We start from the raw sequence: 67,609 nt of genomic DNA, 5'->3' as shown, positions 1-67,609 counted from the left end.
AAAAGTTTGGGATGGAGAAGTGGGAAAAATCCCGTAAAAGTTCGGGATGGAGAAGTGGGGAAAGCCCTATAAAGGTTTGGGGTGGAGAAGTGGGAAAAATCCCATAAAGGTTTGATATGGAGAAGTGGGAAAAATCCCACAGGGGTTTGGGATGGAGAAGTGGGAAAATCCCACAAAGTTTGGGATGGAGAAGTGGGAAAAATCCCATAAAAGTTCGGGATGGAGAAGTGGGGAAAGCCCCACAAAGGTTTGGGGTGGAGAAGTGGGAAAAATCCCACAATGATTTGAGATGAAGAAGGGGGGGAAATCCCACAATTATTTGGGATGGAGAAGGGGGAAAAATCCCATAAAATTTTGGGATGGAGAAGTGGGAACAGCATTCCCACAAAGGTTTGGGGTGGAAAAATGGGAACAAAATTCCCACCACGGTTTGGGATGGTGGAGTGTGGAAAAACCCCACAAGGGTTTGGGATGGAAAGGGTTTGGGATGGAGAAATGAGAACAGCATTCCCACAAATGATTTGGGATGGAAAAGTGGGAAAAACCCCACAAATTATTTGGGGTGGAGAAGTGGGAAAAACCCCACAAATGTTTGGGATGGAGAATTGAAAACAGCATTCCCACAGTCCAGCCCTGAGCGCGGGGAGCGTTAATTAGTGCGGGGGGCTAATTGAGGGATCATTTGGGAATCTGGGCTGGGATCAGGGGACCGGCAGTGTCCCCTGGGGGTGTCCGGGGGGTCCCGCCGTGTCCCCTGGATGTGTCCGGGGATGTCCGGAGGGGTCAGGGGATGTCCGGCAGTGTCCCCTAGGGATGTCCGGCCGTGCCCGAGCGTCCGGGGGGTCGGCGGTGTCCCCAGGGGTGTCCAGGGGGTCCCGCCGTGTCCCCAGGGGTGTCCAGGGGGTCCCGCAGTGTCCCCAGGGTGTTCAGGGCTGTCCAGGGGGTCCCGCCGTGCCCCCTGGATGTGTCCGGAGGTGTCCAGCATTGTCCGGAGGGCTCAGGGGGGTCCCGCCGTGTCCCCAGGGGTGTCCAGGGGATCCCGCCGTGTCCCCGGGGTGGTCAGGGGGTGTCTGGCAGTGTCCCCGGGGTCAGGAGGTGTCCGGCAGTGTCCCCAGAGGTGTCCAGGGGGTCCCGCCGTGTCCCCGCGAGCTGTCAGGGGGTGTCCGGCAGTGTCCCCAGGGGTGTCCAGGGGGTCCCGCCGTGTCCCCAGGGGTGTCCAGGGGGTCCCTCAGTGTCCCCGGGGGTGTCCAGGGGGTCCCTCAGTGTCCCCGGGGTGGTCAGTGGGTGTCTGGCAATGTCCCCAGGGGTGTCCAGGGGGTCCCTCAGTGTCCCCGGGGGTGTCCGGGGGTCCCGCCGTGTCCCCGGGGGGGCTGGCTGACTCACGCCGTTATTTATTCGCGGCTCAGGAAAAGGAAGCGGCGGTAGCTGAGAATGGCTCCGGCAGCGCCACCCGCGCGGTGACACCGCAGACACTTCCCTGTCCCCCAGGGACACCGAGCAGCCAGGGCAGGAAACAGCCACCGGCCAGGGGTCAGCCAGCGGCGGGGCTGGGGACAGCGGGACCCCCGAGAGCCCCCGGGCATCCTGGGGGGTGGGGATGGCGACAGGGGGACAATGGCACCTCCTGGGCATCCTGGGGGGCTGGAGATGGGGACAGGGGGACAATGGCACCTCCTGAGCCCCCCATGGACATCCTGTGGGGATGGGGATGGGGACAGGGGGACAATGGCACCTCCTGAACCTCCTGGACATCCTGCGGGGCTCTGGGGATGGGGACAGGGGGACAATGGCACCTCCTGAGCCCCCCTAGACATCCTGCGGGGATGGGGATGGGGACAGGGGGACAATGGCACCTCCTGGACATCTTGTGGGGATGGGGACAGGGGGACAATGGCACCTCCTGGACATCCTGGGGGGCTGGCGGGATGGGGACAGGGGGACAATGGCACCTCCTGGGCATCCTGGGGGGTGGGGATGGGGACAGGGGGACAATGGCACCCCCTGAACCCCCCCGGACATCCTACTGGGATGGCGGGATGGGGACACAGTGACAGTGACACCCCCTGAATACTCCCTGGGCATCCTGCGGGGCTGGCGATGGGGACAGGGTGACAATGGCACTGGGCAGGACCTGGCACAGCCGGGATGGGGACACGGTGACAGTGGCACTGGGCAGGACTGGCACTCCCTGAACCCCCCCGGGCATCCTGCTGGGATGGGGATGGGGACAGGGGGACAATGGCACTGGGAAGGACACTGAGCCCCCCATGGACACCCTGTGGGGCTGGGGATGGGGACAGCCGGGATGGGGACACGGTGACAGTGGCACTGGGCAGGACTGGCACCTCCTGAACTCCCCGGGCATCCTGCGGGGCTGCCGATGGGGACAAGGTGACAATGGCACTGGGATGGACCCTGAGCCCCTCCGGGCACCCTGCGAGGGTAGGGAAGGGGACAGGGTGACAATGGCACCTCCTGAGCCCCCCTGGACATCCTACGGGGATGGCAGGACGGGGACAAGGTGACAATGACACCGGGCAGGACCCTGAGCGCTTCCGGGCATCCTGCGGGGCTGGCGGGATGGGGACAGCCGGGATGGGGACAGGGTGACAATGACACCGGGCAGGACCCTGAGCCTCCCCCGAACATCCTGCGGGTCTGGGGATGGGGACAGCCGGGATGGGGACACGGTGACAATGACACCGGGCAGGACCCTGAGCCTCCCCCGAACATCCTGCGGGTCTGGGGGTGGGGACAGCCGGGATGGGGACACGGTGACAGTGGCACCAGGAGATGTCCCAGTGAGCCATTCAGCCTTTATTGCCCCAAAATCCTCCCAAATCATCCTAAAATTCTCAGGTTCTGGAGCGCTGTGGTTTTGGGGGAAATTCCCGGAGAGAATTCCAGAAATTTCCGAGCGGGAAATCTGTGCCCAGGATGGGCTGAAAGTGCCCAAAAATGGGAAAAGTGACGCTTTGTGTCGTGACCGACTGTGGGGTGGGATTGGGATGGGATATGGGATGGGATTTGGGGATTTGGGGATTTTGGGATAATGGGATGGGATTTTGGGATGGGATTTTGGGATGGGATGGGGTGGGATTTGGGGATTTTGGGGATTTGGGGATTTTGGGATGGGATGGGATATGGGATGGGATGGGATTTTGGGGTGGGATTATGGGATGGGATATGGGGATTTTGGAATGGGATGGGATTTTGGGATGGGATTTAGCGATGGGATGGGATTTGGGGATTTAGGGATGGGATATGGGATGGGATTTTGGGATTTGGGGATTTTGGGATTTTGGGATTTTGGGATTTTGGGATTTTGGGACGGGATTATGGGATGGGATTTTGGGATTTTGGGATTTTGGGATGGGATAATGGGATGGGATGGGGACAGGGACACCGCAGGATTGGGACACAGGACGACATCAGAACAAGGTCGGGATATGGTGGGATTTGGATGTGCAATGGGATTGGGGCATGTAATGGGATTGGGACATGGTGGGATTGGAAAATGGTGGGATCAGGACACAGTGGGATTGGGACACAGTGGGATGGGGACATGCAATGGGATTGGGACACAGTGGGATGGGGACATGGTGGAATTCGGATGTGCAATGGGATTAGGACACACAGTGGGATCGGGACATGTAATGGGATCAGGACATGATGGGATCAGTGCACATGGCAGGATTGGGACACGATGGGATCAGGACACTCAGTGGGATCAGGACATGGAGTGGGATTGGGATACAGTGGGATTGGGACATGGTGGGATCAGGACACTCAGTGGGATTAGGACATGGAATGGAATTGGGACATGTAATGGGATTGGGATACAGTGGGATTGGGACACGGTGAAATTGGGACATATGATGGCATCGGGACATGCAGTGAGTTTGGGACACAGTGGGATTGGGACAGAAGGGGATTGGGACACAGTGGGATCGGGACATGGTAGGATCAGTGCACATGGCAGGATTGGGATGTGCAATGGGATCAGGATATGGGGTGGGATCAGGACACTTAATGGGATCGGGAGTCACAGTGGGTTCAGAACACTCAGTGGGATCAGGACATGATGGGATCACGACCCTTAATGGGATCAGGACACTCAATGGGATCAGGAGTCACAGTGGGATCAGGACATGATGGGATCAGGACACAGAATGGGATCAGGAGTCACAGTGGGATCTCAGCCCTTCCTGCAAAGCAGGGACAGACAGTGAGTCCCACACGGATCCTGGGGACAGCGGTGACAATGGCGGTGACACCCCATCCCCTGCAGTGCCACCTCCCGGGGCTGTCACCTCTTCCCAGGATGTCCCCTTTCCCGGAATGTCCCACGCCCGATCTGTCCCCACTTCCCCAGGCTGTCCCCCTCTCCAGGATGTCACCCCACCTCCTGATGTCCCCCTTTCCTGGGATGTCCCTCTACTTGTCCCCGCGGGCTGTCCCCCCTGCCCAGGCTGTCCCCATCCCAGCGAAGTCCCCCTCTCCGACCTGTCCCCTCTCCCCGTACTGTCCCCTCCCCGGGCTGTCCCCATCCTAGAGATGTCCCCTCGAGCTGTCCCCCTGGACCTGTCCCCTCTCCTCAGGCTGTCCCCCCTGCCCAGGCTGTCCCCATCCCAGCGAAGTCCCCCTCTCCGAGCTGTCCCCTCTCCCCGTACTGTCCCCTCCCCGGGCTGTCCCCATCCTAGAGATGTCCCCTCGAGCTGTCCCCCTGGACCTGTCCCCTCTCCTCAGGCTGTCCCCCCTCCCCAGGCTGTCCCCATCCCAGCGAAGTCCCCCTCTCCGGGCTGTCCCCTGTCCCCTCCCTCGGGCTGTCCCCTCCCTCGGGCTGTCCCCTCCCTCGGGCTGTCCCCTCCCGCTGTCCCCTCAGGCGGTACCGGGCCGGGGGACACCTGCGCCCGCTGGCTCTGTCCCTCCCGCGTCGCCGCAGCGCCTCCAGCTCGGCCGCGTAGTCCCGGCTGTGGGGACAGCGCGACACTTGGGGAGGTGGCCTTGTCCCCGAGGGGGGGGACAGAGGGTCCCCGAGGCAAGGAGGGACAAGGAGGAGGCTGAGGGGACACACGGCGGGTCCCCAAGGGAGGGAGGGACAGGACAGGAGTGGCGGGACAGGACAGGACAGCGGTGGGGACTGAGACCTTGCAGGGGGTGACAAGGACCTTACAGGGAGTGTCCCCGGGGGACAAAGACCTTACAGAGGGACAGGGACCTTATAGGGGTGTCCCCGGCTGGGGACAGGGACCTCACAGTGTCCCGGGGGACCCCGGGAGGTGACAAGGACCTTACAGGGTGACAAGGACGGTACAGGGTGTGTTCTGGAGGACAAGGACCTCAGAGGGTGTCCCGGGGAGGTGACAAGGACCTCGCAGGGTGTCCCCGGGAGGTGACAGGGACCTCGCAGGGTGTCCCCGGGAGGTGACAGGGCCCTTACAGGGTGTCCTGGAGCTCCCTCTGCCGCGCCCCGCAGCGCTCTCTGCTCTCCCGCAGCTCTCGCTGCTGCTGCAGCTCCTCCTGCAGCCTCCGCCGGAGTCCCCGTGTCACCTCCGCGCCGCGCGCCACCTCCGCTGGGGACAGCGCGACACCGCGGTGACACCGGCATCACCCCCCGTGTCACCTCCGCGCCCCGCGCCACCTCCGCTGGGGACAGCGCGACACCGCGGTGACACCGAGATCACCCCCCGTGTCACCTCCGCGCCCCGCGCCACCTCCCCTGGGGACAGCGTGACACCGCGGTGACACTGGGATCAACCCCCGTGTCACCTCCGCGCCCCCCGCCACCTCCTCTGGGGACAGCGCGACACCGCGGTGACACCGGACAGAGCCAGCATCACCCCCCGGCCTGGCAGTGTCCCGCGCCACCACCGCGCCACCTCCGCTGGGGACAGCGGTGACACCTCGGTGACACCGGGATCACCCCCCGCGCCACCTCTGCACCCCGCGCCACCTCCTCTGGGGACAACGGTGACACCGCGGTCACTCCGAACCAAGCCCCAAAAAACCGGTTTGGGGACACCCCTCGTGCTGGGGACAAGGCTCACCTTGCAGTGCCACTTTGTCGCCTGCCAGCGCGTCCCGCTCGCGTCGCAGCGCCACCAGCTCTGTCCCCAGCGCGGTGACATTAGCCTCCAGCTCGGCCTGGGGACAAGGGGACACGTGGGGACAGCGGTGGCAGCGTCACCCCCACGGCTGCCTGAGCTCTCCTGCTGTTCCGCCTCGCTGTCACCTCGTGTCCCCAAGATGTCCCCAAGCTGTCCCCATGCTCCTGGTGGCTTTAGGTGCCTCACTGTCATCTTCCTCAAAGGGGTGGGGACATGGGTTTCTTGGATTTGGGATATGAGTCTCATGGATTTGGGGACATGGATTTGGGGACGTGGATTTCGTGGATTTGGGGACAAGGATTTAAAGGATTTGGGGACACGGATTTGGGGACATGGATCTCACTGATTTGGGGATGTGAATTTCATGGACTGGGGACATGGATCTCATGGATTTTATGCATTTGGGGACGTGAATTTCATGGATTTGGGGACACGGATTTCATGGATTTGGGGATGTGAATTTCATGAATTTCGGGACGTGGATTTCATGGATTTTGGGATGTGGATTTCCTGGATTTAGGAACATGAATTTCATGGATTTGGGGACATGGATTTCATGGATTTCATGCACTTGGGGACATGGAATCCATGGATTTAGGGACATGGATTTTCTGGATTTGGGGACATGAATTTCATGGATTTAGGGACATGGATTTCATGGATTTGGGGACGTGAATTTCATGGATTTGGGGACATGGAATCCATGGATTCGGGGACATGGATCTCACAGATTTAGGGATATGAATTTCATGCATTTGGGGACATGGAATTCATGGATTTAGGGACATGGATTTCCTGGATTTCATGGATTTCATGGATTTTGGGACATGAATTTCATGGATTTGGGGACATGGAATTCAAGGATTTGGGGACATGCATTTGGGGACAATCACCCCAGGTGCCACACCGCCTCTCCCACGCCCCCGAGGCCACCCTGGGGTGACAATCCGGGGACAAGGAGCATTTTCCAGCCCCATTGTTGGGCCGGATGAGCTCGAGAGGGACAGAGAGACTCGACTTTTCCTCCTCCGGCTTTTCCCACCCCAAACCGCAGGGATTTGGATTTAATTAATTTGGGAACATGAATTTCATGGATTTGGGGATGTGAATTTCATGAATTTCGGGATGTGGATTTCATGGATTTGGGGACAGGGATCTCATGAATTTCATGGATCTGGGGAAATGGAATTCATAGATTTGGGGTCGTGAATTTCACGGATTTGGGGATGTGGGTTTCATTAATTTGGGGACATGGATTTCATGGATTTGGGGACGTGAATTTCATGTATTTGGGGACATGGAATCCATGGATTCAGGGACACGGATCTCACGGATTTAGGGATATGGATTTCATGCATTTGGGAACACGAATCTCATGGATTTTGGGACGTGAATTTCATGCTTTTGGGGACATGGATCTCATGGATTTCATTAATTTGGGGACATGGAATCCATGGATTTAAAGACATGGGATTCACGGATTTGGGAACATGAATTTCATGGATTTTGGGACTTAGAATTCATGCATTTGGGGACAATCACCCCAGGTGCCACACCGCCTCTCCCACGCCCCCGAGGCCACCCTGGGGTGACAATCTGGGGACAAGGAGCATTTCCCATCCCCATTGTTCGGCCGGATGAGCTCGAGAGGGACGACAAGACTCGACTTTTCCTCCTCCTGCCTTTCCCACCCCAAACCGCAGCTAAAAATACCGCGGGGAGGGAGAAACACCCTGCGGGACTGTGTGGGGTAATTATGGGGTGGGAGAGAGCCGGGAATAGCTGTGGGGTGGGCGGGGTGGGGCTGGGAGGGTGCTGGGGGGTAATTTTGGGGTGTCCGATATAGGGATGGGGTGGTTGTGTCCCTCAGGATGGGGCTGGGAGGGCACTGCGGGGTAATTTTGGGGTGTCCCATATAGGGATAGGGTGGCTGTGACCCCATAGAATGGGGCTGGAAGGTTTTGGGGCTCTTTTTTTGGGGTGTCCTATATAGGGATGGGGTGGCTGTGTCCCTCAGGATGGGGCTGGGAGGTTTTGGGACTTTTTTTGGGGTGTGTCCTATATGGGGATGGGGAGTCCAGAGCATCCAGGGCTTTTTTTTGGGGTGTCCTATATAGGGATTTCCCCCCAAAATGGAGCTGGGAGCACCCAGAGCTCTTTTTTGGGGTGTCCTATATAGGGATGGGGTGGCTGTGACCCCTAGAATGGGGCTGGGAGGTTTTGGGGCTCTTTTTTTGGGGTGTCCTATATAGGGATGGGGTGGTTGTGACCCCTAGAATGGAGCTGGGAGGGTCCAGGACTCGTTTTTTGGGGTGTCCCAGTCAGAGATGATCCCAAAGATGGGGCTGGGAACACCCAGAGCTCTTTTTTGGGGTGTCCGATATAGGGATGGGGTGGCTGTGACCCCATAGAATGGGGCTGGGAGGGTCCAGGACTCGTTTTTTGGGGTGTCCCAGTCAGGGATGTGGATCTGGGAGCATCTGGGATTCTTTTTTTGGGGTGTCCCGCCAGGTCAGGCCCCATCCCTGTCCCCATTTCCCATCCCAAAACCCCCAAACCCCATTTCCCACCCCAAACCCCAAAATCCCTCCTTTCCCCCATCCCAAAAACCCTCAAACCCCCAAATTCCCCACCCCAATCCCCTAAATTCCTCACCCCAAGCCCCCAAACTCCCCACCCCGAAAACCCCAAATTTCCCACCCCAAACCCCATTTCCCACCCTAAACCCCATTTCCCATCCCAAAACCAAAACCCCAATATCCACCCCAAAACCCCCAAACCCATTTCCCACCCCAAATCCCTCCTTTTCCCACCCCAAACCCCAAATTCCCGACCCCAAAACCCCAAACCCCATTTCACCCCAAAAACCCCCCAAAACCCCAAACCCCAAAACCCCAAATTCCCCCACCCCAAACCCCATTTCCCACCCCAAATCCTCCTTTCCCACCCCAAACCCCCAAATTCCACCCCAAAACCCCAAAAACCCCAAACTCCCACCCAAAACCCCAAAACCTCCCTCCCCCCCGCGCTGTCACCCACCTCCCTCTGGCGACACGTCCCCAGGCTGGCCCTGTCCCCATGTCCCCTCGCCACCTCCCTGCTCAGCTCCTCCCGCTCGCTCTCCATCCTCTTCCTCTCCCTCTGCAGCTCCTCCAGGCGACCCCGCAGCTCGCGACTGTCGTTGGCCGCCCTGTCGCGACATCCCCGCAGTGTCCCCAAGGCCTCGGAGCGCCACACCAGCACGGCCACCGCCGCTGTCACCGCGGCCACCAGCACCAGCAGCGCGGCGCACAGCGCCAGCACCTTCAGGGTGGCTTTGGGGACAGCCGGGTCCATGTCGCGACAGGCGCTCGGCGACAGCTCGGAGCCACCAGCGGGGTTGTCGCGCGGGTTTGGTGGCGCCGGGGATGGGTTGGGCTGTGCGGTGGCTTTGGGGACAAGCAGGGGGTGGCTTTGGTGGCATGGCGGGGAAGGGAGGTGGCGCGGTGTCGCGATTTGTGTCGCCGCGGGGAGGAAACGGTGGGGTTTTGATGGGATTTCCTGGGTTTTCTTGGGATTTTTTAGGTATTCTTGGGATTTTTTTAGGTATTTTTGGGATTTTTTCAGGTTTTCTTGGGATTTTTTCAGGTATTTTTGGGATTTTTTCTGGTTTTCTTGGGATTTTCTCAGATTTTCTTGGGATTTTTTTCAGGTTTTCTTGGGATTTTTCAGGTTTTCTTGGGATTTTTTCAGGTATTTTTGGGATTTTTTCAGGTTTTCTTCGGATTTTTTTCAGGTATTTTTGGGATTTTTTCAGGTTTTCCCAGGTTTTATTGGGAATTTCCTGGGTTTTATTGGGAATTTCCTGGATTTTATTGAAAATTTCCCAGGTTTTATAAGAAATTTCCCAGGTTTTATTGGTTTTATTGGGAATTTCCTGGATTTTCTTGGGATTTTTTCAGGTTTTCTTGGGTTTTTCTCAGGTTTTCTTGGGATTTTTTCAGGTTTTCTTGGGATTTTTCCAGGTTTTCTTGGGATTTTTTTCAGGTTTTCTTGGGATTTTTTTAGGTATTTTTGGGATTTTTTTAGGTATTTTTGGGATTTTTTCAGGTTTTCTTGGGATTTTTTCAGGTTTTCTTGGGATTTTCTCTGGTTTTCTTGGGATTTTTTCAGGTTTTCTTGGGTTTTTTCAGGTTTTCTTGGGATTTTTCAGGTTTTCTTGGGATTTTCTTGGGATTTTTTCAGGTTTTATTGGGAATTTCCTGGGTTTTGTTGGGATTTTTTCAGGTTTTGTTGGGATTTTTTCAGGTTTTCTTGGGATTTTCTCAGGTTTTCTTGGGATTTTTTTAGGTTTTCTCGGGATTTTTTTAGGTTTTCTTGGGATTTTTCCAGGTTTTCTTGGGACTTTTTCAGGTTTTCTTGGGATTTTTTCAGGTTTTCTTGGGATTTTCTCAGGTTTTCTTGGGATTTTCTCAGGTTTTCTTGGGATATTTTTCGGGTTTTCTTGGGATTTTCTCAGATTTTCTTGGGATTTTTTCAGGTTTTCTTGGGAATTTCCTGGGTTTTGTTGGGATTTTTTCAGGTTTTGTTGGGATTTTTCAGGTTTTCTTGGGATTTTTTTCAGGTTTTCTTGGGATTTTTCCAGGTTTTCTCGGGATTTTTTCATGTTTTCTTGGGATTTTTTCAGGTTTTCTTGGGATTTTCTCAGGTTTTATTGGGATTTTTCAGGTTTTCTTGGGATTTTCTCAGGTTTTCTTGGGATTTTTTCTGGTTTTCTTGGGATTTTTTTAGGTATTTTTGGGATTTTTTTAGGTATTTTTGGGATTTTTTCAGGTTTTCTTAGGATTTTTTCAGGTTTTCTTGGGATTTTTTCAGGTTTTCTTGGGATTTTCTCAGGTTTTCTTGGGATTTTTTCAGGTATTTTTGGGATTTTTTCAGGTTTTCTTCGGATTTTCTTGGGATTTTTTCAGGTTTTCTTCGGATTTTCTTGGGATTTTTCAGATTTTCTTGGGATTTTTCCAGGTTTTCTCGGGATTTTTTCAGGTTTTCTTGGGATTTTTTTAGGTATTTTTGGGATTTTTTTAGGTATTTTTGGGATTTTTTCAGGTTTTCTTGGGATTTTTTCAGGTTTTCTTGGGATTTTCTCAGGTTTTCTTGGGATTTTTCCAGGTTTTCTTGGGAATTTCCTGGGTTTTGTTGGGATTTTTTCAGGTTTTGTTGGGATTTTCTCAGGTTTCCTTGCGATTTATCCAGGTTTGCTCGGAAATTTCCCCAGTTTTTCCCAGGTTTTATAGGAAATTTCCCAGGTTTTATTGGGAATTTCCTGGATTTTATCTGAATTTTTTCCAGGTTTTATTGGGAATTTCCCCGTGTTTTCCCAGGAAACTTCCCAGGTTTTATTGGTTTTATTGGGAATTTCCTGGATTTTATTGGCATTTTCCAGGTGTTATTGGTTTTGTTGGAATTTTTCCAGGTTTTGTTGGGAATTTCCCAGGTTTTATGGGTTTTATTGGGAATTTCCTGGATTTTCTTGGAATTTTCCTAGGTTTTATTGGTTTTGTTGGAATTTTCCCAGGTTTTGTTGGGTATTTCCCCAGATTTTATCCGAAATTTCCCAGATTTTGTTGGTTTTGTTGGGAATTTCCCGGATTTTATTGGAATTTTCCAGGTTTTCCCAGGTTTTATAGGAAATTTCCCAGGTTTTATTGGTTTTATTGGGAATTTCCCAGATTTTTTTTTTGTTTTATTGGAAATTTCGCAGGTTTTCCCAGATTTTATTGGAAATTTCCCCAAATTCTATTTCTTTTATTGGAAATTCCCCAAATTTTATTAAAAATTTCCCCAATTTTCCCAAAATTTTATCAGAAATTCCACTTTTTTTTGGGGGATCTGAACTCCCCGAACTCTGTGGGATCAAAAACCCTCAGAATTTGGGATTTCCAGACTATAAAATACCCAAAATTGGGATTTTTTTTCCTCTCAAAGTGACACCCAAAAAATCCCCAAAAAATCCCCAAAAAATCCCCAAAAAATCCCCCAAAAAATCCCCCAAAAAATCCCCAAAAAATCCCAAAAACAGCTGCTCAGCTTTTAGGATTTTTTTTTTCTCCTCCTCCATGTGACAGAAGAAAAAAATAAATAAAATAAAATAAGAAGAAAAGCCAAAAAAAAATTAAAAAGGAGAAAAGCCAAAAAAAAGTTTAAAAAGGAGGAAAAAAAAAATGAAAAAAGGGAGAAAAGCCAAAAAAAAAATAGGAGAAAAGCCAAAAAAAAAATAGGAGAAAAGCCAAAAAAAATAGGAGAAAAGCCAAAAAAAAATAGGAGAAAAGCCAAAAAAAAAAGGAGAAAAACACCAAATATTTACCAAAACTTCCAAGCTTTTTTAAATTATTTTTTCCCCTTCTTTTTTTAAAAATATTTTTATTTTTGATTTCACCATCTGGAGAATGAAAAGAGCTGCTGGCAGCTCCGGTGAAGTGTCAGCGAAAAAAGCTTTAAAAATGTTGTTATTATTATTATTTATGAGCTCTGGAAGTCCAAAAGGAGGGAAAAAGAGCCAAGAAAAGGTTCAAAAATAGCTGGGAAAAATAAAATCCAGCCGAAAAAAAAAAAAAAAATTAAAGATGTTTTTTCCAGGAGAGTTTTGGGATGAGAAAAGCGCAGAAAAAAAAAAAAAATATTTTGGAAATGGAGAAATAGATTGGGAAAGAGAGAGGAATTCGGCGAGCCTGTGGAATTCCTCATGGGGGAAAAAATATTAAAATATGAATAAAATATGAATTGTGAATAATTATGAATAATTGTGAATAGTTATCAATGAGAATTCATCATTATATATCGTTTATAAATGTCATTATAGATCGTTATATATCATAATTATTCATAATAAAATAGGAATCGTTTATAAAATAAAATAGGAATCATTTATAAAATAAAATATGAATCATTTATAAAATAAAATATGAATAATCCCAAAAGCTCTCGGGTTTTTCCCAAAAACTTCCAGGATCCTGGAGGTTCTTTTCCCCCAAAAAATTTCAGATTTCTGTAAGTTCCATTCCCAAAAAATTCCAGACTTCTGGAGGTTCTTTTCCCCAAAAATTCCAAACTCCTGGAGGTTCAATTCCCAAAAAATTCTCAACTCCTGGAGGTTCAATTCCCAAAAAATTCCAGACTTCTGTAAGTTCGATTCCCAAAAAATTCCAGGATCCTGGAGGTTCTTTTCCCCCCAAAAAATTCCAGATTTCTGTAAGTTCAATTCCCAAAAAATTCTCAACTCCTGGAGGTTCAATTCCCCAAAAATTCCAAACTCTTGGAGGTTCTTTTCCCCAAAAATTCTCAACTCCTGGAGGTTCCATTCCCAAAAAATTCCAGACTCTTGGAGGTTCAATTCCCAAAAAATTCTCAACTCCTGGAGGTTCAATTCCCCAAAAATTCCAGATTTCTGTAAGTTCCATTTCCAAAAAATTCCAGACTCTTGGAGGTTCTTTTCCCCTAAAATTCCAAACTCTTGGAGGTTCTTTTCCCCAAAAATTCCAAACTCCTGGAGGTTCAATTCCCAAAAAATTCTCAACTCCTGGAGGTTCCATTCCCAAAAAATTCCAGATTTCTGTAAGTTCAATTCCCAAAAAATTCCAGGATCCTGGAGGTTCTTTTCCCTTTGGAAAGGGTGGAAATTTCGGATTTTTGGGATTGGGGTTTTTTTTTTTCCCTGCTCCCGGCAGGTTTTCCAGAGGATTCCCAAAAAAAATCCCACAGCTGGATGAGGCTGGAATTCCACAGCTGGAATTATCCCACAGCTGGATGGTTTGGATTCCTGGGAATGCTCTGATTTTGGGTCCCCAAAAATCACAGTTTGGGGTCCCCAGGGATGCTCTGGTTCGGAATTCCCAGGAATTCTCCTTTTGGGATTCCCGGGAATGTTCTGTTTTGGGGTCCCAGGGATGATCTGGCTCGGAATTCCCAGAATTTCTTTGATTTGGGATCCCCGGGAATTCTCTTTTTGGGATCCCCAGAATTTCTCATTTTTGGGGTCCCCAAAAATCACAGTTTGGGGTCCCAGGGATGCTCTGATTTGGGATTCCCGGGAAATCTCTTTTTGGGATTCCCAGGAACTCTCTGATTTGGGGTCCCAGGGATTCCCCAATTTGGGGTCCTTAAAATGTCACAATTTGGGGTCCCCAGGGATGCTCTGACTCGGAATTCCCTGCAATTCTCTTTTTGGGATTCCCAGGAATTCTCTGATTTGGGATTCTCGGGAATTCTCTGATTTGGGGTCCCAGGGATTCCCCAATTTGGGGTCCCCAAAACTGTCACAATTTGGGGTCCCAGGGATGCTCTGACTCGGAAGTCCCAGGAATTCTCCTTTTGGGATTCCCAGAATTTCTCTGATTTGGGATTCTCGGGAATTCTCTTTTTGGGATTCCCGGGAATTCTATTATTTGGGGTCTCAGGGATTCCCCAATTCGGGGTCCTTAAAATGTCACAGTTTGGGGTCCCAGGGATGCTCTGGTTCGGAATTCCCAGAAATTCTCTTTTTGGGATCCCCAGAATTTCTCTGATTTGGGGTCCCCAAAAGTGTCACAATTTGGGGTCCCCGGGATGCTCTGACTCGGAATTCCCAGGAATTCTCTGATTTGGGATCCCCGGGAATTCTCTTTTTGGGATCCCCAGAATTTCTCATTTTTGGGGTCCCCAAAAATCACAGTTTGGGGTCCCAGGGATGCTCTGGCTCGGAATTCCCAGAAATTCTCTTTTTGGGATTCCCGGGAACTCTCTGATTTGGGATTCCCAGGAATTCTCTGTTTTGGGGTCCCAGGGATTCCCCAATTTGGGGTCCCCAAAAATCACAGTTTGGGGTCCCAGGGATGTTCTGACTCGGAATTCCCAGGAATTCTTTTATTTGGGATCCCCAAAAGTGTCACAATTTGGGATTCCCAGGGATTCTTTTTTTTTTGGGATTCCCAGAATTTCTCATTTTTGGGGTCCCCAAAAATCACAGTTTGGGGTCCCCAGGGATGCTCTGGCTCGGAATTCCCAGAATTTCTCTGATTTGGGATTCCCGGGAATTCTCTGATTTGGGGTCCCAGGGATGCTCTGACTCCGAATTCCCAGAATTTCTCTGTTTTGAGGTCCCCAAAAATCACAGTTTGGGGTCCCAGGGATGCTCTGACTCGGAATTCCCAGAAATTCTCTTTTTGGGATTCCCAGGAATTCTCTGTTTTGGGGTCCCAGGGATTCCCCAATTTGGGGTCCCCAAAAATCACAGTTTGGGGTCCCCAGGGATGCTCTTTTTGGGATTCCCAGGAACTCTCTGATTTGGGGTCCCAGGGATTCTTTGGTTTGGGGTCCCCAAAAGAGTCACAATTTGAGGTCCTGGGGATGTTCTGACTCTGAATTCCCAGCAATTCTCTTTTTGGGATTCCCAGGAACTCTCTGATTTGGGATTCCCAACCCACAACCACCGAATTCTCTTATTTGGGGTCCCTAAAAATCACAGTTTGGGGTCCCAGGGACGCTCTGACTCGGAATTCCCAGAAATTCTCTTTTTGGGATTCCCGGGAATTCTATTATTTGGGGTCTCAGGGATTCCCCAATTTGGGGTCCCTAAAAGTGTCACAATTTGGGGTCCCCAGGGACGCTCTAGTACTGAATTTCCAGAAATTCTCTTTTTGGGATTCCCAGGAATTCTCTGATTTGGGATTCCCAGGGATTCCCCAGTTTGGGGTCACTGGGAACGTTTGGATTCCTGGGAATGCTCTGGTTTGGGATCCCCAAAAATCACAATTTGGGGTCCCAGGGATGCTCTGACTCAGAATTCCCAGAAATTCTCTGATTTGGGGCTCCCAGGAACTCTCTGATTTGGGGTCCCCAAAAGTGTCACAATTTGGGGTCCCAGGGATGCTCTGACTCAGAATTCCCAGCAATTCTCTTTTTGGGATTCCCAGAATTTCTCATTTGGGATTCCCAGGAATTCTTTTATTTGGGGTCCCCCAAAGTGTCACAATTTGGGGTCCCAGGGATTCTTTTTTTTGGGATTCCCAGAATTTCTCTGTTTTGAGGTCCCCAAAAATCACAGTTTGGGGTCCCAGGGATTCCCTGGCTCGGAATTACCAGGAATTCTCTGTTTTGGGGTCCCAGGGATTCCCCAGTTTGGGATTTTTGGGGACTCTCTCTGTCCCCAGGGATGCTCCATTTTGGGGTCGCCAGGGAGGAAATTCAGGACAAATTTTGGGGTCACCAGCAGCACTTTTCCCCCCTATTTCCCTCATTTTTCCCCTTTTTCCCCCTTTTTTCCCCTTTTTTCCCCTTTTTTCCCCTTTTTTCCCCCATTTTCCCCATTCCCCCTCACCCCATTCCTTATAGGACTAACAAAAACCATCCCAATCCTTCCCTCCCCCCTTCCTCTCACCCTTTTTGTTTTAGGATTTTTCTCCTATTTCGGGCCTTCCCAGCTGCTTCCTTTTATTCTTCTCATCCAGACCCTGTCATTACATTTTCCATTCTTACAAAGACAAAAAAAAATATATTAAAAAAAATCCAAAATCCTCTTCCCAAGCTTTTTTTTTTTTTTTCTCCACCTCCTTATTCCCATTTTTTAGGGTCCTGGAATATATTTCTTCCCATCTCCCATTTCCCTGTGGGGTTTTTAGGGTTTTTTTGGGGGTTTGGGGTGAGGAGAAAAGAGGAAAAATCCCAAAAATCCCAAAATTCCACCCCAAAAATCCTCGCTCCGGGATCCCGACGTGCTGGCACATCCTATTCCCATTTTTTTTTTTTTTTGGGATCGCGCCATCCCAAATTACCGGGGCGGGCCGGGAGCTGCCGGTCTGAGCTCCCGATCCCAAAATTCTGCTGTTCCCGCTTGGAACGGAGCCGCCGGAGAACGAGAAGCAGCTGAGAGGGTTTTTTTTTTTTTTAAATCCCATTTTTCCTGCTGTTCTCCATCCTAAAATTCACGGTCGAGACCCCAAAACTCAGAGTCGAGACCCCAAAACCCACAGCAGGGACAAATCCCATTTTTCCTGCTCTTCTCGATCCTAAAATTCACTGTCGAGACCCCAAAATTCACTGTCGAGACCCCAAAACTCCCTATCGAGACCCCAAAATCCACAGCAAGGACCCCAAAATCTACAGTCGAGACCCCAAAACCCAAGGCTGAGACCCCAAAACCCACGGCAGGGACAAATCCCATTTTTCCTCCTGTTCTCCATCCTAAAATTCGCTGTCGAGACCCCAAAATTCACCGTCGAGACCCCAAAATCCACAATCGGGACCCTAAAATCCACAACAGAGACACCAAAATTCACTGTCGAGACCCCAAAACTCAAAGTTGAGACCCCAAAATCCACGGCTGGGACAAATCCAATGCCGGGACCCCAAAATTCACGGTCGAGATCCCAAAATCCACAGCCTCGACCCCAAAATCTGCAGTCGAGACCCCAAAATCCATGGTCAGGACCCCAAAATCCACAACAGGGACCCCAAAACTCACTCTCGAGACCCCAAAATCCACGACAGGGACAAATCCAACTCCGGGGCCCCAAAATTCACGGTCGAGACCCTAAAATCCACAACAGGAACCCCAAAATCCATGGTCAGGACCCCAAAACTCACTATCGAGACCCCAAAATCCACGGCCAGGACCCCAAAACCCATGGCAGGGACAAATCCCATTTTTCCTCCTGTTCTCGATCCTAAAATTCACTATCGAGACCCCAAAACTCAGAGCTGAGACCCCAAAACCCACGGCAGGGACAAATCCAACTCCGGGACCCCAAAATTCACGGTCGAGATCCCAAAACTCACAGTCGAGACCCTAAAATCCACAACAGGGACCCCAAAATCTACGGCAGGGACACCAAAATCCCATGGTCGAGACCCCAAAATCCACAACAGAGGCCCCAAAATCCACGGTCGAGACCTCAAAATCCACGGCCAGGACCCCAAAACTCACGGCAGGGACCCCAAAATCCACGGTAGAGACAAATCCAACGCCGGGACCCTAAAATCCATTGTCGAGACCCCAAAATCCACAGCCCCGACCCCAAAATCTGCAGTCGGGACCCCAAAACCTGGGGTCAGCAGGGGGCTTTTGGGATAAATGGGAGGTTTGGGGTCACCGGCAGGGGTTTGGGGTCAGCAGGAGGGATTTGGGATCACCGGCAGGGGTTTGGGGTCAGCAGGAGGGGTTTGGGGTCAGCAGGAGGATTTAGGGTCACCGGGAGGATTTAGGGTCACCGGGAGGGGTTTTGGGGTCAGCAGGAGGATTTAGGGCCAACAGGAGGGTTTTGGTGTCAGCAGGAGGATTTGGGGTCACCGGAAGGGATTTGGGGTCAGCGGGAGGGATTTGGGGTCAGCAGGAGGATTTGGGGTCAACAGGAGGATTTGGGGTCAGCAGGAGGATTTGGGGTCAGCAGGAGGATTTGGGGTCACAGGGAGCATTTAGGGTCAGCGGGAGGATTTGGGATCACCGGGAGGATTTGGGGTCAGCGGGAGGATTTGGGATCACCGGGAGGGGTTTAGGGTCAGCAGGAGGATTTGGGGTCAACAGGAGGATTTAGGGTCAGCAGGAGGATTTAGGGTCAGCAGGAGGATTTGGGGTCAGCAGGAGGATTTAGGATCAGCAGGAGGATTTGGGGTCAGCAGGAGGATTTGGGGTCAGCAGGAGGATTTAGGGTCACCGAGAGGATTTAGGGTCAGCAGGAGGATTTAGGGTCAGCAGGAGGATTTGGGGTCAACAGGAGGGGTTTGGGGTCACCGGGAGGTGTTTGGGATCACCGGGAGGGGTTTGTGGTCAGCAGGAGGATTTAGGGCCAGCAGGAGCGGTTTGGGGTCAGCAGGAGGGATTTAGGGTCAGCAGGAGGATTTAGGGCCAACAGGAGGGATTTAGGGTCAGCGGGAGGATTTGGGGTCAGCAGGAGGGGTTTAGGGTCGCCGGGAGGATTTAGGGTCAGCAGGAGGATTTAGGGTCAGCGGGAGGATTTGGGGTCAGCAGGAGGGGTTTGGGATCACCGGGAGGGGTTTGTGGTCAGCAGGAGGGTTTAGGGCCAACAGGAGGATTTGGGATCTCCGGGAGGGATTTGTGGTCACCGGGAGGATTTGGGGTCAGCAGGAGGATTTGGGGTCAGCAGGAGGATTTGGGGTCACCGGGAGGGGTTTGGGATCACCGGGAGGGGTTTGTGGTCAGCAGGAGGATTTAGGGCCAGCAGGAGGGGTTTGGGGTCAGCAGGAGGATTTGGGGTCAGCAGGAGGATTTAGGGTCACCGGGAGGATTTAGGGTCACCGGGAGGGATTTGGGGTCAGCGGGAGGATTTGGGATCACCGAGAGGATTTAGGGTCAGCAGGAGGATTTGGGGTCACCCGGAGGATTTGGGGTCAGCAGGAGGATTTGGGGTCAGCGGGAGGATTTAGGGTCAGCGGGAGGATTTGGGGTCAGCAGGAGGATTTAGGGTCAGCAGGAGGATTTTGGGTCAGCAGGAGGGGTTTGGGGTCAGCAGGAGGATTTAGGGCCAACAGGAGGGATTTGGGGTCAGCGGGAGGATTTGGGGTCAGCAGGAGGATTTGGGATCACCGGGAGGGGTTTGGGGTCAGCAGGAGGATTTGGGGCCAGCAGGAGGATTTGGGATCACCGGGAGGGATTTAGGGTTAGCAGGAGGATTTAGGGTCACCGGGAGGGGTTTGGGATCACCGAGAGGATTTGGGGTCACAAAACACCAAACACAAACACAACACAAGATTTAGGTCAGCGGGAGGATTTGGGGTCAGCAGGAGGATTTAGGGCCAACAGGAGGATTTGTGGTCAGCAGGAGGATTTGGGGTCACCGGGAAGGATTTGGGGTCAGCAGGAGGATTTAGGGCCAACAGGAGGGATTTGGGGTCAGCGGGAGGATTTGGGGTCAGCAGGAGGATTTAGGGTCAGCAGGAGGATTTGGGGTCAGCAGGAGGATTTGGGGTCACCAGGAGGATTTAGGGTCAGCAGGAGGATTTGGGGTCAGCGGGAGGATTTAGGGTCACCGGGAGGATTTAGGGTCAACAGGAGGATTTGGGGTCAGCGGGAGGATTTAGGGTCAGCCCAGCCCCTGCTCCCGGGAGCTTTTCCAACCCTCGGGAATGTGGGGCAGGGCAGCGCTCCCTGCCAGGACCTCCCGGAGTGTCCCTGCCCCATTCCCGGGATGTCCCTGGCCGGTGTCCCCGGGATGTCCCGAGATGTCCCTACCCAGTGTCCCGGAATGTCCCTGCACGATTCCCTGGATATCCCGGGATGTCCCTGCCTGGTGTCCCTGGATGTCCCGGGATGTCCCTGCCCGGTGTTCCGAGATGTCCCGGAATGTCCCTGCCCTATACCCGGGATGTCCCCTGCTGTCCCTGCCCGATGTCCCCGAATTTTCCCGCCCGGTGTCCCCGGGATATTCCTGTCCGGACCTCCCTGGGGAGGGAGGTGTCCAGGGATGTCCCTGCTCGGTGTCCCGGGATGTCCCAGGGTGTCCCTGTCCGATTCCCGGAGTGACCCGGAATGTCCCTTGTCCGGTGTCCCCGGGATGTCCTTGCCCAATTCCCCGGGTGTCCCTGCCAGGACCTCCCTGGATGTCCCTTCCCGGTGTCCCCTCGTGTCCCTGCCCGGTGCCCCGTGATGTCCTTGCCCAACTCCTGGGATGTCCCTGCCTGGTGTCCCCTCGTGTCCCTGACCAATTCCCTGGGAGTCCCTGCCCGGTGTCCCGAGGTGTCCCGAGGTGTCCCGAAATGTCCCTACCAGGACCTCCCGGGGTGTCCCAGCGTGTCCCTGCCCCCTTCCCGGGATGTCGCTGGGTGTCCCTGCCTTATTCCCGGAGTGACCCGGGATGTCCCTGCCCGATGTCCCGAGATGTCCCGGCCCGGTGTCCCCGAGGTGTCCCTGCCCAATTCCAGAGATGTCCCTGTCCGGTGTCCCGTGCTGTCCCTGTCCGGTGTCCCAGGATGTCCCAGAGTGTCCTTGCCCGCTGTCCCGGGATGTCCCATGCTGTCCCTGCCCTGTGTCCCGGGATGTCCCATCCTGTCCCTCCCCGCTGTCCCCATCCTGTCCCCTCACCTCACCATTCCAGCTCCCTCCTCCCTCCCTCCTCCCTCCGCGCCTTCCACCCCGGCGGGCCGGGCAGAAATTCCGCATTTTTCTCCCAAATCCCCCCCGGAGGCCCCCGCGGCCCCTTTGATCCTCCAGCCAGCCAAAAAAGGGTGGAAAAATGCCGCTCGGGGGCCAGAGCGGGCTGGAAACGGGAAATGTTGTCCCGGGTTTGGCCCCGTAAAACGCCGCCGTTCCATTACAGCATCCGCCGGGAAGGCGGGGGACCTAAAAAAACCTTCTGGGGACACCCAGATGGCACGGCGACAGCCGGAGGGGGGGTGGCTCGGCCCGGCTGGGGTCACTCGGGGGATGTCACCGTGCCAGGGAGGCTCTGGGTGGTGTCACCCCGCCCCGTCTGCCACGTCGCGGGGAGCTGGCACGGTGTCACCCCTGCAGCCGCCAGCCCGGCTGAGCGCGGCCCAAGGCAAACAGGACGGTGCTACCGGGCGGGGGTGGCATTTGGGGACGCTGGGGACACGCGGGGGACACGCGGGGGACATCCCGGAGAAGGCCAGCAGCCAAGCGGGTGGATAAGAATTATATATTTTGTAATAAATAATGTACAAATCTGCCCCAGATCTGGGCCGAGGCGCCGCGGTGGGGTGGCACTTGTCCCCGGGGTTTGGTGGCACTGTCGCCCGGGCTGGGGTGGCACTGTCGCCGGGGGTTTGGTGGCACCGCAGAGAGGACATTCAGTCCGCGATCTCCTTAGGGTTTTCCCCACCCCAAACCCTCCGTTTCCCCTATATGGGATTTGGGGACGCAAATTGGGATTCGGGGATGCCATGTCCCCTTCCCGGGCACTCGGGGGACCCTGCCGGTGGCACCGGCGACAAATGGCCGAGCGGTGTCCCCCTCCCCTTCCCCAATTCGCTCCCACCCCCTCTTTAACCCCTTCGTTTCCAGCGCGGGGCTGAGCACCAAGAGGGGGACACGGGCAGCACCGGGGGGGCTGGCGACGCCCCCTCCCCGTGTCCCCACGGTGTCCCCACGTTGTCCCCGCGGTGTCCCCACCGCTCCGAGCGTTATAAATGAGCGCGGCAAAAGCGACGGGGAGGGGGAAGCCGAGCCGGGGAGGGGACGCTGCGGGGACACCTCAGGGTTGTCCCCTCGGCCTCCGCTGGCTGCTGGGGGTCCGGCGGGTGGCCGCGGGGACCCCGAAGTCCATCACCTCGGGGGGAGAGCGGCGCAGCTCGGCCGAGCCCATCTCCCTGCGGATCTCAGCCAGCGCCTCGGCCGGAGCGGTCAGCAGGCGCTGGAAGAAGCTCTCCCTGCCCGGCGGCCGCTCCTGGCAGGTGAAGGTGACCGCCGTGCCCTCGGCCGCCCTCATCTCCCGCGAGAAACCATCCGAGGTGCCCGCGAAGCAGCGGCCGATGGCGATCTCCTTGGCCAGCCGCGGGCTCTGGTCCGTCACGGTGTAGATGCCGTAGTTGTGGCCCAGCGGGTCCAGCGGGGCCAGCATGGCGAACGCTCCGGTGTGGTTGTTCTCCGCCACGGGAGGGTGGCGACTCAGGTAATCGCGCAGCAAGCCGTTGACGGCCGTGCGGCGACAACTGCCCTGCGGCACGATGGACACGAGGGTCCGGTCGGTCAGGCTCTGGTCGAAGAGCATCCCGCCGCACTTGAACTCCACGCAGGCCGCCGAGGTGCTGGCCAGCCGCGGGTCCCGCACGCTCCGGCTGTCCCGCAGCCCGTAGAGCTGCCCGCGGGTGCGGGGGTGACTCCCGCCGGCGTTGCGCGACCTCACCATGTACTCCTGCGGCCCTTCCAGCTGCACCTTGATGTAGCACGCGCGGAACTCCTGCGGGTTCGGCCACCACGCCAGGTAGTCGCCGGTCCACGAGGTGACGTCGCTCTCCTTGAAGGGCACCACGTTGTACTCGTACTTGTCCACCTCCACGCGGTAGAACCGCAGGTGCGCGGCGCTGACCGGCGCCTCCTCGCACTCCCGGAGGCTCCGGTAGGAATACACCGGCCCGTTGCTCTCGTCCACGTTGTTGGGGTCCGGTTTGGCCACGTTGATCTGGATCGCCGTCTTCTTCAGCTCGGGGTCGTCGTGGTCCGAGCGGCGGTAGCCCAGCTTGCCCAGGTAGGGCTGCGGCACGCCGATGGCCACCGGGTTGAGCTTGGGGCTGGAGGCCACCGCTTCCAGCTCCTCTCCGCCCAGCGTGGCCGTGACCAGCGCCGTGTAGGCGTCGGGCCGCTGCCCGTCGCAAAAAGCGGGCAGACAAGCCCCGTTCGGCCCGGTGACCACGCTGTCAAATCGTCCCCAAGCCCGCGGGTTGCTGGGGAAGCCGGGCTGAGGCTCCAGGTTGACCAGACTGACCACCACGCCTTCCAGCTGCTCGTTGGGGTTGAATTTCTCGTTGCCGTACGCTCGCACCTTGACGAAGCAGCGGCGGTCCTCCGGCACGTCCAGGTTGAAGAGGCGGCGCTCGCGGATCTCCAGGTTGCCCACCAGGAAGGTCCTCTCCTCCCTCCTCCTCCTCTTCCTCCTCCTCCTCCCCTCGGCCGGCCGCAGCACGCCCTCCTCCTCCCACAGGCCGCTCTCGGGGTTCAGCGACCACAGCTTCATCTTGTGCAGGTGCTCCGCCATGCCCACCTGCCCCGCGTCCATCCTCACCTGCACCGGCCCCGCCTGCAGCTCCGCGCCGCTCTCCCCTTCCCGGAAATCCACGGCGAACATCCCGTAGGTGCGCAGCGGGACGATTTCCCCCTCGGCGTCGGCGAAGCTGAGGTCGCTGGAAGCCGCGCTGGCTGTCGCCATGTCGCGCGGGTCCACGAAGGTGACGCTGGCCTTGACGGTGCCGTTGAAAACCTCGCCGGAGGGTTTCAGGAAAGTGCCGGCCGGCAGGATGAGCTCCCCGACAGGCTCCCGACCGCCGGCCTCGCCCAGCGGGATAGCGTTGCTCCGGCCGCCGTCCAGCTCCACCGGTTCCTTCTTCCTCATCATCTTCACCTCGTGGTACACCGCGCCGCCCCGCCGGTCGAACGGCAGCACCCTGACCGCGTCCACCAGGCGCTGCTGGTCATCCACGAAGCGAGTGACCAAGCGCTGCGTGTCCGGCGGCACCTCGATGGTGAAGGAGCCCTGGTAGCCGGTGAAGCCGACTTTCCTCGGCCCGAGGAAGATGTGGCCGAAGCGGAGCGGCTCCCCGGTGTCCGCCGCTGTCACCCTGCCCTGCACCAGCACGCGGGGACGAGCGCAGGGACCGCAGCCGCACTCGGCCACCACCTTGACGGGCAGCAGGGAATCGCCGCACGGCACCTGCCGCAGCTCCATCCTCCGCACCCCGCAGCAGCTCCCGGAGTCGGGGCCGCAGCCCGAGGGCTCCTCGGGACCGCCGGGGCACGGCGAGGGCGGGCAGCGCCCCACGTTGTACCACCGCGAGCCGCCGGAGTCCTGCGGGCACTCGCTGGGCAGCTGCACCAGGCTGGGCTCCGGGTCCGGCCGGCAGCTGGGCTGGCCCTGGGCTGGGGACACGGGGAGAGGGGTTAGGGGACTCGGGGGTGTCACCCGGCTGGGGACACGGGGGAGGAAGGGGTTAGGGGACTCGGGGTTGTCATCCCGGCCCGGAGGATGTCACCCGGCCTGCTCCGGGTCCCCCTGGTAGCTCGGCTGGCCCTGAGCTGGGTACACGGAGGAAGGGGTTAGGGGGTCAGGGATGTCACCCCAGGATGTCACCCGGCTGGGACACGGAGGAAGGGGTTAGTGGACCCGGGGATGTCACCCCAGGACGTCACCCGGATGGGACACCGAGGAAGGAGTTAGGGGGTCAGGGATGTCACCCCAGGATGTCACCCGCTGGGGACACGGAGGAAGGGGTTAGGGGACCCGAGGATGTCACCCCAGGATGTCCCCCGGCGCGCTGCTCACCCAGCACGGTGAGCTGGGCCGGCGCAGAGCGGATGGCGCCAGCCTCGGAGCTGGCCTTGCAGTGGTAGGTGCCAGCCTGGCCAGGTGACAAGTCCCGCAGGGACAGGCGACCGCTGGAGCGAGGGGACTTCCCCGCCAGGAGTGTCCCGTTGTGGTACCTGCGGGGACAGGGGACAGGGGACAGGGCCACCAAGGGGTTATGGGGCACTCACCTGGCAGCCCAGGTGGGGACACCGGTGGGGTACAAGGTGAGATAGAGGTGAGGTACAGGTGAGATGCAGGTGGGACACAGGTGGAGGGCAGGTGTGACACGTGAGACATAGGTGGGATACAGGTGTCACACGGATAGGAATGGTGGGACACAGGTGAGGCACAGGTGTGACACAGATGTGACACAGGTGAGATAGAGGTGAGACAGGTGAGACACAGGTGTGACACGTGAGACACAGGTGTGACCCACGTGAGACACAGGTGTGACAGGTGAGACACAGGTGTGACAGGTGAGACACAGGTGTGACACAGGTGAGACAAATGAGACAGAAGTGTGACACAAGTGTGACACAGGTGTGACATGTGAGACACAGGTGTGACACAGGTGAGATAGAGATGACACAGGTGTGACACAGGTGTGCCAGGTGTGCCCCAGGTGAGATGCCGGTGCCCAGCTCCCCCCGCCCCATGTCCCTCACCAGTAGTACTTCCGGGGCTCAGGGCTGCCCGCAGCCTGGCAGCAGAAGGTGACATCCTGCCCGACCTGCCTCACCCTGCCCTGCGGCTGCAGCACCAGGTAGGGTTTCTCTGCGGGGCAAGAGGGGCACCATGGGCACCCCGAGCGCCCCGCCAGGTGTGCCACTCGACCCGCCAGGTGTGCCAGGTGTGCCCCCCGATCGCCCCGCCAGGTGTGCCCCCTGATCTCCCCTCCAGGTGTGCCATGGGCACCCCGATCACCCTGCCAGGTGTGCCACCCGCCCCTCCAGGTGTGCCCCCCGATCGCCCCGCCAGGTGGGCTATGGGCACCCCGATCGCCCAGCCAGGTGTGCCCCCTGATCTCCCCTCCAAGTGTGCCATGGGTATCCCAATCTCCCCGCCAGGTGAGCCAGGTGTGCCCTCCGTCCCTCCAGGTGTGCCCCCTGATCTCCCCGCCAGGTGTGCCCTCCATCCCTCCAGGTGTGACCCCCGATGGCCCCGCCAGGTGAGCCAGGTGTTCCCCCCGCCCTCCCCACCTCCTCACCGAGCCGCCGCAGCCTCAGGTGCGCCACGGCCACCGCCGAGCCGTTGGTGACAATCGGTGCCAGCGCCGGGGCGAAGCCATCGCGGTGCGCGCTGAGGTTGGTGGCAGGGCCTGGGCACATGGCCTGGCCACGGAAGTGACCCCTGGCATCGCTGAGGGCCAGCAGGACAGGAGGGTGACCGGCCAGGTACACGCGGGTGTCCGGCAGGGCCACCCCGGCCACGGTGGTCACTGTGCCCTCTAGGGTGACCGCTGGGCAGCCTGCGGGGGGAGGTGGGTGACACCGCGGGGACAGCACGGTGACACAACGGGGACAGTATGGTGACACCGCAGGGACACCACGGGGACAGCACGGTGACACTGCAGGGACAGTACGGTGACACCTCATGGCATCACGGTGACACCGCAGGGACACTGTGGGTGACACCGCTGGGACAGCATGGTGACACCGCAGGGAGAGCATGGTGACAACCCAGGGACACCCCATGGGCACCACGAGTGACACCCCAGCCCAGGTGGGACACGAGTGGGACACAGGTGGGACACAGATGACTGCAGGTGGCACACGGGTGACATCCAGCTACAACGCCACCACACAGAGCTGTCCCCTCATCCCCGCGGGTCTCACCTGGGCAGGGCGAGGGGGGACATTTGGTCACCTCGGTGGCACGGCCAGGACACGGTGGCTTCTTGGCGGGCTGGCAGCTGCGGCGCCGGACACGAGTGCCACCAGGGCCACAGCTGCGGGAACAGGGACCCCAGGCGCCCCATTCTGTCCAGGTGGGCTCTGTGGGGACATTCCAGGTGACAACTGGGTCCCCAAACCCCCAGAGTGTGGTGGCACTGGGGTGGCACTGGGGTGGACACCACGTGTGTCCCCGTGGGGTCACAGCTGCGGGAACAGGGACATCGAGTGTCCCATTCCGACCAGGTGGGCTCTGCGGGGACATTCTGGGTGGCACTTGGGTCCCCAAACCCCCAGCGTGAGGTGGCACTGGGGTGTCACCTCCGGGTCACCCGCTGGAGGAGGAGCGGCAGGTGGTGGCACCTGGTGGCACCGGGTGGCACTTGCCACCTGCTCGTCCTGTGGGGACTGAGATTTGGGGTCCCTGGGGAGACCCCTGGCCCTTGGCACCAGCGGGTGACACCACGGTGACACCACGGCCAACCCCTGGGCAGCACGGGTGACACCCCAGGGACACCACGGCCACCGCACGGGGTTTGGGGTGGCACTGCAGTTTTGGGGTGGCACCATGTGGTTTTGGGGACACCACAGGGTTTTGAGTGACACCGCGGGTTTTGGGGTGGCACCGCGTGGTTTCAGGATGTCACCTCAAGGTTTGGGATGTCACCGCGGGTTTCGGGGTGACACCACATGGTTTTAGGACGTCACCATTATGTTTTGGGATGTCACCATGTGGTTTTGGGATGTCACCATTGGGTTTTAGGGTGACACCGCGGGCTTTAGGGTGACACCGCCTGGTTTTAGGATGTCACCTCAAGGTTTGGGATGTCACCGCGGGTTTTGGGGTGACACCACGTGGTTTTAGGATGTCACCACAGGTTTTGGGGTGACACCGCCTGGTTTCAGGATGTCACCTCAAGATTTGGCATATCACCGCGGATTTTGAGGTGACACCACACAGTTTCGGGGTGACACCACGTGGTTTTAAGGTGCCACCACTGGGTTTTGGGTGACCCCGCGGGTTTCGGGGTGCCACCAGTGTCGGGGTCCCTACCTGGGCAGGGCCCGGCGCTGCAGGGCCGGCGCTCGGTGGCTTTGCCGCGGCACTGGAGCTCCTTGAGTGACCCCTGGGCGCTGCGGCAGCGCCGGCTGCGGCTCTGCGTGCCCCTCGTGCCACAGGCGCTGCGCGAGCAGGGACTCCAGGGTGACCAGTGCGACCAGTAAACGTGCTCTGGGGGGACACGGGGGTGAGCTGGGTGTGCGGGGGCTGTGTCCGGCACCCAAGGGGTTAACTGGGCACTCAAGGGGTTAACTGGGCACCCAATGTCCGGATCTGGTGCCCAAGGGGTTAACGGGGGGACCACTCCCCCCCCGCAGCCCAGGTGGGATTACAGGTGTGACACAGGTGTGACACAGGTGAGATACAGGTGTGGCAGGTGTGCAGGTGTGGCGCAGGTGTGACAGGTGTGACATAGGTGAGACACAGGTAAGATACAGGTAAGATACAGGTGTGGCAGGTGTGCAGGTGTGGCACAGGTGTGGCGCAGGTGTGACAGGCCAAACACAAAAACAAAAACAGTGGCAGGTGTGCAGGTGTGGCACAGGTGTGACACAGGTGAGATACAGGTGTGACAGGTGTGGCACGGGTGTGGTGCGGGTGTGGCACAGGTGGGGTTCACGTGTGACACACGTGTGGCACAGGTGGAATACAGGTGGGGTTCAGGGGGGACACAGGTGCCCCCAGCCAGCCCCTGTTGCCCCCAATACCCCATTGTCCCCATTGTCCCCATTGTCCTTATTGTCCCCATTGTCCCCATTGTCCTTATTGTCCCCATTGTCCCCATTGTCCCCATTGTCCCCATTGTCCCCATTGCCCCCATCACCCCCATCGTCCCCATGTCCCCATGTCCCCATGTCCCCATTGTCCCCTCACCGCGGGGACACAGGAAGCGCATGTGGTAGTTGGCGCAGGCCATGGCCCATTGTCCCCATTGCCCCTTTTCCCCCATTGTCCCCATTACCGCCATTGTCCCCATCACCGCCATTGTCCCCATTGTCCCCCCATGTCCCCACTGTCCCCTCACCCCTTGGGCACAGGAAGCGCACGTGGTAGTTGGCGCAGGCAGTGCCGGGCGGCTGCTCGCGGTGCAGGCCATACCCCCCAGGTGCCCCCACTGTCCCCATGTCCCCATGTCCCCATTGCCCCCATTGTCCCCATCACCCCCCATGTCCCCACTGTCCCCAGCAGTGTCCCCTCACCGCGGGGACACAGGAAGTGCACGTGGTAGTTGGCGCAGGCGGTGCCAGGCGGCTGCTCACGGTGCAGGCTGTAACCCGTTGTCCCCATTGTCCCCATGTCCCCACTGCCCCCATTACCCCCCATGTCCCCATCACCCCCCATGTCCCCACTGTCCCCTCACCGCGGGGACACAGGAAGCACACGTGGTAGTTGGCGCAGGCCGTGCTGGGCGGCTGCTCGCGGTGCAGGCTGTAACCCATTGTCCCCATTGTCCCCATGTCCCCATTGCCCCCATTACCCCCATTGTCCCCATCACCCCCCATGTCCCCATGTCCCCAGCAGTGTCCCCTCACCGCGGGGGCACAGGAAGCGCACGTGGTAGTTGGCGCAGGCGGTGCCGGGCGGCTGCTCGCGGTGCAGGCTGTAACCCCATTGTCCCCATTGTCCCCTGTGTCCCCATCGCCCCCATTGTCCCCATCACCCCCATTGTCCCCATTGTCCCCATCACCCCCATTGTCCCCATTGTCCCCAGCTGTGTCCCCATGTCCCCTCACCGCGGGGGCACAGGAAGCGCACGTGGTAGTTGGCGCAGGCCATGGCCCATTGCCCCCATCACCCCCGTTGTCCCCATGTCCCCATTGTCCCCATTGTCCCCATTGCCCCCATTGTCCCCATTATCCCAAATCCCCACTGTCCCCAGCAGTGTCCCCTCACCGCGGGGACACAGGAAGCGCACGTGGTAGTTGGCGCATACTGTGCCGGGCGGCTGCTCGCGGTGCAGGCTGTAACCCATTGTCCCCATTGTCCCCATTGTCCCCATGTCCCCATTGCCCCCATTACCCCCATTGTCCCCATCACCCCCCATGTCCCCATGTCCCCAGCAGTGTCCCCTCACCGCGGGGACACAGGAAGCGCACGTGGTAGTTGGCGCATGCTGTGCCGGGCGGCTGCTCGCGGTGCAGGCCATACCCCCCATGTGTCCCCATGTCCCTATTGTCCCCATCACCCCAATCCCCCCATTGTCCCCACTGTCCCCACTGTCCCCACTGTCCCCTCACCGCGGGGACACAGGAAGCGCACGTGGTAGTTGGCGCAGGCGGTGCCGGGCGGCTGCTCGCGGTGCAGGCAGCGGAAGCCGCGCTCGGGGCTGGCATGCACCACCTGGCCCAGCGCCTCGGGCAGCTGCCACTCGGTGCTGCGCGCCTCGATGGCCACCGGCCGCTGGCACACGCGGCCACCGTAGTAGAAGCGGATGGCCGCCAGGCTCTCGTGGTCACCGTCACCGCCAGGGTGGTCGATGTTGAACCACGATGTCCACTCGGCGCCTTTGCCTGCGGGGAGAGGGGATGGGGGTGGTGCAGGGGGTTGGGGTTGGGGACAGGGTGGGGACAGCTTGGGGACATCGGGGCCTGAGGGTGCTGTAGGGGGCTGGGGTTGGGGACAGCCTGGGGACATCAGGGCCTGAGGGTCCTTCACTGGGCCTGGAGTTGGGGACAGTGTGGGAACAGCCTGGGGACATCAGGGCCTGAGGGTCCTTCACCAGCCCCGGGGTTGGGGACAGTGTGGGGACATCAGGGCCTGAGGGTGCTGCAGAGGGCTGGGGTTGGGGACAGAATGAGGACAGCTTGGGGACACCAGGGCCTGAGCGTCCTGCAGTGTTCCTGAAGTGGGGACAGTTTGGGGACATCAAGGTCTGAGTGTTCCACAATGGCCCCAAGGCTGGGGACAGAGTGGGGACAGTATGGGGACACCTGAGCATCCTGCACCTACCCCAAGGCTGGAGACAGCCTGAGGACAGCTTGGGGACATCAGAGCCTGAAGGTCCTTCACCAGCCCCGGGGTTGGGGACAGTGTGGGGACATCAGGGCCTGAGGGTGCTGCACCAGGCCTGAGGTTGGTGACAGCTTGGGGACATCAGGGCCTGAGCATCCCCCGCCAGCCCCGAGGCTGGGGACAGAGTGGGGACAGCATGGGGACATCAGGACCTGAGGGTCCTGCAGCAGGTCTGGGGTGGGGACAATGTGGGGACAGCTTGGGGACATCAGGGTCTGAGCATCCCACACTGGTCCCAAGGCTGGGGACAGCTGGGGACAGCCTGGGGACACCAGGGCTGGAGCAGGTGGGGATGGAGGGATGAGGGGTGGTCACAACCAAAGGTCCCACATGGGTGACATGGGTTTGGAATTGTCCCCAAGGCAGTGGGAATGTCAGGGTGTCCCCACGGGGACACAGGGATGTCCCCAGCGGTGTCCAGCGGGGCTCAGGTGACGTCACCTGCCGTGTCCAGGTCCAGCTCCTCCAGGCTGGGTTCCTTCCAGGGTTTGCCGCTCTTGCCAGGCTCCGAGTCATTCTCCAGTGGCTCTGGGGACACAGAGGGTGACAGTGCCACCTCCCCAAGGTCCCTGGTCCCACGGGGGTGGTGACACCCTGCCCTGAGCCCCCTGTCCCACTGGGGGGATTCACTGTGTCCCCAAGGCCACCCCGGGGGTGTCACCGAGGATAGGCTGCAGTGTCTGTGTGACCCGAGGGGTGGCACAAGGGGTGGCACAAGGGGTGGCCGAGGTGGCAGTCCACCCCAAATCCATGGGAAACACTCCTGGCTGTCCTGGGGGTGACATGGGACAAGGACATCCCTCACCCGAGCCAGTGTCACCGAGCCCCAAAGCAGGGAGGTGACAGGTAACTGGGGTTGAAACCACAGCTGGGTGTCCCCACAGTGTCCCCACAGTGTCCCCACAGCTGTCCCGTGTCCCTCAGGTGAACCCCGAGTGGCCTTTCCCACCTGCTGTGGGGACATCTGGCCATGCCGGAGGGGACAGAGATGGGAAAAATGTCCCTGGAGCCACCCCTGTCACCCGCGGGTGACACCCTGGGTCACCGCGGTCACACCATGGTGGGGGACAAACCCTGCCAGCCCCTGTCCCCTCCCCAGGGGACACGGGGACAGCTCCGTCCCGCGGGTGGATGGGTTTGTCCCCAGAGCGGGGACATTCCCGGCTCGGTGGCGCGGGGACACTCGCGGGGTCCGGCTGGGCTTCTGTGGTGGCAGGGCTGGCGGGGACATGGCGTGGGACATTCCCTGTCCCTGTCCCTGTCCCTGTCCTTGTCCCTGTCCCAATCCCAATCCGTGTCCCAATCCCTATCCCGGTCTTTTTCCTGTCCCTGTCACCGTCCTGTCCCTGTGCCTGTCCCTGTCCCAATCCCTATCCCAGTCCCAATCGTTGTCGCTGCTCCTGTCCCTGTCCCCTGTGCCCTGTCCTTGTCCCTCTCCCCTGTCCCCATCCCTGTCCCAATGCCTGTCCCTGTCCCTGTCCCCAGGCATGACAAATCCCCTGAGCGCCATCAACACCTCCCTCCGGCAGGTGCCACCACCCTGTGCCACCACCCTGTGCCACCACCCTGTGCCACCACCCCGTACCACCACCCCGTGCCACCACCGTGTGCCACCACCGTGTGCCACCACCCTGTGCCACCCCCGTGTGCCACCACCCTGTGCCACCACCCTGTGCCACCACCCCGTGCCACCACCGTGTGCCACCAGCCCGTGCCACCCCCGGGTGCCACCTCGGGCGCTCCCCACCGCCACCCCAATTCCGGCACCCCCTTTAGGACCGCGCCGCCCACAAACCCCACAAACCAACCCCACAAACCAACCTCACAAACAAACAAACCCCGTAAACTCCATAAACCCCAAAAAAACCCACAAACAAACAAACCCCGTAAACTCCATAAACCCCAAAAACCCCACAAACAAACCCCACAAACTCCATAAATCCCACAAACAAACAAACAAACCCCACAAAGCTCACCTGCCTCCCCCACAGCCAACCCTGCCAGCAGTGCCACGGCTGCTCCACAAACCCCACAAACCAACAGACCCCACAAACCAACCCCACAAACCCCAAAACTCCACACACCCCACAAACAAACCAACCCTGCCAGCTGTGCCAGCTGTGCCATGGCTGCTCCACAAACTCCATAAACCAACCAACCCCAAACACCCCCAAAACCCCATAAACCCCAAAACCAAACCCCACAAACCCCAAAACCAAACCCCAAAAAGCTCACCTGCCGCCCCCATGGCCACCCCCACCAGCAGCGCCAGCTGTGCCAACCCTGCCAGCTGTGCCAGCTGTGCCACAAACAAAGCCCACAAACCAACCCCAAACACCCCAAAAACCCCACAAACCAACCCCAAACACCCCAAAAACCCCATAAACCCCACAAACAAACCCCAAAAACCTCACCTGCCGCCCCCATGGCCAACCCCACCAGCAGCGCCAGCTGTGCCAGCTGTGCCAGCTGTGCCATGGCTGCCCCACAAACCCCAAACTCCACGGACCCCAAAACCCCCACAAACAAACAAACCCCAAAAACCTCACCTGCCGCCCCCATGACCAATCCCACAAACAGCGCCAGCTGTGCCACCCCCGCCAGCTGTGCCAGCTGTGCCAGCTGTGCCATGGCTGCACCACAAACCCCACAAACAAATCCCACAAACCAACCCAAACCACCCCAAAAACCCCACAAACCAACTCCAAGCACCCCGAAAACGCCCACAAACCCCAAAACCAAACCCCAAAAAGCTCACCTGCCGCCCCCATGACCAATCCCACCAGCAGCGCCAGCTGTGCCAACCCTGCCAGCTGTGCCAGCTGTGCCACAAACAGAGCCCACAAACCAACCCCAAACACCCCAAAAACCCCCACAAAGAAACCCCAAAAGCCTCACCTGCCGCCCCCATGACCAATCCCACAAACAGCGCCAGCTGTGCCACCCCCGCCAGCTGTGCCAGCTGTGCCAGCTGTGCCATGGCTGCTCCACAAACCCCACAAACCAACCCCAAACACCCCCAAAACCCCACAAACCAACCCCAAACACCCCAAAAACCCCCCAAACCCCAAAACCAAACCCCAAAAACCTCACCTGCCGCCCCCATGGCCACCCCCACCAGCAGCGCCAGCTGTGCCAACCCCGCCAGCTGTGCCAGCTGTGCCAGCTGTGCCATGGCTGCTCCACAAACCCACAAACCCCAAACACCCCAAAACCCCCACAGACTCCAAAAACCCCCCAAACCCCAAAACTAAACCCCAAAAGCCTCACCTGCCGCCCCCATGGCCAACCCCACCAGCAGCGCCAGCTGTGCCAACCCTGCCAGCTGTGCCAGCTGTGCCAGCTGTGCCATGGCTGCTCGGCGGGGCGAGTGCGGCCGCGGCGGAGCGCTGCCCGACCTTTATAGGGCGGCGATCGGCGATCCTATAAAGCGCTGGCTCGGGGAGAGCTGGAGAGGAACCAGGCGGGAGGGAAGGGAAGGAAGGGAAGCGAGCCGAGGATTCGCAGTTTGTTGTTTTTGCCCAAAGCTGCTAAAATTGGAGAGTTGGGGAATGCGGAGGGAGGGAGGGAGAGAGGGAGGGAGAAATGAGTTGGGAAAATGTGGGGAATATGGGGGAAATGTATGGAAATGTGGGGAAATATGGGGAAAATATGGGGAAAATGGGGAAAAATGGGGGAAAATGGGGAAAAATGGGGGAAATTGGGGAGAAAATGGAGAAGAAGAGGGAAAAAATGGGGGAAAATGGGGAAAATTTGGGGAAAATGGGGAAAATTTGGGGAAAATTATGGGGAAATTTGGGGGAAATTATGGGGAAATTTGGGGGAAATGGGAAAATGTGGGGAAAATTTTGGGAAATTATGGGGCAAAATGGAGGAAAATGGGGAAAATATGGGGAAAATATCTGGGAAATGGGGGAAATGGGAAAAATAGGGGATTTGGGGAAAAATGGAAAAAATGGGGGGAAATGGAGAAATGGGGGAAAATATGGGGAAAAGTGAGGAAAAGTGGGGAAATGGGGAAGAAAGGGGATATGGGGAAAATGGGAAATGGGGAAAATAGGGAAAAATGGGAGAAATGGGGAAAAAAGGGAAAAAATGGGGGAAATGGGAAAAAAATGTGGAAAGAAATGGGAGAAATATAGGGGAAAATATGGGGAAATGGAGAAAATATAGGAGAAAATATGGGGGGAAATGGGGGAAAAATGGGAAAAAATATGGGGAAAATTTGGGGGAAATTGGGAAAAATGGGGGGAAATGGGGAAAATATGGGAAAATGGGGGAAACATATGGGGGGAAAATGGGGGAAAATGGGAAAAAATATGGGGAAAAATGGAAAAATATGGGGGAAATGGGGAAAATTTGGGGGAAAACGGGGAAAAAAAGGGGAAAAAGGAGCTGGAGGTGGCAGCGCTGCCACCGTGGGGACATGGAGGGTGTCACCTCTGGGGTGGCACTTGGACCCTGGAAAAACCCCTGAAATCCGGGAATTCCTCCTGCAGGGCACTGGGAGGGACTGGGATGGACTGGGAGAGATTTATCCCAAATAAATCGCCGAGATTGATCCCAAATTCCCCTTTTTTATCCCAAACCCACCACCAAAATCTGGGAATTCGCCCTGGTTTTGGGGCACTGGGATGGACTGGGATGAACTGGGATGGACTGGGAGGGACTGCAGGATATTTGGGATCAGTGAGGAACCCCAACCCCAAAATCTAGAAAAATCCCAAATTCTCCCAAAATCCCTTTTTTTATCCCAAACCCACCACCAAAATCTGGGAATTCACGCTGGTTTTGGGCACTGGGAAGGACTGGGAGGCACTGGGATGAACTGGGATGAACTGGGATGAACTGGGATGTACTGGGAGGCACTGGGAGGAACTGGGATGAACTGGGATGTACTGGGAGGGACTGGGAAGGGCTGGAGGATATTTGGGATCAGTGAGGAACCCCAACCCCAAAATCCAGAAAAATCCCAAAATCCCCTTTTTTATCCCAAACCCATCACCGAAATCTGGGAATTCGCCCTGGTTTTGGGGCACTGGGAGGGACTGGGAGGAACTAGGAGGAACTGGGAGGAACTGGGATGGACTGGAATTAACTGGGATGGACTGGGATGAACTGGGATGAACTGGGAGGCACTGGGATGGACTGGGATGAACTGGGATGAACTGGGATGGACTGGGATGGAGCTGGGATGAACTGGGATGGACTGGGATGTACTGGGATGTACTGGGATGAACTGGGAGGACTGGGAGGCACTAGGAGGAACTGGAATGAACTGGGAGGCACTGGGATGAACTGGGATGAACTGGGATGGACTGGGATGGACTGGGATGAACTGGGATGGACTAGGAATGGACTGGGATGAACTGGGATGAACTGGGATGCACTGGGATGGACTGGGATGGACTGGGATGAACTGGGATGAACTGGGATGCACTGGGATGGACTGGGATGAACTGGGATGGACTGGGATGAACTGGGATGAACTGGGAGGCACTGGGATGAACTGGGATGAACTGGGAGGCACTGGGAGGCACTGGGATGAACTGGGATGAACTGGGATGCACTGGGATGGACTGGGATGAACTGGGAGGAACTGGGATGAACTGGGAGGAACTGGGATGAACTGGGAGGCACTGTGATGAACTGGGATGAACTGGGAGGAACTGGGAGGAACTGGGATGGACTGGGATGAACTGGGAGGAACTGGGATGTACTGGGATGAACTGGGATAACTGGGATGTACTGGGATGGACTGGGATGGACTGGGATGAACTGGGATGGACTGGGATGAACCGGGATGAACTGGGAGGCACTGGGATGAACTGGGATGAACTGGGAGGCACTGGGCTGAACTGGGATGAACTGGGAGGGACTGGGATGAACTGGGATGGACTGGGATGGACTGGGATGAACTGGGAGGCACTGGGATAACTGGGATGGACTGGGATGAACTGGGAGGAACTGGGAGGCACTGGGAGGCACTGGGAGGCACTGGGAGGCACTGGGATGAACTGGGATGAACTGGGATGAAAAGCCCTACAGGATATTTGGGATCAGCGGCACAAATCCCGGCGCATTCCCGACATTCCGAACCCCCGGAGCGTCCCGCTGGGGTCACCGCAGGGTGACAATGGCCGCGGCTTGGGGACACAGGGGACATCGCCACCGGTGCCTCTGGCAACGACCCCGCAGCTCCTGGGTCGTTTTTGGGATTTTTTGGGGGTTTTTTTGGGTTTTTTGGGGGTGTTTGGGTTTTTTGAGGTTTTTGGGGTGGCCTGGGGGCCTTCTTGCCTCGGGGGCCCTTCGTGGCCCTGGGCCCCGGGGCCCAGGCCTTGGCTCCTTGGGGCCTTTTGGGGCCCTTGGGGGCCGGGGACTCCTTGGGCTCCTGGGGGCCTGGGAGCTCCTTTCGGCCTTCTTGGGGCTGACTTTCGGGGGCCTTTGGGCCTTGGGGGCCTGGGGGAGCCTTGGGGCCTCTGGGGGTCAGACTTTTGGGCCTTGGGCCTCTTGGGTCTTCCTGGGGGCTCCTGGCCTTTCTGGCTCCTTTGGCCTCGGGGCGCCTCTGGGGACGGATCTCTGGTCTTCTGGGGACCTTCCCGGGCCTTGGCCCTGGGGCTCTGGGCTCCTGGCTGGCCTTTCTTGGGCCTTTGGGGGCCTGGCCTTGGGCTCTTTGGGGGGCCGGGGGACTTTGGGGCTCCTTTTGGGGTCTTTCCGGGCCTTCGGGCCCTTGGGGTCTTTGGGGTCTTGTGGGGTCAGACTCTTGGGGTCTTTGGCCTCGGGGGGCCTCTGGCGCTCGGGCCTTTGGGTTTTTGGGGGTTTTTGGGATTTTAGTGCTGGAAACCCCACGGACGGGGACAGGGGAGGTGCCATTGCTGTGTCCCCAACAGGGGGGAGGTGACGTCACCAGGGGGGTCCGGCTGAGTCCCCAAGCCTTGAGCTGAACCTCAAAATGCCACCAAGGTCCCCCGACCCCAAACGGACCCCGCTGAAGGGACATCGCTGCTGTATTTGGGGTCATAGAGACATCACTGCTTTGTTTGGGGTCACAGGGCCACCAGGGCTCTATTTGGGGTCACCACCCCTTTATTTGGGGTCACAGGGCCACCACCACTTTATTTGGGGTCGCCACCATTTCATTTAGGGTCACAGAGCCACCACTGCTTTATTTAGGGTCACAGAGCCACCAAGGCTGCATTTGGGATCACAGGGCTGTATTTAGGGCCCCAGAGCTGTATTTAGGGCCCCAGAGCTGTATTTAGGGTCCCAGGGCTGCATTTGGGGCCACCAGGGCTGTATTTAGGGTCACAGGGCAGTATGTGGGGTCACAGGGCCATCACCACTTCATTTGGGATCCCAGGGCTGTATTTAGGGCCCCAGAGCCATATTTAGGGACACAGAACCACATTTAGGGACACTGAGCTGTATTTAGGGTCCCAGAGCCACATTTAGGGTCCCAGGGCTGTATTTAGGGTCGCAGGGCTGCATTTGGGGACACAGGGCTGCATTTGGGGACACAGAGCCACCACTGCTTTAGTTGGGGTCCCAGGGCTGTATTTAGGGTCAAACTGCTGTATTTGGGGTCACAGGGCTGTATTTGGGGTCACAGGGCCACCACTGCTTCATTTGGGGTCACAGGACCACCAGGGCTGTATTTAGGATCCCAGCACCACATTTAGGATCACAGGACCACATTTAGGGTCCCAGGGCTCCATTTGAGGTCACAGGGCTGTATTTAGGATCGCAGGGATGTATTTAGGGTCACAGGGCCAGCACTGCTTTGTTTGGGGTCACAGGGCCACCACCACTGTATTTAGGGTCCCAGCGCCACATTTAGGGTCCCAGCGCCACCATTTGGGGTCACAGCACTACCAGGGCTGTATTTAGGGTCACAGGGCTGTATTTAGGATCACAGGACCACATTTAGGGTCCCAGGGCTGTATTTAGGGTCACAGGGCCACATTTAGGATCGCAGGGATGTATTTAGGGTCACAGGGCCAGCACTGCTTTGTTTGGGGTCACAGGGCCACCACCACTGTATTTAGGGTCCCAGCGCCACATTTAGGGTCCCAGCGCCACATTTAGGGTCACAGCATCACCAGGGCTGTATTTGGGATCACAGGGCTGTATTTAGGATCACAGGACCACATTTAGGGTCCCAGGGCTGCATTTGGGGTCACAGGGCTGCATTTAGGATCGCAGGGATGTATTTAGGGTCACAGGGCCAGCACTGCTTTGTTTGGGGTCACAGGGCCACCACCACTGTATTTAGGGTCCCAGCGCCACATTTAGGGTCACAGCATCACCAGGGCTGTATTTGGGATCACAGGGCTGTATTTAGGATCCCAGGACCACATTTAGGGTCCCAGAGCCCTATTTGGGGTCCCAGCTCCCCATTTAGGGTCCCATTGCCCCATTTAGGGTCCCATGGCCCCATTTAGGGTCCCAGGCCCCTATTTGGGGATCCCATGGCCCCGTTTGGGGTGGCAGCGGCACATTTGGGGTCCCAGGCCCCTATTTGGGGTCGCATGGCCCCGTTTGGGGTCCCATTGCCCCATTTGGGGTGGCAGCAGCACATTTGGGGTCCCATTGCCCTATTTAGTGTCCCATTGTCCCATTTGGGGTGGCAGCGGCACGTTTGGGGTCCCATTGCCCTATTTAGTGTCCCATGGTCCCGTTTGGGGTGGCAGCGGCACGTTTGGGGTCCCATTGCCCCATTTGGGGTCCCAGAGCCCTATTTAGTGTCCCATTGTCCCGTTTGGGGTGGCAGCGGCACATTTGGGGTCCCATTGCCCTATTTGGGGTCCCATGGCCCCATTTGGGGTGGCAGCGGCACATTTGGGGTCCCATTGCCCTATTTAGTGTCCCATTGTCCCGTTTGGGGTGGCAGCGGCACATTTAGGGTCCCATTGCCCTATTTAGTGTCCCATTGTCCCGTTTGGGGTGGCAGCGGCACGACGCACTCTGTGCCCGGGTAGTCGGGCGGGTTCAGGTGGAACTTGCGCTGCAGGTCGAAGGGCAGGAAGCGACCCGCGACAAAGTGCTGGCGACCCCCGAAGCGCCGCGAGCACTCCTTGGGGGCGGCGAGCGACACCAGCACATCCGGCCTGATGTCACCGCTGCCACCCGCCCCGCTGGCCCAGCCTGAGGGGACACAGCAGGGGACAGGGTGAGGCGTGGGGACATGGGCAGGGGACAGGGGTGACCCTAGGGGACATGGGCAGGGGACAGGAGTGACCCTAGGGGACATGGGGAGGGGACAGGGGTGACCCTAGGGGACACATCCCAGCCTGCGGGGACACCGGAGGGGACAGGGGGGAGCCCTGGGGACATGGGCAGGTGACAGGGGTGACCCCAAGGGACACGGAACAGCCTGTGGGGACATGGAGAGGGGACAGGGGTGAGCTCAGGGGACACGGGGAGGGGACAGGGGTGACCCCAGGGGACATGGAATACTCTTTGGGGACACCGGAGGGGACAGGGGTGATCCCTGGGGACATGGGCAGGGGACAGGGGTGACCCCAGGGGACACTGGAGGGGACAGGGGTGAGCCTAGGGGACACGGAACAGCCTGTGGGGACATGGAGAAGGGACAGGGGTGAGCTCAGGGGACACGGGGAGGGGACAGGAGTGACACTAAGGGACATGGAATACTCTGTGGGGACACGGCAGGGGACAGCTGTGAGCCATGGGGACATGGAGAGGGGACAGGGGTGACCCCAGGGGACACATCCCAGCCTGCGGGGACACCGGAGGGGACAGGGGTGAGAGGTGGGGACATGGGCAGGGGACAGGGGTGACCCCAAGGGACACCGGAGGGCACAGGGGGGACCCTAGGGGACACATGGGGACAGCCCTGAGCAGTGGGGACATGGAGAGGGGACAGGGGTGACCCTAAGGGACACATCCTACCCTGCGGGGACATGGAGAGGGGACAGGGGTGACCCCAGGGGACATGGGCAGGAGACAGGGGTGACCCTAAGGGACACATTCCAGCCTGCGGGGACACGGGAGAGGACAGCTGTGAGCCATGGGGACACGGAGAGGGGACAGGGGTGACCCTAAGGGACACATCCCACCCTGCGGGGACACACGGGAGGGGACAGCCGTGAGCCATGGGGACATGGAATGGCCTGTGGGGACACGGAGAGGGGACAGGGGTGACCCTAAGGGACACATGCCACCCTGCGGGGTCACAGCCAGGGACTTGGGGGTGACCCAGGGGACACAGAAGGTGGCTCAGGGCGGCCCGGGGGTCCCTCTGCTGCCCGGAGGGGGACACGGGGACAGGCGGGGGACACGGGATGGCACAGGGCCGATGTCCCCCCCGTGTCCCCAGGAGGTCACCCCCCGTGTCCCCATGTGTCCCCAGGAGGGCACCGGGAGGGCACCTCGCTCGTGTCCCCTCAATGTCCCCCCATGTCCCCAGGAGGTCACCGCATGTCCCCAGGAGGTCACCCCCCATGTCCCCAGTGTCCCCCCATGTCCCCAGGAGGTCACCCCCCGTGTCCCCAGGAGGTCACCGCATGTCCCCAGGAAGTCACCCCCCGTGTCCCCCCCGTGTCCCCTCAGTGTCCCCGAGAGGTCACCCCCCGTGTCCCCCCGTGTCCCCCCGTGTCCCCCCCCGTGTCCCCCCGTGTCCCCAGGAGGTCACCCGGTGTCCCCCCCCATGGCACCGCCACCCCGCTGTCCCTCTGTGTCCCCTCGGGGCTCCCCCCGCGCCCTGCCAGCAGCTCCTGTTTCCCTGCCGCGGCCCGGGGGGGGACCCGGGGGCGGGGTGGGGACCCGGGGGGGACACGGCTGATGACAATCCCAGGCCTGGCCAGCAGCCGCGCGCCTGTTTGCGGTGACGTCATGTCTCGGGCTGGGCACTCTGTTATTGCCGCGGGTGCCAGCAGGGACCGGGGGGGGCAGGGGTGTCCCGAAAGTGTCCCCACCCTGCCCGGGGGGGGCACGGAATGTCCCCACCCTGCCCGGGAGTGACCTCGGGGTGTCCCCATGCTGCCCGGATCCTCGGCGGGGTCACGGGGATGTCCCCAGCCTGCCCGGGGAGGTCACAAAATGTCCCCACCCTGCTCGGGGGGGGTCCTGAAAGTGTCCCCACTCTGCCCGGGGGTGTCCCAAAGGTGTCCCCAACCTGCCCGGGGTGGTCTCAGGGATGTCCCTACCCTGCCCGTGGGGGTCCCAAAAGTGTCCCCATCCTGCCCGGGGTGTCCCAGGGGTGTCCCCATCTTGCCAGGAGGGACCTGGGGGTGTCCCCACCCTGCCAGGAGGGTCCCAAAGGTGTCCCCACCCTGCCAGGAGGGTCCCAAAAGTGTCCCCACCCTGCTCGGGGAGGTCTCAGAGTGACTCCACGCTGCCAGGAGGGTCCCAAAGGTGTCCCCACCCTGCCCGGGGGGGGTCCTAAAAGTGTCTCCAGACTGTCTGGAGGGTCTCAAAAGTGTCCCCACCCTGCCCGGGGTGTCCCAAGGGTGTCCCCACCCTGCCCAGCCACCTCGGTGGCTCCCAGGTGACACCGCCAGGTGACACCGGAGGGGCTGAGTGTCCCCCTCCCCACGGTGACCCCAACCCGGGTGACCCCAATCCCACGGGCCATGGCGACAGGCGACACAGCGACACCCAAACCCCCAGCCCGGCACCGCGCAGTGCCACCTCTGTCCCCTCCGCGGTGACCCCGCCAGCACCTGAGGGGACATCCAGGCTGACGATGGGGATGCGGATGTGCCTGAGGGTGGCCAGGATGGCCGCGCAGGGCTCTGTCCCCTCTGTCCCCTCGGTCACCTCCGCTCCCAGCACCGCGTCCACCACGGCGTTGTACGCGTCGTTAATCAGCTGCACCTGCAGGCGACAGCGACACTCAGCATGTCACCGTGCCACCCCCGCGGGGGGACAAAGCGTCATTTTGGCCAAAAAACAACCCGGCGGGAGGGAGGAGGGATGGTGAGGAGCTCAGCCGAGACTCGCGGCAGCGATTTTGGGTCAAATTCCTGCTTTTTGCGAGCAGCCCGAGGCCAAAACTAACAGAGCCGGTGGCTGGCGGGAGCAGCCGGTGGATTCCATGGCATCCCCGGGATCCCGGCAGGGGCAGAGGGAGGGGGAGAATGGGATAAAGGCAGAGTTTGGGGGGTTTCCAGGGGATTTTGGGGGTCTGGGGAGGGGAAAATGGGATAAAGGCAGAGTTTGGGGGGTTTGGGGGGATTTTGGGGATTTTGGGGGTCCAGGGGCTCGGGAGGGGGAAAAGGAAGGGAAAAGAGGATAGCCTCAGCGCTGGGGGATTTTGGGGGTCTGGGAGGGGGAAGGAAGGGAAAAAGGGGTAAAGGCAGGGTTTGGGGATTTTGGGGGATTTTAGAAAAAAAAAAAAAACAAACAACCAGGGGATAAAGGCAGAGTTTGGGGGATTTAGGGGGCATTTCGGGGTCTGGGGAGGGGAAGGAGGGGAAAAGTGGGATAAAGGCAGAGTTTGGGGGATTTTGGGGGGATTTTGGGGGATTCGGGGATCCAGGGGGCTCGGGGAGGGGAAAAGGAAGGGGAAAGAAGGATAAAGTCCGAGTTTGGGGGATTTCGGGGATTTTGGGGGTCCAGGGAGGGGGAAGGAAGGGAAAAAAGGGGTAAAGTCAGAGTTTGGGGATTTAGGGGCATTTCGGGGGTCTGGGGAGGGGAGAAGGAGGGGAAAAGGGGATAAAGGCAGAGTTTGGGGGTTTTGGGGGATTTTGGGGGAATTTGGGGGATGTGGGGATTTCAGGGGTCTGGGGAGGGGGAAGGAAGGAAAAAAGGGGTAAAGGCAGAATTTGGGGGATTTTGGGGGCATTTTGGGGATTTGGGGGTCTGGGGAGGGGAAGGAAGGGAAAAAAGGGGTAAAGGCAGAGTTTGGGGATTTTGGGGGTCCGGGGACTCGGGAGGGGGAAAAAGGGGATAAAGTCAGAATTTGGGGATTTCAGGGGTCCAGGGGACTCGGGAGGGGGAAAAAGGGATAAAGGCAGAGTTTGGGGGATTTTGGGGGATTTGGGGATTTTGGGGGTCGGAGGAAGGGGTAAGGAAGGGAAAAGGGATAAAGTCCGAATTTGGGGGAATTTTGGGGGCATTTCGGGGTATTTCGAGGATCCAGGGGACTCGGGGAGGGGGAAAAGGAAGGGGAAAGAAGGATAAAGTCCGAGTTTGGGGGATTTTGGGGGATTTCGGGGATCCAGGGGACTCGGGGAGGGGGGGAAAGGAAGGGAAAATGGGGATAAACTCCACTCTGAGGGGATTTTGGGGGTCCGGAAAGGGGGAAAGGGAAAGGAAAATGGGGATAAACTCCGCGCTGGGGAACTGGGGGGAATCCAGGGAGTTTCGGGGGATTTTGGGGATTTTCGGGGGGATTTCGGGGGCTCACCTCGGTGGGCAGGTAGGACAGGAAGGGGATGTCCATCTTCTCGCACTGCGTGGTGAAATCCCGGAACAGAGGGTCGGGGGAGCGCTTGGGGTAGAAGATGGTGGGTTCGTAATCCTGCGGGGAAACGGGAAATTTGGGATTTGGGATGGAATTGGGATGGGATTTGGGGCAGGATGGGATGGGAACTGGGATATACTGTGATGGGATGGGATGGGATGGGATGGGATGGAGCTGGGATGGGAATTGGGATGGGAATTGGGATGGGATACAGGATGGGATATGGGGTGGGATGGGATCCGGAATGGGATTTGGGATGGAGCTGGGATGGGATACAGGATGGGATATGGGATGGGGATGAGATGGGAAATGGGATATACTGGGATGTACTGGGATGTACTGGGATGTACTGGGATGTACTGGGATGGGGATCCAGGACAGGATCTGGGATGGAGCTGGGATGAACTGGGATGGTATCCAGGATGGGATCCGGGATGGTCAGGATGGGATTTGGGATGGGATCCAGGATGGGTCAGGATGGGATGTACTGGGATGAACTGGGATGTACTGGGATGGGAAGTGGGATGTACTGGGATGGGATCCAGGATGGGATCCAGTATGGGATCCGGGATGGCTCGGGATGGGATTTGGGATGTACTGGGATGTACTGGGATGGGATGTACTGGGATGAACTGGGATGTGCTGGGCTGGGACCCAGGGTGTGACGCAGGACATCTCGGTATTTCGGGCACAAGGACAATGACACCCAGCGGCGGTACGCACGAAGCTGCGCAGGTGCCGAGCGCACACCAGCCCGATGGCTCCGTTCTGCGCCGGGCCGCACACCACCAGCACCGTGGGCTGCCTGCGCCGCAGCGACCGCAGCGGGAACGCCTGCGGGGACAGGGGACACCGTGACACCGGCATGGGGACATGGGGACACTGGGGACACGGGGGGCATGGGGACACGGTGACACCAGCACGGGGGACATGGGGGGCATGGTGACACTGGCACAGGGGACACGGTGACACCAGCACAGGGGACATGGGGGCACGGTGACACCGGCATGGGGGACACGGGGGGCATGGTGACACCGGCACAGGGGACACGGAAACACTGGTGGCATGGTGACATCGGCAGAGGGGACACAGGTGTCACGGTGGCACCAGCACAGGGGACATGGGAACACGGGTGGCACAGTGACACCAGCACAGGGGACACGGGAACAGAGGTGTCACAGTGGCACCAGCACAGGGGACACGGGTGTCACGGTGACACCGGCACAGGGGACACAGGGACATGGATGTGGCACGGGGAAGGCACAGTGGCACCAGCACATGGCACCCGGGGACACTGGCTGGCACGGTGGCACCGGCACAAGGGACACAGGGTGGGATGGAGGTGGCACTCAGGGCAGGGATGGCATGGGGTGACATCCACAGCAGGACTTGAGTGGCACCTGGAGTGGGACGGGACAGGTCACAGACTGGCATCAGGACAATGCCAGCGGTGGGATGGAGAGGAGATGAAGATGAAGATGAAGAAGATGAAGATGATGAGATGAAGATGAGATGAAGATGAAGATGATGATGATGAGATGAAGATGAGATGAAGATGAGATGAAGACGAAGACGAAGACGAAGACGAAGACGAAGATGAAGATGAAGATGAGATGAGATGGAGATGAAGATGAAGATGAAGATGATGAAGATGAAGATGAAGATGAAGATGAAGATGATTCCGGTGGTGCGATGAGGATGGTGCCCAGACTGGGATGAGGATGATGCCTGTGGTGGAATTCCAACAGCCCCCCAGGTGGGATGGGGACAGTGACCTGGGTGGGATCAGGGTGACGTCCCAGGTGGGATGGGGACAATGCTCTGCGTGGGTCGGGGATGACACCCCAGGTGGGACCAAGGTGATGGTCCAGGTGAGATCAGGATGGTGCCCCAGGTAGGATGAGGAAGATGCTCCGGGTGGGATGGAGAAGATGTCCTGGGTGGGATTGGGATGGGGATGATGCCCCAGGTGAGACCAGGGTGATATCCCGGGTGGGATGGGGAAGATCTCCCGGCTGTCCCGTGCCCATGTCCCGTGCCCGTGTCCTGGTTGTCCCAGCTCCCCACCCGTGCCGTGCCGTGCCCGCAGCCCCCCCAGCCGCAGGGAGGAGTCCTCCGGCTGACATTCCACCATCCCTCCCGGGACGGAAGGAGGGAGGGAGGGAGGGAGGCAGCCAGGGATGTTTATCCCCTGACGGGATTTTTCCTGCTCACCGAGCCTGGCTCGGCAGCCCGCAGCGGAATTAGCCCAGCTAGCCCAGCCCGGCGCCAGCAGCTCCTGGCACGGCAGGGGACAGCGGGGACACCGCTGGGACCCCCCGGGTGGCGCGGGGACAGCGGGGTGTCCCTGAGGAGGAGGAGGGGGAGGAAGATTCTCGGTCCGGCTGAGGATGCTGAGCTCAGGTGGAGCCGCAGGTGGGGTCAGAGCCGCGGCGACAACCCCGGGAGGCTCCGGCTGCAAAATATTCATCTTCCTCCTCCTCCTCCTCCTCCTCCTCCTCCTCCTCCTCGGGCAACCCTCGCAGCAGCGCCAACCCGACGGAAAAGCTGAGGCGCGGAGCTCTGAGCCCCGAGGCACAAAGCTGCCCTTCATCCTCCTCCTCCTCCTCCTCCTCCTCTTCCCACCTCGCACGAGCACCGCGCGATCCCAGCAGCGGCCGCACCGCTGGGGACATTTGGGGACATCTGGGGACCCCCATGGACTCCCCGCTGACCCCCCCGGGAGGGCTGAGCGTCCCTCGCCCCGTGGGGACCCCAAATGACCCCAAATGACCCCAATTGACCCCAAATCCAGAAGGAGGATGGAGGGATGGCAAAAACCCCACCCGGGCAGTGCCACCAGGGCCGCTTGTCCCCTTGTCACCTCGCCTCGGGCTGGGGTGGGAGGGAGACACAGGCGGGGGGACAGAGCTGGGGACAGGGCGAGAGGGGACAACAGCCCCGTGCGGTGTCACCAGGCTCACCGGGTGTCCCCAGGCTCACCGGGGTGTCCCCAGGCTCACCTTGGTGACAGCCACGGCACACGCGTGTCCCCAGATCTCGATCAGCTGCTGTCGCCCGAAGCGATAATCCTCCAGCAGCTCCTTCTCCATGGCCTCAGCCTCCGCCTTGCTGCGGGGACAGGGACAGGGACAGGGACAGGGACAGGGACAGGGACAGGGGACAGGGGACAGTGACCGCTGGGGACGGAGGGGACAGAGCCATCCCCTCACCCCCAGAAACGATTGGCGACCCCCGGGACTTCGGGGACACCGGGCGGGCGGGCTGGGGCTCGGGGTGGGCACGGGTGGTGACACACATGTCCCCAGGGATGCCATGACCCCCCACGGTGACACAGGTGACCCCACGGCCATTGGCTGGGTGTTCCCAGGGATCCCCACGGGAGGTGACACGGCTGTCCCTGTAATCCCACTGATGGTGACACTGGTGTCCCCAGGGATCCCCACTGATGGTGACACGGCTGTCCCCGTGACCCCACTGATGGTGACACTGATGTCCCCAGGGATCCCCACGGGAGGTGACACGGCTGTCCCCGTGCCCACGGGCGGTGACACGGCTGTCCCCGTGCCCACGGGCGGTGACACGGCTGTCCCCGTGCCCACGGGAGGTGATACTGCTGTCCCCGTGCCCACGGGAGGTGACACGGCTGTCCCTGTAATCCCACTGATGGTGACACTGGTGTCCCCAGGGATCCCCACTGATGGTGACACGGCTGTCCCCGTGCCCCCACTGATGGTGACACTGGTGTCCCCAGGGATCCCCACGGGAGGTGACACGGCTGTCCCCGTGCCCACGGGCGGTGACACTGGTGTCCCCAGGGATCCCCACGGGAGGTGACACTGCTGTCCCCGTGCCCACGGGAGGTGACACGGCTGTCCCCGTGCCCACGGGAGGTGACACGGCTGTCCCCGTGCCCGGGCTGTCCCGCAGCCTGTCCCGCCCGGCCCGGCCCGGCCCGGCTCGCTCCTCCGTTACATAAAGGGAACAAAGCGGCGTTGTTGCCGCGCCGGGCGGAGCTGGCAGCGCCGGCGGGACGAGAATTGCTCCATCTGTTGGCTTCACCTGCCGGCCGAGCGGGATGGGCTGCGGCCAGCGCGGGGCGGGAGGCTGGGAACCGGGAACCGGGAACCGGGAACCGAGCGGGGAACCCACCGGGGAACCGGGAACAGATCGGGGGAACTGACCGGGGAACCGGGAACAGACAGGGGAATTGACCGGGGAACTGGGAACCGACCGGGGGAAGAGGGAACTGACCGGGGGAACTGGGAACGGACCGGGAAACCGACCAGGGGAACCGACCAGGGGAACCGAGCGGGGAAACAGACAGGGGGAACCGACTGGGGGAACTGGGAACAGACCGGAGAACCGAGAGGGGGAACCGAGCGGGGAAACGGGGAATTGGCCGGGGAACCGACCAGGGAACCGACCGGGGGAACCGACTGGGGGAACCGGGAACAGACCGGGGAACCGACCGGGGGAACCAACGGGGGGGAAGAGGGGGAACTGAACCGGAGAGACGAACCGGGGGGAAGTGGAGGAACCGGGGGAACGAATCGGGGAAAGCGGGGTGAAGCGGGGGAACCAGAGGAACCGGGGGAACGGATCGGGGGAATGGACCGGGGGGAAGAGGGGGAACCGGGGGAACGGATCGGGGGAAGCGGGGGAGCTGCGGAATTCAGGCCCCCGGGGTTTGGATTGGGGTCACAAATTGGGATCACAGGTTGAGGTCATAGATTGGGGTCCCCGGTTGGGGTTCTGGGTTGGGGTTGTGGATTAGGGTGGCAGATTGGAGTTCTGGGCTGGGGTCACAGGTTGGGGTCCCGGGGCTGCCGGGTGGTTCCATCCCATCCCATCCCAAAATCCCATCTCATCCCAAAATCCCATCCCATTCCAGTATCCCATCCCATCCCATCCCAAAGTCCCATCCCAAAATCCCATCCCATCCCATCCCATTATCCCATCCCATTATCCCATCCCGTTATCCCATCCCATATCCCATCCCAAAATCCCAAAATCCCATCCCATTCCAGACCCACCCAAAACCCACCCAAAACCCACCCAACCCCAACCCACCCAACCCATATCCCATCCCATCCCAAAATCCCATCCCATTATCCCATCCCAAAACCCACCCAACCCACCCACCCAAAATCCCATCCCATCCCAAAATCCCATCCCATTCCAGTATCCCATCCCAAAATCCCAAAATCCCATCCCATTATCCCATCCCATCCCAAAATCCCATCCCATTATCCCATCCCATCCCATCCCAAAATCCCAAAATCCCATCCCATATCCCATATCCCAAAATCCCAAAATCCCATATCCCATATCCCAAAATCCCAAAATCCCAAAAATCCCATCCCACATCCCATATCCCGCCCCACTCCCCAATCCTCTGCTGCCCTCTAGTGACTCCCACCCCACCGCAGCCCCACACGGGATGTGGGAAATCCTGGATCCAAAATCGGGGTGGGAAAAAAAGGGCTGGGAAGGACCCGAGCGGCTCTCCCGTGACCGAAGGTGACCGGAGGTGACCGAGGGGAGTGGCCGAGGGTGGCGGGGGTGGCACAGCTGTGTTGTCCCTCGCCCAACAAAAGGCACGCGTGTGACACAATTCCTTCCTCCCGCCCTTTCCCGGGAGAACGAACATTGTCCCTAATCGCTGCTGGCAGGGACATCCCTGGCAGGGACATCCCTGGCGCGGAGCGAGCTGGCTCTGCGCTGCTGGCAGCGGCCAGGGAGGGGACACTGCCAGGGAGGGGACATGACCGGGGAGGGGACACGGCTGGGGAGGGGATACTGCCAGGGAGGGGACACGGCCAAGGAGGGGACATGACCGGGGAGGGGACATGACCGGAGAGGGGACATGACCGGGGAGGGGACACGGCCAGGCAAGGGACACTGCCTGGCAGGGGACACGGCCGGGACTCCCCCGGAGCGGCGCCACCCCCGCAGCCTTTCCCGTTTTTCCCGAGGGATTGCAGCTCGGCTGGAATGCTGCTCCCAGTCCAGCCCAGTTCAACCCAGTCCAGCCCAGTCCAGCCCAGTTATTCGCGGTTCAGCGGGTGGCCGCGGTGGAGGAGGAGGAAGAGGAGCCGAGGGATGAGGGGAGAGAATCCCGAGGGTTGGGGGGAGAAAATCCCAAAAAAGGGTGAAAATCCCGAGGGATGGGGGGAGAGAGGATCCCAAAAAAGGGAGAGGATCCCGAGGGATGAGGGGAGAAAATCCCGAGGGATGAGGGGACAGCATCCCCCCGTGTCCCCTCCGGTGTCCCCGCAGCTCCGGGAGCTGCAGCCCGGGCTCTGCATCCCAGTTCTCCATCCCAATTCCGCATCCCTGTCCCAATCCCAGTCCCGTATCCCAGTTTTCCATCCCAGTTCCATATTCCCGCTCTGTATCCCGGCTCCACGTGCCTTTTCCGCATCCCAATCCACATCCCAGCTCCTCTCCAGTTCCCCATCCCAGTCCCGTTTTCCAGTTCCATCTCCCGCCGCCCCCGGTCCAGCCCAGCCCGGTACCCTCCCGGTTCCCGCCGGGGCTCTGCGATGTCCCCGCTGTCCCCATCGCTGTCCCTTCCCGTTCCCGCTCAGCTACGCGGTGTCCCCGCTGTCCCCATCCATTCCCGGTTCCCGCTCGGTTCCCGCCGCCTCCCGGAGCATCCCCGCCGCCGCCATGGAGACCCGGGATGCTGTTGCTCGGGCAACGGCGGCTCGGCGGGTACCGAACCCCCTCAGCCCCGCCGCTCGGCGGGGATCATCCCGGGGAACCCCGGCGGGAACCGGAACCGTGCCCGGGGGCAGAGCGGGGATCTCCTTCCAGCGCCGGGACATCACCGGGACCACCCGGAGCCCCCGGTGGTGCTCGGGGAGAGCCTCGGGCTCACCTGAGGTACCGGGGAGGCTCCCGGGCGGGGCAGGACGCGGAGCTCATGGCGGGGAGCGGGACGGGAACGGAGCCCTCGGCGGTACCGGAGCGGTGAGAGCAGCGCGGAGCCTCCGGTCGGACCGGAGCCGCTGGGAACGGCAGCAACCGGACCGGATCCGCTGGGAACGGCGGCGGTTCGGAACCTCCGGTCGGATCGGAGCCGGTGGGACCCGCGGGGAGTCTCCGGCTGAACCGGAGCCGGTGGGAACGGCGGCGACCGGACTGGAGCCGATGGGAACGGCAGCGGTTCGGAGCCTCCGGCTTAACCGGAGCCGGTGGGATCCGCGCGGAGCTTCCACTCGGACCGGAGCCGAAGGGAACGGCGGCGGTTCGGAACTCCCGGTCGGACCGGAGCCGGCGGGAGCTCCGCAAAGCCTCCGGTTCCTCCGGTTCCCGTGGGAACGGCGAGGATCTCCCGCCCGGAGCTGCTCCCGGTGGGATCTGCGCTGCCCCGGGAGGAGCGGAGCTGCCGCTGGCCGGTGCCGCCCGGCGGAGGAGGAGCCGCTTGTCCCCGCCCAGCCCGGCTCCGGCCCGGCTCTGCTCCCGGGAATGCCGCCCGGGATTCCCGACGTGATTCCTGCCGGGATTCCCACCCGGGATTCCCACCTGTGATTCCCATCTGGAATTCCCACCCGGAATTCCCACCCAGAATTCCCACTATGATTCCCATCCAGAATTCTCACCCGGAATTCCCACTCAGAATTGCCACCGTGATTCCCCCTGGAATTCCCACCGTGATTCCCAAAGTGATTCCCACCCAGAATTCCCACCTGGAATTCCCACCATGATTCCCGCTGCTGCCACCCCAGCAAGGAGGAAAAAAATCGCCAAAGGGGTCAAAATTCTGCAGGAATTTTTGTGTTAAACACCCCAAATCGGTGGTTTTCCAGCACAGTCTGCATCTGTGGGATCAGGAAGGGATCAGGGTGACACCGAGGGTGGGAAGAGGACGAGGAAATTCCCAGGAAAACCCCGGGATGTGTGGAATTCCCACTGTGGGGAACGCAGGGATAACCAGGATCCACTTGGTTCATTCATTTATTTATCCATTAATTATTAATTAAGCACTCAGAACCGGCAGCTCAACGCTCGGGATGGAGGAAACAGCCTGGGAAACGTCGGGAAAAGAGGGAAAAAAAGCCGGAAAACGGGAGGAGAAGCTGGAAAAGGCCGGGAATTCAGACGTAGTTCTGCAGGCCGAATTTCTGGCGGTCCATCTCGGCCTCGGGGCGCAGGAAGTAGAGCTCCTCCAGCGTCGGGGGAACCCAGCGGTCCGTGTGGAAACACGACTCGCCCACCTGGGAAAACGGGAAGAACTGGGAAGGGCTGGGAAAGAGACTGGAGGGAGCTGGGAAGGGTTGGGAAGAGCCGGGAAGGGTCGGGAAGGGTCGGGAAGGAGAAGGGAAAGGCTGGGAAGGAGCTAGGAAGGGACAGGAAGAGCCAGGAAAGGTCGGGAAGGGCTGAAAAGGAGCCGGGAAAGGTCGGGAAGAGCCGGGAAAGAGCCAGGAAGGGACTGGAAGGAGCTGGGAAGGGTCGGGAAGGAGCTGGGAAGGATTGAAAAGGGTTGGGAAGGACCGGGAAGGAGGCGGGAAGAGTCGGGAAGGGCCGGGAGGGAGCTGGAAGGGGTCGGGAAGGGCAGGAGGAGCTGGGAAGGAGCCGGGAAGGAGCTGGGAAGGGTCGGGAAGGGTTGGAAAAGAGCTAGGAAGGAGCCAGGAAAGGTCAGGAAGGGCTGAAAAGGAGTCGGGAAAGGTCGGGAAGAGCCGGGAAAGAGCCAGGGAGAGACAGAAAGGAGCCGAGAGAGGCTGGAAGGAGTTGGGAAGGGTCGGGAAGGAGCCGGGAAGGAGCTGGGAAGGGTCAGGAAGGAGCTGGGAAGGATTGAGAAGGGTTGGGAAGGACCAGGAAGAGCTGGGAAGGAGGTGGGAAGAGTCGGGAAGGGCCGGGAGGGAGCTGGGAGGGGTCGGGAAGGGTTGGGAAGGAGCTGGGAAGGATTGGGAAGGGATGGGAAAGGCTGGGAAGAGCTGGAAGGGGTCAGGAAGGGCAGGAGGAGCTGGGAAGGGTTGGGAAGGGATGGGAAGGGTCGGGAAGGAGGCAGGAAGGAACCGGGAGGAGGCGGGAAGGAGCTGGAAAGGGTCGGGAAGGAACAGGGAAGAGTGGGAGGAGATGGGAAGGGCTGGGAAAGGTTAGGAAGAAGACGGAGAAGACTGGGAGAAGACGGGGAGGAGCTGGGAAGGGTCGGGAAGGGATGGGAAGAGCCTGGAAGAAGTTGGCGAGAGCAGGAAGGAGTTGGAAAGGAGTCGGGAAGGAGCTGGGAAGGGTTGGGAAGGGTTGGGAAGAGCTGGAAGAGGTCGGGAAGGGACAGGAGGAGCCGGGAAGGAGCTGGGAAGGGTGAGGAAGGATTGGAAAAGAGCTAGGAAGGGACAGGAAGAGTCAGGAAGGGACAGCAAGGAGCCGAGAGAGGCTGGAAGGAGCTGGGAAAGGTCGGGAAGCGTCAGGAAGGGTCGGGAAGAGCAGGAGGAGCAGGAGGAGCAGCCCCGGGGTGAGGTGTGGGTTTGCCCAGCCCTGTGGGGGGAAGGGGCTGAGCTGCCCCACATTCCAGAGGAAATTCCAGGGAATCCAGCCCGGGGTGATCCCAGCTTTCCAGGGAATGCCACAGAGCTGGATCCATGGGATCTCAGAGGGAATATTCCCCATTTCCCCCCAGGAATCATGAGATTTCCAGCCCAGGGTGATCCCAGCTTTCCAGGGAATCCCAATCCCTTGGGATGAATGAATCCCATCAAATCCCTTGGGATGGATTGATGAATTCCATGGGATTCTAGAGGGAATATTCCCCATTTTCCCCCTGGGAATCACAAACTTTCCAATCGAGGGTGATTCCAGCTTTCCAGGGAATCCCATGGAGGTGAATCCATAGGATCCCAGAGGGAATTTCCCCCATTTTTCCCCCGGGAATCACCAACTTTCCAATTGAGGGTGATCCCAGCTTTCCAGGAAATCCCAATCCCTTGGGATGGATGGATGAATCCCATCAAATCCCTCAGGATAGACGGATGGATGAATCCCATGGGATTCCAGAGGATTTTTCCCCCATTTTTCCCCACAGGAATGACAAACCTTCCAGCCAGGAACGTCCTTCATGATCTTGGCTTCCTCCTCCAGGTTCTGCCGCAGCATCCGCAGGGTTCTGGGAACGGGAGAGATCCCAATCCCAAAAATGGGATCCCAATCCCAAAAATGGGATCCCAATCCCAAAAAGGAATCCCAATCCCAAAGGGGATCTCAATCCCAAAAAGGAATCCCAATCCCTAAAAAAAAATGGGATCCCAATCCCCAAAAATGGGATCCCATTCCCAAAAAATGGGATCCCAATCCCAAAGAGATCCCAATCCCAAAAAGGAATCCCAATCCCAAAGGGATCCCAATCCCAAAAGGGGATCCCAATCCCAAAAAATGGGATCCCAATCCCAAAAGGGGATCCCAATCCCAAAAAATGGGATCCCAATCCCAAAAAGGGGATTCTGATCCCAGAAATAGGATCCCAGTCCAAAAGGGGGATCTGATCCCATCCCAAGAGGAGCTCCCCAATCCCAAAAGGGGATCCTAATCTCAAAAATGGGATCCTAATCCCCAGAGGTGTCCCCAAGCCCCACAGGATGTCCCCAAGCCCCAAAAGGTGTCCCCAGAGGTGTCCCCAATCCCCCAAAGGTGTCTCCAGGGTGTCCCCAGGTGTCCCCAAGGTGTCCCCAGATGTCCCCAGGGTGTCCCCAGATGTCCCCAAGGTGTCCCCAGAGATGTCCCCAGGTGTCCCCAGTCCCCAAAGGTGTCCTCAATCCCCAAAAGGTGTCCCCAGAGGTGTCCCCAGATGTTCCCAAGGTGTCCCCAGATGTCCCCAGGGTGTTCCAGAGGTTCCCCAGAGGTGTTCCCAGAGATGTCCCCAGGTGTCCCCAAGATGTCCCCAGGGTGTCCCAAGGTGTCCCCAGGTGTCCCCAGGTGTCCCCAAGGTGTCCCCAAGGTGTCCCCAGGTGTCCCCAGGATGTCCCCAGGGTGTCCCCAGGGTGTCCCCAGGGTGTCTCCAGGTGTCCCCAAGGTGTCCCCAGGGTGTCCCCAGTCCTCAAAGGTGTCCCCAGGTGTCCCCAGAGATGTCCCCAGGTGTTCCCAGTCCCCAAAAGGTGTCCCCAGTCCCCAAAAGGTGTCCCCAGAGGTATCCCCAGATGTCCCCAGGTGTCCCCAGGTGTCCCCACCCACCTGCGGTCACTCTCCGCCTGCAGCAGAGGCATCAGCGCAATGCGAGCTTCCAGCTCCTCGATCAGCAGCCGCCTGGAGAGGGATGGCACTGGGAGAACTGGGGGGACTGAGAGGGACAGGGGGGCACCAGGGGGTGCTGGGGTTGGGCACCGGGGGGTCCCAGAGCTCCGGGGAGCTCGGCGGGTAAAGCCATCCCGATCCCCGAACGGCCTGGGGAGCACCGGGAGAACCGGGAACGGGCTGGGGACAGGCTGGGGACAACGGGAAGGGGCTGGGGACAGGCTGGGGACACCGGGAAGGGGCTGGGGACACTGGGAAGGGGCTGGGGACGGGCTGGGGACAGCGGGAAGGGGCTGGGGACAGGCTGGGGACAATGGGAACGGGCTGGGGACAACCGGGAAGGGGCTGGGGACAGGCTGGGGACAACGGGAACGGGCTAGGGACAATGGGAACGCGCTGGGGACAACGGGAAGGGGCTGGGGACATCGAGAACGGGCTGGGGACAACGGGAGCGGGCTGGGAACAAGGGGAACTGGCTGGAGACAGGCTGGGGACAACGGGAACTCGCTGGGAATGGGCTGGGGACAGGCTGGGGACATCGGGAAGGGGCGGGGGACAGGCTGGGAATGGGGTGGGGACAACCGGGAACCAGCTGGGGACAATGGGAAGGGGCTGGGGACACCAGGAACAGGCTGGGGACAGGTTGGGGAACCCGGGCAGGGGCTGGGGACAACCGGGAACCAGCTGGGGACAACCGGGAACCAGCTGGGGACACCAGGAACGGGCTGGGGACAGGTTGGGGGCACCGGGCAGGGGCTGGGGACAACCGGGGTTCCCGGGCCGGGCCGTACCCGCTGTCGGGTCTCACCTGCGCTCGCGGTTCCATTTCACCAAGGTGTAATAACCCAGCAGCAAGCTGCCCGCGCCGAGCGCGAACAGGCTGTACCCTGAGGGCGTGAGGGGACAGCATGGCGGGGCGGCACGGACAGCCCGCGACAGCCCGGGACAGCCCGTTCCCGGCCCGCTCCCGCCCCGCTCGCTCCCCGCGCCCACCTGAGAGGCCGCGGCGCGGCAGGTGCCGTTTGTAGTCGATCGGCCCGTAGCCGCCCGGCGGCGCCATGTCCTGCTTCACCTTCGGCGCCGCCATCGCGGCGCTAGCGGATGACGTCACTGCGGCGCGACGAGCGGCAGGCGGTGGGAATGGCGCGGGGTCACAACAGGGTGGGGCCAGCCTTAAAGGGGCAACGCGCGGTTAAAAGGGCAATGGCTCTATGGGTCAATGGGGTCTCTATGGGTCAATGGGGTCTCTATAGGGTCAATGGGGTCTCTATAGGGTCAGTGGGGTCTCTATAGGGTCAATGGGGTCTGTATGGGTCAGTGGGGTCTGTATGGGTCAGTGGGGTCTGTATGGGGTCAATGGGGTCTCTATGGGTCAATGGGGTCTCTATAGGGTCAGTGGGATCTCTTTGGGGTCAATGGGGTCTCTGTGGGTCAATGGGGTCTCTATGGGTCAATGGGGTCTCTATAGGGTCAGTGGGGTCTCTTTGGGGTCAATGGGGTCTCTATGGGGTCAATGGGGTCTCATTGGGGTCAATGGGGTCTCTATGGGTCAATGGGGTCTGTATGGGTCAATGGGGTCTCTATGGGGTAAATGGGGTCTCTATAGGGTCAATGGGGTCTGTATGGGTCAGTGGGGTCTGTATGGGTCAATGGGGTCTCTATAGGGTCAATGGGGTCTCTATGCGGTCAATGGGGTCTCTGTGGGGTCAGTGCTTAAAGGGGCAACACGCGGTTAGAAGGGGCAACTCTGGCAGTGAGGTGTCCATTGGGGGCAAGGCTTAAAGGGGCAACGCGCGGTTAAAAGGGCAATGCTGAGAGTGTGGCACCATTGGGGTCATTGATTATTGGTGTAATTGATTATTGGGGTCAGTGCTTAAAGGGGCAACGCGCAGTTAAAAGGGCAATGGCTCTATGGGGTCAATGGAGTCTCTGTGGGGTCAGTGGTGTCTCCATAGGGTAAATGGTTAAAGGGGCAACGCGTGGTTCATAGAGCAATGTTAGGGTGGGGTAACTATTGGGGTCTGTGATTAAAGGGGCAACGCGGGTTTAAAAGGGCAATGCTGAGAGTGGGGCTCCATTTGGGTCATTGATTATTGGGGTAATTGATCATTGGGGTAATTGATCATTGGGGTAATTGATCATTGGGGTCAATGCTTAAAAGGGCAACGAGCGATTAAAAGGGCAATGCTGAGAGTGGTGTCCCCATAGGGGTAATGCTTAAAGGGGCAACTCAGGGAGTGGGGTCTCCATTGGGAGCAAACCCCCCAAATTTGGGTTTGGGGTCTCCATTGGGGTCACCTGACCCCCCCTGAGGTCACCCCGATGTCACCCAGGTTGGTGGCACCTGCTCCATCCCAATCCCTGGCGCTGCCTTTTCCCAATCCCACGAATCCCAGAAATCCCGGGATTTACCTGTGCGCCCCAAAATCTGGGAACCCTCAGTATTCCCAGGATGTTTTCCCATCTCCAGGTGAACATTCCCAATTCCCAACCTTTCCCTGTCCCCCGGGAAGGATTTCCAGCTCGGGATGGAGGTCGCTGTGTCCCAACTCTGATCTCACCCTAATCCCTCAGCTGAGCCGGGATTTAGGGATTTGGAGGATATTGGGATTCGGATCCATCCTGGAGCAGAATTCCCAGAATTCCAGCTGGAATGGTTCCCAGGCCAGGTTGGAGCAGTTTGGGATAGTGGGGATTGGATGATCCTTGAGGTTTTCCCATCCCAAACCATCCTGGGAAAGTCGTTATTCCTCATCTGACGAATTCCCTAAATAACCTCCATGTTTGGGATTGGAATTCCTGGCGCAAATATTGCTTGTTAATCAATTAATGAGGTTTTTGGGCAGCAACAGATCAATATTTCCGATTGATCCTGCTTGGGATTCCTTGGGATCTTCCTCCAGTCCAACAGGATCCAGAATTTCCCTGGGATCATCTTCACCTCCAAAGGGATCCAGAATTTCCCTGGGATCATCTTCACCTCCAAAGGGATCCATAATTTCTTTGGGATCACCTTCCCATCCAATGGGATCCATGATTTCTTTGGGATCTTCCTCCCATCCAGTGGGATCCATGATTTCCTTTGGATCATCTTCACACCCAACACAATCCATCATTTCCTTGGGATTCTCTTCCCACCCAATGAGATCCATGACTTCCTTTGGATCATCTTCCCACCCAACAGGATCCATAATTTCCTTGGGATTATCTTCACACCCAATAGAATCCATCCAGTCCTTGGGATTTTCCCATCCAACAGGATCCATTATCTCCTTTGGATCATCTTCCCATCCAGTAGGATCCATAATTTCCTTGGGATTGTTTTCCCACTCAACAGGATCCATAATTTCCTTGGGATTTTCCTCCCATCCAATGGGATCCATAATTTCTTTGGGATAATTTTCCCATCCAACAGGATATCCATGACTTCCTTGGGATCTTCCTCCCATCCAGTGGGATTCATTGATTCCTTGGGATCATTTTCCCATCCACAGGGATCCAAAATTTCCTTGGGATAACTTTCCCACCCAATAGAATCCATCATTTCCTTGGGATTCTCTTCCCATCCAATGGGATCCATACCTTCCTTGGGATCTTCCTATCCAACAGGATCCATCATTTCCTTGGGATCATCTTCCCACCCAATGGGATCAATCAATTCCCTGGGATCATCTTCCCACCCAATGAGATCCATGACTTCCTTTGGAGCATCTTCCCATCCAAGAGGATCCATAATTTCCTTGGGATCATCTTCCCACCCAATAGGATCCATTGCTTTCCTGGGATCATTTTCATGCCCAAGAGGATCCATCAATTCCTTGGGATCATCTTCATATCCAATGGGATCCATAATTTCCCTGGGATTTTAATTTCTTTGGGATCATCACTACTTTCCTGGGATCATCTTCACACCCAGTGAGATCCATCAATTCCTTGGGATCGTTTTCCCACCCAATGGGATCCATGACTTCCTTGGGATCTTCCTCCCATCCAACAGGATCCATAATTTCCTCTGGATCATCTTCACACCCAATGGGATCCGTGACTTCCTTTGGATCATCTTCCCACCCAACAGGATCCATCAGTTCCTTGGGATCATCTTCATATCCAATGGGATCCATAATTTCTTTGGGATAATTTTCCAATCCAACAGGATCCATAATTTCCTTGGGATCTTCACACCCAATGGGATCCATAATTTCCTTGGGATCCATAATTTCCTTGGGATCCTCATTGCTTTCCTGGGATCATTTTCCCACCCAATGGGACTCATCAATTCCTTGGGATCCTCTTCTCATCCAAGAGGATCCATAATTTCCTCTGGATCATCTTCATACCCAATGGGATCCAAAATTTCCTTGGGATAACTTTCCCATTCAATAGAATCCATCGATTCCTTGGGATCTTCCTTTCATCCAATGGGATCCATAATTTCTTTGGGATCATCTTCCCATCCAATGGGATCCATACCTTCCTTGGGATTTCCGAGATTCCCAGGCGATCCCACAGCTTCTGCCCACGGAAAAAAGGCTGGAAAACACCAAATTCCCTCGTTTTTCCCTTTCTCCAAGCTGGGATTCACCCAGAGAAGGATTCATTCCCTTCTACCCTCTCATCCCGAAAAAATTCCGGTTTGGGAATCCCAATAATTCCAATTCCTGGATCGGGAACGAAGGATGACAATTCCATGGGAATCCCGTGGTTCTTCCCCTGCTGAAAAACTTGGATTTTATCCGGAATTGTGGGAAAAAATTATTCCAGAAATAACTGGGTTTGCAATCAAATCCCGTTCTCATCCCAAGAATTCCATGATTATCCCAGAACATTCAGCTGAAATCCATGAAATTCCATGGAAAATCCGCAGAAATTCCATATTTTGTCGCCTTTTTTTCCCCCTTTTTCCATTTTCCTGAGTTTTTTTGGGAAGAAACCTCTGCAGATCCATCGGATGAATCCCAAAGCCCCAAAATCCTGGGAATAAGAGGCAAATCCAGGTGTTTCTCCATTTATTGGCGTTCTGATCCCAACCCTCCGCTCCTGATACAATTATTGATTAATTATCGATTAATTATCGATTCCGGATCCTCCCGCCGTCGGGATTATCGAGATTTAGCGGGAATTGTTATTTAATTTCGGGATTTATTCCGGAATATTTGGAGTTGCAACAACTCCAAGGGAAAAAATTCCCACCCGGTTCTCCCTCCTTCCCAAAGGAGAAGGAAAAATGAGCCAAATTTGGGGATTTTTTCCCCAAAATCTCCCTAAATTTCCTCCTTCCTGCAACCCAAATTCCTCATTTTTCCATCGAGGATTGAATTTGGGAATTTAAATTTCAATTTTTCCCCTCCAAAAAAAAAAAAAAAAAGGATAATTGGGAGAATTATCCAGAGGTGAAGGAATGATTCCCAAAATGGAATAAAATCCAATCCCAAACCAGCTGGGATTTAGGATTTTCCATGTTTCCCTCGGGAATTGCAGACATTGAAATCCCTGGAATATAAAAAATTCGGGAAATTTCCAAACTGGGAATTCTGAGCATAGAAAAAAATTCAAATTTTTTCTCCCCAAATCCCAACCCTTTGGGAATAAACTCCCAGAAAAACCACGCGGCTCCCGAATTCCAACGCGGGAATTTTCCGGCGGAAAATCCGGGAATTTTTTTGTCTTTTATTTCACAAGTTTGCTAAAATCTAAAGTACAACTGTCGTTTCCTCGTTTTTCCACGGATTCCTAGGAAATCCCGGAGGCTCCAAACGGGAATTTTATGGCTTTTGGGATTCCTTGGATTCTTCTCGGAGAGCCCTGGAATGGCTCAGGCAGCGAAGCTTGGGGAAAATGGGATTTGAGGGTGGAAAAATGGGATTTGAGGAGGGAAAAATGGGATTTAAGGTGGAAAAATGGGATTTAAGGAGGGAAAATGGGATTTGAGGTGGAAAATGGGATTTGAAATGGGAAAAATGGGATTTGAGGTGGGAAAAGTGGGAATTGAGGGTGGAAAAATGGGATTTGAGAAGGAAAAATGGGATTAAAGGTGGAAAAATGGGAATTGAGAGAGGAAAATGGGAACTGAGGGTGGAAAATTTAATCTGAGGGTGGAAAGTGGGATTTTAGGGGGGAAAATTTGATCTGAGGGTGGAAAAATAGGGTTTCAGGGGGAAAAGTGGGATTTAAGGTGGAAAAATGGGATTTGAGGTGGGAAAAGTGGGAATTGAGGAGGGAAAATGGGATTAAAGATGGAAAATGGGATTTGAGGTGGGAAAATGGGATTTGAAGGTGGAAAATGGGATTTGAGGGAGGAAAATGAGAATTGAGGTGGAAAAATGGGAACTGAGGTGGGAAAACTGGGATTTTAGGGGGGAAAATGGGGATTTGATGGCAGAAAAATGGGATTTGAGGTGGAAAAAATGGGATTTTAGGGGGGAAAATGAGATTTGAGGGAGTCGAAGGGTTGAATCCACAAATCCCAGAGATCTCAGGGATTTGGGAATCCCAAATGGGATTGAGGAGATCTCAGGGATTCAGGAATTCCAAAAAGGATCCAAAAACCCTCAGAAAATCCAAAATCCCAAAAAAGGGGATTCGACAGATCTGAGGAATTCCAGAATCCCAGAGAGGATCCGATTTATTTTGGGAATAAACTCAGGATTTGTTCCCAAAATTATTCCCAAATTCCTCCCCCTCCTCCACCATTCCCAACCATTTCCCCACCATGGGAATATTTCATTTCATTGACATTTTTCCCCCTTTTTTCCCCCATTTTTTCCCCCCTTTTTTTCCCATTTTTTGGGGTTTTTTTTCCTGGAAAAAGGAGACCGGGAGGAGGTTTGGGAAAATCTGTATTGAAAACCTGGAATAACCTCGAGAACCTCAACGAGCCCCAAATCCCACCAAACCCCCCAGAGAACGCGGGAATTCCGGAATCTCTTCATCCCGGATTTTGGCGGAAAACGCAGAAAAAAAATCTTCCAAATTCCCTGCGACATTCCGAGAACCAGCGGGAAAAAATAAAAATAAACCACAAAATCAGAGCTGCTCTGGATCCCAACAGCCTCGTTCATTCCAGGTGGGAATTTTGATTTTCCAGCTTCATTCCATGCTGGAATTTCAATTTTCCAGCCTCATTCCAGGTGGGAATTTCAATTTTCCAGCCTCATTCCATGCTGGAATTTTGATTTTCCAACCTCATTCCATGCTGGATTTGGAATTTCAGCCTCATTTCTGGAAGCATTTTGGATTTTTCCTTCCAAATCAATCTCCTCCCACATCCCAAATCAATTTTTTCCTTTTTTTTTTTATTTTTTGAGGGGGATTTATTCTGAATTTTTCCATCCAAAAAAATAAAAATCGGAATGGAATATTTAATATTTTTAACCACAGAAACATCCAACTCGTTCAGCTTTTTGAATTCCAAATCCTTAAAGGTGAAATAAAAACATTCCCAATTATTTCAATTATCCCTAGTTTTGCTGAAATTCTGATTTTCAGGGATCCAGAAAAGCTCTGACTTCGTTTTTATAACATCCAATCCTGTGGCATTCCCTTTTTTTTTTGGGAATCATCCAAACATCAGGAATAAATGAACTTCGCCGAGGTTTTCCCAAAAAAAAAAAAAATTTTGGATTTTAATCAGAGTTTTTTGGGATTTTTTGAGGGAATAAAGAACTTTTTTCCAGGTGATTGAACGGAGATCAAACGTTGGCATCGGCGAGGGGAAAAAAAATGGGATTTTTTTCCAACCAACCCCCAGAAAATTCCAAAATCCCACAAGGGAATGGAAAATTTTTCCACAAAATCCAACAGAAGGAGCAAATCCATTTTTGTCCAAATCTCCCAACTTGAGCTTGGAATGAAAATAAAACCCCAAATTCCAACCCAATTCCCGAGTTCTTCCCAATCCCTATGGAAAAAATCCAAATCCCGATGGGAATTCCATTTTTTTTTGTTTTAAATCTGATAAATTCCCGTTTGGAAAATGAGGTTGGGGGAGGAAATTCCTCAGCTAAATCCCTAAATATTGAAAAATGTTGAAAAATCCCCTAAATATTGAAAAAAATGGGGAAAATTGAGAGGATTTTGTCACTCGGATTCCTAAGGAATTTTCGGCTTCAAGTTTGGATTTCCCGGCGATTCCTAAGAAAATAAATCCAATTTTTCCTGAATTTTTTTGCCCCCAACCCCTTTTTTTCTTTTTTTTTTAATAATATACAGATCTCTAGATTTTATATATATTTATAATTTCCCGAAGAATTCTTAACGGATAGGAGGAGTGAGGCATGGAATTTTAAACCCTTGGATTGGTTTGGAATTCGGGAAGAAATTCCCAAATTTGGGAATTATTTGGGGGGAAAAGGAGGAGAAACCAAAAAATGGGAATAAAAACTAAAAACCAAACTGGCCTCGGATGGATTTTTTGGGTTGAGAACCTCCGGAATTCCCAAAAAACGATGGAAAAATCCATCGGGGATAAAGAGGGAAGGATTTGGGAACGGCTGGAATTCCCAGCGGGAATTGGGAATTAACTCCACCTCAGAATTCCTAAAATTTCCCAGGAAAATCCCTCGAAACGGCAAACGAAAAAGGAAAATAAACCAACCAACCCTCCCCAAAAAAAAACCAGGAAAAAAATAAAATTCCCAAAACAGCTTCGCTTCGGAGTCTCTGGGAACGTTGGGAAGAGAAAGAAACCAAGGAGTATTTTGGTTTTTTTTTTCTTTTTTTTCTTTTTTTGTCTATCAGTTAACTGAGAGGTTTTTTTTGAAACTACCGGCGATTCCGAAAGTTCGTAATTCCAACCGGAATCCGACGGGAAAAAAAAAAAAAAAAAAAAAAGCAGGAGGAATTCCCAACTCCCCCCAGCAGGTGAGTTTTTGGGGAAAATCCCACAGCCGATCCCGAAGGGAGGGAAAGAAAAATAAAAATAAACCAAAACCCATACTCGACCGGAAAATGGGGAATTTTTGCACTTCTTTCTCGGCGGATTTTTTGGGAATTTCGGGATATTCCCGGCTGGAGGAAAAGCAGGGAAAAGGAGCAGCCACGGATTTGGCTCACTAAACGCAGGATGGGGTTGGAATTCCTCGAAATTTCTCTCTCTTTCTTTTCTCTCCATGACCCCAAAAAAAAAAAAAGAATTCCGGAGCGCGGGGGAAAAAAAAATTCCGGAAATTGTCCCGAAATTCCAGAAATTTTCCCGGAATTCCGGCGCGCGATCCCAGGCGGGAGGAAGGCCAAGAGCGAAGTCGCTGAGAGTCCAAAATTATTTTTACGTTTTTCTTTTTTCTCTCTTTTCTTTTGTGTGCTGGTGCCAAAAAAATTTCCCGAAACTAAATACAGAAAAAAAAAAATTAAGGAATTCTTTTCCCCTCCTCCGTTTTCCTCCTTTTTTTTTTTTTTTCCTGGAAGCTTCCATGAAAAATCTGGGAGCCGAAGGAAGTCGGAGAGAAGCTCAACCACCGAGGAGAGACGGGATGAGGAGTGGTTTCTGTCGCATCCTAGAAAACAAAAAAGCCTCGAAGGGGAACGAAATCCAGCGTGGGATTTGTTGTTTGTTTTTTTTTTTTAAAGCGGAATCCACGGAATTTGTGGTAGAAAAAAAAAAAAAAACCAAAAAAATAAAAATAAAACCGAGGATGGCAGAGCCAAGGAAAAGTTCTGGTTTTGTTTTGTTTTTGGGGGATTATTTCCACGTGGCTGACTGTGGGATGGAACGGGGAGGAATCATATCCAGCAGGTATTCGCGCTGCCGGTCGACGGCCGAGGAGGATTTGTGAACGGTCAGGCCGGGGCTGACGAAGGGCAGAGATCCACCTGGAGGGGGAAAAAAGAAAAAAAATGGGAATTTTAATCGGGATTTGGCTCAGGAATGAGGGGAAAATGGTGGGAAATAGGTGGGGAATGAATAGGATTGAAGTGGGGGTTGTCAGCAGGGTTTGGTGCCGTCGGGTTGTAAATTCGTCCCGAGAAACATGAAGATTTTGGGTTGAAAATCGGGATCTTTGGGAGGGGATTGGAGGATTTTTTGGGATTGGATTGGATGATTTTTTTGGGGTTGGATGTTTTTTTGGGAGTGGATGATCGCTGGGGGTGGATCGGATGATTTTTTGGGGGTGGATTGGATAATCTTTGAGATTGGATGATTTTTGGATTGGATGATCTTTGGAATTGGATTGGATGATTTTTTGGGATCGGATTGGATGATTTTTTGGGAGTGGACTGGATGATTTTTTGGGAGTGGACTGGATGATTTTTTGGGAGTGGACTGGATGATTTTTTGGGAGTGGACTGGATGACTTTTTTGGGATTGGATGATTTTTTGGGATCGGATTGAAGGATGTTTGAGGGGTGGGAGTGGGTGATTTTTGGGATTGGATTGGATGATTTTCTGGGATTGGATTAAATGATCTTTGAAGGATGGAATTGGATGATTTTTTGGGATTTGATTGGATGATCTTTGGGATTGGATTGGATGAGTTTTTGGGACTGGATGATTTTTTAGGATTGGATTGGATGGTTTTTGGTGGGGGGATTGGATCACAGTTCCATGAGGCCAAACCCCTCCAACACCAACACCAACACCAACCACCACCTCCAACCCCAAATCCCACCTCACCTTTCCCCACACCAATTCCCACCCCAAACCCCAGGAATTTCGGGAAAAGACATTTCCCACAAACCCCCACCTGTGCTGATGGGATTTTTCTTCCAGGCGGCGGCGCTGCCCTTGCTGCTGGATCTCTCCACGTGTTTGCCGGGTCGGTTCCCGAGGCTGGCGGCGCCTGAGGGGCTCTGGAGCTTTGGGGAGGGGCTGAAGGCGTGCAGGACACCGCGGGAAGCGCCGGCGCCGCGGGACAGCTGGCTGGAACTCTGGCGGGAGGCAGGGAAAATTTGGAAAAGGTTGGGATGTGCTGGTGGTGGTTTCGGGGAGAAAAGGTTCCCAGGGGTGTCGTGGAATTCTTGGAATTGGGGTTTCTTTGGGTTCCTCCCTCTCCAGGAAATGGGGAGAGGTAATTAGAATAAAGGGGCAAATACTTCATTTGTTAGGTTTCTTATTGGGGAATTTTAGATAGAAATGCTAATTGGTGAGGTCCATAACTTTTTGAGGGGGAGGTAATTCGAAAAAAGGGGTAAATACTTCATTTGTTAGGTTTCTTATAGGGGAATTTAGATAGATATGCTAATTGGTGAGATGTATAAATTGTATAGGCGTTGCACCGGCGCTCTTTTTTTGTCATGGTCCCACCTTTGACAAGGTACACCTGAGACCCTATTAAACCAAAGCAACACCCTATTCCGCAGTGTCAGCATCTCAATTTCCCCACCATTTTTGGCACCACCTTCCCCTCACCTTGAGCGCGTGGTGCTGCCCCGGCTCGCCCTTGGGCTGCCCGGGAGGAGCCGTTTGCTGCAGGATCCTCTGCTCGATCTCCTGCTCCTGCTGCAGCGCCTTGACGAAGGCGGCCTTGAGCCGGTTCGTGTGCTCGGCCTTCAGCGCCTTCTTCTGGTTGGAGGCCATGCAGGTCTCACACATGATGGTGCCGTTCTTCTCCTCCCGCCAGCGGCACGTGAAGTCCGTGTGGCACTGGGCGCACAGGTAGGGCTCGCGGCAGGACGCAGCCACCGCCACCTTCCCTGGGGGACAAACAGAGCAGGTCAGCCACTGCCACCTTCCCTGGGGGACAAACAGGGCAGGTCAGCCACTGCCACCTGCCCTGGGGGACAAACAGAGCAGGTCAGCCACCGCCACCTTCCCTGAGGAACAAACAGAGCAGGTCAGCCACTGCCACCTTCCCTGGGGGACAAACAGGGCAGGTCAGCCACTGCCACCTTCCCTGGGGGACAAACAGGGCAGGTCAGCCACTGCCACCTTCCCTGGGGGACAAACAGAGCAGGTCAGC

General features: G+C 56.9%; 5 protein-coding genes and 1 long non-coding RNA gene across 8 annotated transcripts in view; all 6 read right to left on the bottom strand.

The window, feature by feature from the left end:
* Positions 1-4,198: 4,198 nt before the first annotated feature.
* Positions 4,199-9,480, bottom strand: LOC146426155 (uncharacterized). Its single transcript, XM_085040701.1, has 5 exons — positions 9,150-9,480; positions 6,051-6,147; positions 5,572-5,649; positions 4,893-4,992; positions 4,199-4,208 (listed from the first exon to the last, which is right to left on the bottom strand). The coding sequence occupies exons 1-5, from the start codon at positions 9,444-9,446 to the stop codon at positions 4,199-4,201; spliced, it is 582 nt and encodes a 193-aa protein (XP_084896827.1). The 5' UTR covers positions 9,447-9,480.
* A 12,234-nt stretch (positions 9,481-21,714) lies between these two features.
* CILP2 (cartilage intermediate layer protein 2) lies at positions 21,715-34,406 on the bottom strand. Its single transcript, XM_085040149.1, has 9 exons — positions 34,325-34,406; positions 31,496-31,582; positions 30,280-30,552; positions 28,037-28,213; positions 26,926-27,084; positions 26,298-26,558; positions 25,756-25,864; positions 25,067-25,224; positions 21,715-24,663 (listed from the first exon to the last, which is right to left on the bottom strand). The coding sequence occupies exons 1-9, from the start codon at positions 34,404-34,406 to the stop codon at positions 22,286-22,288; spliced, it is 3,684 nt and encodes a 1,227-aa protein (XP_084896275.1). The 3' UTR covers positions 21,715-22,285.
* A 5,358-nt stretch (positions 34,407-39,764) lies between these two features.
* YJEFN3 (YjeF N-terminal domain containing 3) lies at positions 39,765-51,620 on the bottom strand. Of its 2 annotated transcripts, XM_085040274.1 has the most exons (6): positions 51,370-51,620; positions 47,486-47,594; positions 45,207-45,317; positions 44,427-44,540; positions 42,739-42,892; positions 39,765-40,198 (listed from the first exon to the last, which is right to left on the bottom strand). In XM_085040274.1, exons 1-6 carry the CDS (start codon positions 51,414-51,416, stop codon positions 39,969-39,971), a joined length of 765 nt encoding a protein of 254 aa, XP_084896400.1. In that variant the 5' UTR covers positions 51,417-51,620; the 3' UTR covers positions 39,765-39,968. The 2 variants fall into 2 exon arrangements, with proteins under 2 accessions (XP_084896400.1, XP_084896401.1); XM_085040275.1 differs by lacking the exon at positions 45,207-45,317.
* Positions 51,621-52,430: 810 nt separating this feature from the next.
* On the bottom strand, positions 52,431-56,858 carry NDUFA13 (NADH:ubiquinone oxidoreductase subunit A13). 2 transcript variants are annotated; one of them, XM_085040795.1, is made up of 5 exons: positions 56,709-56,857; positions 56,524-56,602; positions 55,656-55,727; positions 54,525-54,594; positions 52,431-52,708 (listed from the first exon to the last, which is right to left on the bottom strand). In XM_085040795.1, exons 1-5 carry the CDS (start codon positions 56,800-56,802, stop codon positions 52,589-52,591), a joined length of 435 nt encoding a protein of 144 aa, XP_084896921.1. In that variant the 5' UTR covers positions 56,803-56,857; the 3' UTR covers positions 52,431-52,588. The 2 variants fall into 2 exon arrangements, with proteins under 2 accessions (XP_084896921.1, XP_084896922.1); XM_085040796.1 differs by lacking the exon at positions 55,656-55,727 and having other exon boundaries at positions 56,709-56,858.
* A 4,475-nt stretch (positions 56,859-61,333) lies between these two features.
* Positions 61,334-63,238, bottom strand: LOC146426151 (uncharacterized). The gene is made up of 2 exons (XR_014846283.1): positions 62,897-63,238; positions 61,334-62,864 (listed from the first exon to the last, which is right to left on the bottom strand). It is a non-coding gene; the product is annotated as an uncharacterized LOC146426151 (long non-coding RNA).
* Positions 63,239-64,954: 1,716 nt separating this feature from the next.
* The window catches only part of LOC146426150 (transcriptional repressor p66-alpha-like), a 51,787-nt gene continuing 49,132 nt past the window's right edge, over positions 64,955-67,609 (bottom strand). The window contains exons 10-12 of the mRNA XM_085040746.1: positions 67,060-67,343; positions 66,395-66,578; positions 64,955-65,522 (exon numbers count right to left, since the gene is read on the bottom strand). Of these exons, the coding sequence (XP_084896872.1) occupies positions 65,392-65,522; positions 66,395-66,578; positions 67,060-67,343 (599 nt within the window). The 3' untranslated portion in view covers positions 64,955-65,391. The remainder of the gene's footprint in view (positions 65,523-66,394; positions 66,579-67,059; positions 67,344-67,609) is intronic.

The sequence above is a fragment of the Lichenostomus cassidix genome, chromosome 28, assembly GCF_008360975.1.
Source record: "Lichenostomus cassidix isolate B80296 chromosome 28, HeHo_3.0, whole genome shotgun sequence".
Taxonomy (NCBI): Eukaryota; Metazoa; Chordata; class Aves; order Passeriformes; family Meliphagidae; genus Lichenostomus; species Lichenostomus cassidix.
This window is presented reverse-complemented; position numbering and strand designations above follow the sequence as displayed.

Excerpts from the sequence above, each read along its gene's own strand:
- LOC146426155 (XM_085040701.1), bottom strand. The coding sequence starts at position 9,446 with ATGGACCCGGCTGTCCCCAAAGCCACCCTGAAGGTGCTGGCGCTGTGC. Across the intron at positions 6,148-9,149 it reads GGACGTGTCGCCAGAGGGAG|GCCGAGCTGGAGGCTAATGT; the intron begins GTGGGTGACAGC and ends CCTTGTCCCCAG. Across the intron at positions 5,650-6,050 it reads CGACAAAGTGGCACTGCAAG|CGGAGGTGGCGCGGGGCGCG; the intron begins GTGAGCCTTGTC and ends CGCTGTCCCCAG.
- NDUFA13 (XM_085040795.1), bottom strand. The coding sequence starts at position 56,802 with ATGGCGGCGCCGAAGGTGAAGCAGGACATGGCGCCGCCGGGCGGCTAC. Across the intron at positions 55,728-56,523 it reads AAATGGAACCGCGAGCGCAG|GCGGCTGCTGATCGAGGAGC; the intron begins GTGAGACCCGAC and ends ATCCCTCTCCAG. Across the intron at positions 52,709-54,524 it reads AGGACGTTCCTGGCTGGAAG|GTGGGCGAGTCGTGTTTCCA; the intron begins GTTTGTCATTCC and ends CCGTTTTCCCAG.
- YJEFN3 (XM_085040274.1), bottom strand. The coding sequence starts at position 51,416 with ATGAGCTCCGCGTCCTGCCCCGCCCGGGAGCCTCCCCGGTACCTCAG. Across the intron at positions 47,595-51,369 it reads GAGCCTCCCCGGTACCTCAG|CAAGGCGGAGGCTGAGGCCA; the intron begins GTGAGCCCGAGG and ends CTGTCCCCGCAG. Across the intron at positions 45,318-47,485 it reads GTGCCGTGGCTGTCACCAAG|GCGTTCCCGCTGCGGTCGCT; the intron begins GTGAGCCTGGGG and ends CTGTCCCCGCAG.
- CILP2 (XM_085040149.1), bottom strand. The coding sequence starts at position 34,406 with ATGGCACAGCTGGCACAGCTGGCACAGCTGGCAGGGTTGGCACAGCTG. Across the intron at positions 31,583-34,324 it reads GTTGGCCATGGGGGCGGCAG|AGCCACTGGAGAATGACTCG; the intron begins GTGAGGCTTTTG and ends CTGTGTCCCCAG. Across the intron at positions 26,559-26,925 it reads TCCCCCCTCGCCCTGCCCAG|GCTGCCCAGCGGTCACCCTA; the intron begins GTGAGACCCGCG and ends CTCCCCCCGCAG.